Source organism: Palaemon carinicauda, chromosome 7 (assembly GCF_036898095.1).
Source record: "Palaemon carinicauda isolate YSFRI2023 chromosome 7, ASM3689809v2, whole genome shotgun sequence".
Lineage (NCBI taxonomy): Eukaryota > Metazoa > Arthropoda > Malacostraca > Decapoda > Palaemonidae > Palaemon > Palaemon carinicauda.
Window position 1 is genome coordinate 144044373 of NC_090731.1, and position 64697 is coordinate 144109069.

At 44.6% G+C, this 64697-nt stretch overlaps 1 long non-coding RNA gene across 1 annotated transcript; it reads left to right on the forward strand.

Moving 5' to 3' along the window:
- The first annotated feature begins 1571 nt into the window (after positions 1–1571).
- Positions 1572–28430, forward strand: LOC137643673 (uncharacterized). The gene is made up of 3 exons (XR_011045036.1): positions 1572–1707; positions 12122–12278; positions 27748–28430. It is a non-coding gene; the product is annotated as an uncharacterized lncRNA (long non-coding RNA).
- The last annotated feature ends 36267 nt before the right edge of the window (positions 28431–64697 follow it).

Here is a 64697-nt window from a genome sequence, read left to right on the forward strand (position 1 = left end):
CTTTCCTTACTTAATTAAAGGCTATCCTGGTCTTATCACACAGGGAAACCCTACACACTACAGGACATACAAGCTCTACTTGTAGCCTATTCATTCGTCAAGTGTTACATAGCATATTTCGCGTTAATTGTCAAATCCACATTATCGAAGCACTAAGAAAACAAAAAAAAAAGTCTTTAGTTTCTTCTTGATAGCCTGAATAAAATTTCAGTCTTTCAGAGAGTGGGGCTTGTTATATAGTCTTAGGGCTACATATATGAAAGTCTTTCACGTAACTTGAACAAGCTTTAACTAATGCAAAGTAACTTTTAATCGTGGTTTTCTTTGTCTTAATCCGCCATTGTCTGTCTTATCATAATTCTTTTTGTTTTGCACTATTCCGATGAGATTTCCTGTTTAAACCAACTCTAAAAGACACTTTATCACTTTGTCCCTCAAATATTTTCAGCCATTTTTTCTTAGTATTCTCAAGTCCTGCAAAACAAACCTATACAAACTGTAAGGGGTGAGCTACCGGCATCTTTACACCATGTAAGCTTCTGTATATTTGCACCAGCCAAAAAAAGTATAAGGGTGAGCAAATGCAATCTGCTTGCTCTCTCTTTATTTCTAAATAAACAGTTATATATGCACACACACACACACACACACACACACACACACACACACACACACATATATATATATATATATATATATATATATATATATATATATATATATATATATATATATTTCTTAGGAATATGTAACTCTCTCTCTCTCTCTCTCTCTCTCTCTCTCTCTCTCTCTCTCTCTCTCTCTCTCTCTCTCTCTCTCTTACCAAGTGATGTAGATTAACAAGTTTCAGAGGATTAAACAGGCTGTTGAGGGTTGAACGGTGGTAGGTTACTAAGCAAGGTGAGAAGTTTTAGTGTTTGACCTTTTCTGTTTTGTGTGGGAAATTGAAACTAAAAAAAAAATAAAAATGTATTATAGGCTGACATTATAAATCATCATAATATCTACCCATAGGTAGGTTGGAGATTATTATTCTAATTGATCTTAAATTGCATCTTTAACCATTATTATTATTATTATTATTATTATTATTATTATTATTATTATTATTATTATTATTATTATTATTAGAAAAGTTAATTTTGTTTAGGATAAATATATTTACGTTATTCTTGTTACATTATTATTCTCAAAATATTTATACTTATATAATTTTGAAATCAAGATTTATTTTCCTCATGTCAAATAAGAGAGATACAAATAATCATACACTTTACAGCAGCAAAGCTTTAAAGAATAAGTACGGAACAGCTGGCAGCTGTCATCATTCTTCCTTCACTCACTTTCCCGAATCCCTGGTTATGCTCAGTGTTGCCAGATATGGGAATTTATAACTAGATTTGGGGATTTTGGGAGTCTGATGGGGATATTCTGTAAAAATTTTTATGAAGAAGTAACAAAGATGAGTAAACCTTTATATTGTTGTAATTAGTTTACTTGCACTTAAGTGAGTAATTTCTCTATTAGTAAAGCCTACGTGGTCATAAGAAAGTATATTTGTGGAAATGGGAATATTTGGGTGGTTTTAGAGATTTTTTTTCACGATTTTGGGGGATTTTTAACCTAGCCAATCTGGCAACACCGCGCACCGCTTGACAGCTCTCCTCGTCCTCTAATAACAATGGCGTTCTTCTTGTAGTATTGCCGGTAAATTTTTAATTAATTATAAATATAAGTGTTTTAATTAAAAAAAGATAAGCTTAGACATGTAATGATTAGTGCAGTAGTTCAGATTTGTATATAAATGTGTAATGTTTTGGTTGCAATGTGCCTTAAGATATTGGAAGGCAGTAACCTAGCTCAAAAAATGGAGGCTAGTTTCTTTTATCGTAGTTCTGATATAATTTTACGGATAGTATTTTCGTGTCAAGGTTTGCAAACTTTGGGTGTGTAAGGGTTACTGCTAGCAGTAACAAAGCTGTGCATTTTTAATTACACTACAATAAAACCGCATTGCCTAGCAGCTAGGCTATTTTATTCGGTAAACATATGATACTTTAATTTCTAGCCAAATACATGAACCATATATTTTTCCTACTCGTTACCTTGTGTTTTATACATTTCGGATCATTATTATTGTGGCAAACCACCTGTTCATGATTTTTTGGACCCCTTTATATAAAGACAATTATGGAGTTTCCCAATGGGAAAGCTGGTTTTTTGTTTTGGGAATTGGGAGTCTTTATAGTTGATTGGGACGGACCGAGTGTAAAATTTCAAAATTTATGACTGAACCAGCCAAATTTGTAAAGGGAATCAAACAAAAGAGTACCACCTAACCTAAGGTTCCCCACTTGATCTAACCTAGGAGTCATATCCTTACCTACCAGGGATGAGGCACAGTCACCCTTGTGACCCACCTTAGACTGCCGTATCCTTAGCATTCCCTAAGACAAAGTCCCAACCTGGGGTGTATGTATGATAGCGGCCACCTGTATGTATGATTACGGCTAACTTAGAATACGGCAGTGTAAGGGGGGTCGCAGGGGGAAGGCGTTAGCCCCCCTGTTGGGTAAGTAGGTAAGGACACGGCTTGTAGGTTAGGTTAGGGGGGAAAGCTTATGTTATTTGATGTCCATTTTTAATCCACACGGGAGGAACTGGCCTCTGATATTGAAAGGCTCCCTTAACCTTATGTTTACTTTTAACTGGCTTCGCTCTTGTCAAGAAAATACTAAATCATAATATTTTGTAAATCCTAAAGTTAGTTTCATAATGTATTTCAGACCAAGATGGGGAACATTTACCCTATAATGAAAATTAATTTGATGAGTAATAAGGAAGTTTATGCCTGTCCCGTCAAACTATATTCACCCCGGGAATTGTCATTAAAGAGTGATTTGCAGCAATAATAATGGTCAGAAATGCAAAATAAGCTCAAAATTACCAGTTTGTAAAAATATATGGTTCATGTAAGTGGCCAAAAACAGGCCAAAGCATGATTATTTATCACTTTGGAGATTTGTAAAAGGGTACTGAACCTAACCTATAGTAGTTCCCTGGTCACAACCCTTAGCCGGGGTGAAACTCACCTGAACCCCCCTTTCCAGTCACAAAACTTCGGAGGTCACAACTGCAAGCTCAACCCCCTTCCCAGGGCACAAACTAAAAGTAAATCATAATTAAATCCTTACATTATGATAAAGTAAATCGCAAATAAATCCTTACATTATGGAAAAGTAAATCACAAATAATTCCTTACCTTATGATTGACAAGATGGACAAAAAAAAAAATTTTTGTCTCGGCAATCTTTACAGAAGCTTTGCAGTAAAAATATGCTTGGTCTTCCCAAAAACTTAAGTCAGAATCAGACCTTTGAGGCATTACTTCACGGTTATTTTTTAATTTCACACGAGTAACAATAGCTTTACACTGAACTGAGAGCATTTCCATCATAATCAATAGCCGACAAATGAAATTACACTATATTTCGAAATGGATTGGTGTACTTCCCTTAAGTTCCCTTTTGGAGATGTCTTTATGTGATGGTGGTTAAGTTGAAACTGAAGGGGAGGTGGAAAAAAATGGCTGTTGTGGAACAATATCGGGTAACTTATGAAGAAGTACTTGTAAGCTGTTAATTGGTTTAAAAAACCACCTGACAAATACTTCATTGTAGATGTACAGAAAGCTCCCCAAACCATGGGAAAAAACGCATGTGCAGTAAGTCCCCTTTAGTCTCTCGGATGTAAACAGTGCATGCAGAGAGAAAAACATACTTCACATTTAAATAGACCGATACGTAAGTTATTATGCCCCAGCCCCTGTTAAACATATAGAGAAAAATACCAAACTAGCCAGCACTCTTCCATTTCTTATAGCAAATTCCAGTTTCGCTAGTAGTTAAAATATCATATATTTACCATATTTGTAGTAACGTACACAGTGCACTTTTAATTATTTAATCCAGGCTACTGTTATTTAAGGCAGATTATCAGTTATAACTTGGCTGTAGTATGACAAACCCTGGCCCAGCATTGCTTAGTTGCTACTAATAATATTAGAGGGGCTTTTCAAACCTCTTGCCCTAATCGGTTTCTGCATTCACTTTTTATTGTAAACATTATTCTTAGTTTTCTAACCAAATACATGCATAAATTTTTCCTATTTATCATATGTTTTATCCATTACTGGAGCCTTTCTAGTTGGTTGGGACAGACCGTATGCAAAATTTCAAGTTATGACTAAATAAACCACATTTAGAAATTAAAAAATACACAAGTACACTTAACCTAAAGTTCCCCACCTAACCTAAGAACTGCAGTTTTATCTACCAGGGTGTTATGTCCCCCCTAAAATGGTAAAATTATATATACGGACCAGGAAAAAATTTAAGGAAAAAAAAGGGGGGTTTTCCCTGTACAGCAGTAAATAATGTGTTGTTCCGTAACCGAAATACAAACCACGCTATTTACAAAGGGTTACCTTTTAGCGCAGCTGAAATGGCGAGCCATTAGAATTTAACGAGGGTGTATTACCCCCGCGCTAGTTAGCGGGGGGGTAGGGGAGTGGTAGCTAGCTACCCCTCCTCCCCCTCACACACAGGTGAATGCTCACTTTCACTTTTGGCTCGGACTGTGACAGACGTCTCTGTCTTGGTCCTCTCTTGGCAGCCATTGTTTGTTTTGTCTTTACTTAATCGCTTACTTTTCATTTACTCAATATATATGTAAACATGTTTTCATGTTTGTATATATATTTGAGTATAGAAATAAGTAAGTTTCCTTTTCAGATTTGTGTGTGTAGTGTATGATATCTACGTGGAGTCCTCGGCAGTTAGGCCACAACGGCGTAATTTTATGGGTGGCGATCGAGTTTGACTTATGTCTTTCTCTCTCTCTCTCTTGAGGTCGTTCACCCTTTTTACTACGTGTTACTACGCCCTTGTAGCTTCCTTTCCGTGTGGGGGGGTTGCTACGCCGTACGTTTGTCTCAATTAGTTATGAATCTAATTGTAGTTGTTTTTTGTTTTTCAGCTTGTAGAACGATTCCTTTCGGGGTTTTCGTTCTTTCTTTAGTGTTCATTCATTTTTAAATTACATAATTACATAGTTACATAATTATAATTTTTATAATTCTGTTTTGGTTACAGCTCTCCTTCCGTGAGTGTAAGTGGTTGTGAGGGCACGTGCCTGTTGTGTAATTCTTGTTTCCTTTCCCTCGGGATTCCTCTTCGGAGCCTTCCCGGGGGAATGAATGTGTACTAATATTATTTGTTTTATTTTTTTACAGTTACCGATCTAGTTCGTTTCTGTAATATGGCAATGGTGTGAGCTGTCTGGTTGAGTCCTGGGGATTCGGCTGTTGCTGCTTCCCCCCTTGTATTTTCGTCAGGGGCGTGTCTCCATCTATTGGAAGTACTCCCGTGAGGACGGACAGCTCTCCAGTTCATTTTAGAACTCTCAGGAGGCTTGCCTCCTTGGGCGGGTAACTTTCCTTCCGAGGGAAGTTTTTCCTGTCCAGGTTTGAGTTTTTACCCTTTTGGGGGGTTCTTCTCTTGCCTTTTTTTCGTGCGACTATGCTCTTGGTGCTGAGCGGTCGCACCTGCAGTTTCGCTCAAGGGGCTGGCAACTGCAGGAGCTCCTCTTCGGAGGATTGCTCCTTTTAGGTCACTGGCTGACCAGTCTCTTCTACGAAGTGTTTCTCTTTTGTTCGCGAGAGAGTACACTCATAGAGACTCCTCTTCGGAGGTTTCTTCTGTTGCTGTTGGCCTCCCTCGCCATAAGGCTCACCGTTCTCCTCGTCGTTAGGGCCTCTCATCTCCCTATAAGGGTGCTTGAGGCGCCTTTTTGGATCTCCGTTTGCAGCCTACAACTCCTTTTTCTCGATCTTCCGCCTTGGTGCAGATGGACAGCAGTCTGATCTCGTCTTCCGACGGGCAACGGTCTTCCCGACGGACAGCGGTCTTCCGACGGACATCAGTCTCCCGGCGGACAACGATCCCTTCGGGGCAAAGGGTTGCCCCCACGGGGGTTCTTCCCTTGCGTGTCAGGGTTTCCCTGCGCGCCCTTCTGCTGTGTTCTCTCCTGCTCCTGCGCAGTGTTAGCGCACAGGCGCTCTTCTGCTCACCAGCGCTCTCCTGTTCGTCAGCGCTCTCATGATGATCATCCCTGCTGTTCCTGTTGGTTCCTGTTACGTGCCCTGTGCGCCCACGTTCGCCCTCGCGATCTAGAACTTCGGTTCAGGTCGGGGTCAAGGACTCTTCTTCTACGCGCAGGCTTCCTCGCGTAGCCTTCTGCTCGTCAGCGATCATCAGCTCGCCAGCGATCATCAGCTCGCCAGCGATCACCTGTCTCTCGGCAATCTCCGGATCGCCCGCGTGTGTTACAGCCGGCACGCCAACGTTCTCCAACACTTCTGAAGGAACATGGTTCGCCAGCTACTAGCTCACCTGCGCATGCTGATCGCTATCGCGCGGCCCTCAACTGCGGATGCTGATCGCCATCGCGCGACCCTCAACTGCGGATGCTGATCGCCATCGCGCGACCCTCAACTGCGGATGTTGATCGCCATCGCGCGACCCTCAACTGCGGATGCTGATCGCCATCGCGCGACCCTCAACTGCGGATGCTGATCGCCATCGCGCGACCCTTAACTTCGGATGCTGATCGCCATCGCGCGACCCTCAACTTCGGATGCTGATCGCCATCGCGCGACCCTCAACTGCGGATGCTGATCGCCATCGCACGACCCTCAACTGCGGATGCTGATCGCCATCGCGTGACCCTCAACTGCGGATGCTGATCGCCATCGCGCGACCGCACACCTGCGCATGCTGATCACCATCGCGCGACCCTCAACTGCGGATGCTGATCACCATCGCGCGACCCTCAACTGCGGATGCTGTTCGCCATCGCGCGATCGCCCAGCTGCAGATGCTGCTCGCCATCGCGCGACAGCCCACCTGCAGATGCTGCTCGCCATCGCGCGACCCTGGCATGCTGATCGCCATCGCGCGACCCTGGCATGCTGATCGCCATCGCGCGACCCTGGCATGCTGATCGCCATCGCGCGACCCTGGCATGCTGATCGCCATCGCGCGACCCTGGCATGCTGATCGCCATCGCGCGACCCTGGCATGCTGATCGCCATCGCGCGACCCTGGCATGCTGATCGCCATCGCGCGACCCTGGCATGCTGATCGCCATCGCGCGACCCTGGCATGCTGATCGCCATCGCGCGACCCTGGCATGCTGATCACCATCGCGCGACCCTGCGCATACTGATCACCATCGCGCGACCCGGTGCATGCTGATCACCATCGCGCGATCGCCCTCCTGCACATGCTGCTCGCGATCGCTCACCTTCGCATACTGCTCGCCAACGCACGATCGCTCACCTGCGCATGCTGCTCGACCATCGCGTCGGCATAACACAACGCGCCATCGCCAACCTGCGCGTTAGCGCTCACCAGCTCACCACCGATCGCTTGTTGATCCATATCGCCAGCGGTCTTCCTCGCCCACGCGGCAGCGCGTTTCCTCGCCATCGCGCTAACGCTTGCGTTCGCCGCCTCGGACTCGCTCTCATCCACCTGCCCACCCTCACAACCGCTCGCCCGCGCGACCGTTCGCCTGCGCGCCCCCACGCCCACGTGCCTGCACGTCTACGCTCATGCGCGTCCGCGCCCATGCTCTCCAATGTTCGCCCACGCGCGAACCAGCGGTTTTTCCATCGCGCGGACGGATGGTGTTTCTTCGCACAAACGTCGGCTTATGTCTTGCAGGATCCATTGCTCGTCTATGGGTTATCGCTCCCCCTTCCTACCACGCTTGCCCTCCTTCTGCGCTCCTTCGCTCACCTTCGTTTGCGTTACCGCGCATGGGCGCTTCCACGTTCGCCCACGCGAAAATCTTTGAATTACCGTCGCGCGAGCTCCAGGGCGATTGCGACCACGATTCCCAATGGGGTTTTTGCAGCATGGCCGGCCTGGCGAATTCTTCTGGAGCGTATTTCCAGAACACGGCCTCACCCCGTAAACGCAGAGCATGGCACTTGCAAGAATAGGAGAAACTTTAGGGAGATCTGAGCAACACTCCTCTTTCCTGAACCTGGGTTAGCCCTTCCCCGTCATTCCCTGGAAGGATTTTTGGCGGGGGGGCTTTCCGTTCGAGATTTCTCCATCGGACAAGGGGTGACTGCTTACCCCTTCCTCTGGGAGCTTACCAGGTTCTTTCCCTCCTCGGTTACGGCCCGAGGTTTGGTTCAAGGAAACTACAGGAAGATCATGGGTACTTTCCTCCTCTCGGGCTCAGGCACCTTGGCCTTTCGTCGTTAAGTATCTAACTTGCGGACAAGCTCGATGTTGTACCATCTGGACGCGCTGACTGAGGGCTTCCTTCGAGTGTCTCATATGTGAAGGTCGACGACCTCAGACACCCTTCCATCCTTAAGAAGAGTTTGTTTGTGCCCAAGGACAGAGACTTAGACAGCTGCTGTGCGGAGGAAATCGACTTCCGGTTTCACTCCTCCAAGGCGCTTTCTTCCAGACTCTGCAGGGCTCCAGCGCCCTTTTCTTTCAACCACGTCGGCCTAAGTTATCGGCTACGACAACTGGGACAAGATGTCCAATTGCAGTTTCCTCCTGTCAGGAACAGATGGCACGGGAGACTCCCCCGGGGGGGCATAGTCCTAAAAGGAGTCCACGAACTCTAGGATTGCAGGTTTTTCGCTGGGAGGATGCTTAAGGTTACTCATCCGAATGACAGCTTCCCGATGCCCATTCCCGCACAATCTCTGTGATCAGCCAAGGATATCGCGCCTGCCGTCTCTGTCAGCGAATTCAGTGTCTCTGAACCTCTATGCCATAGCGTCAGCAGAGTTGCCCGGTTGGGCAGAATGATCCATACCTTAGGCGAAGGTCTTCCTTAGGATCATCGACGGCTTCACCCCCGGCCCCCTCAGTCGATCCTTTCTTGTAAGGAAGGATCTGAGAGGGGATGTCCGTAGTCGACCTCTCAGCCCTGATCAAGTTTGTCGAACAAACTTCGGCCAGCGTAGACCAGCAGAATCGATCAGACTGGTAACGAGGCGACAGGACTCCTTAAACCCTGGATCGGAAGGACGGGTACTTTCAGTTTCCATTCCATCCATCTTCCAGGGTGCTCGTCGAATTCAGCCTAGACTGCAAGTATTCCTGCTTATGATGCAGTGTGGCTATTCCGCCGTGGCATAGCAGGTTTGTTTCCCCAGAGAGCTCTCCCTGCCTTCCTCTTGGCCGCTCAGGTGCAGGCTTCCGCCTCCTCTGCTGTTTGGAGGGCTGGTCAACTCCGGTAGGCTCGGGTTCGACCTTCTTCAGCGCCGGGACAAGCTTCCGGATGCTTACCATGAGTGTGGGCTCATGGTATTTTGCTTGGAGCCTTCTCTTCCTCTGCCTCAACATCTGGAGTATCTGGCCATGATATTGAGTCAACGGCCTTAGCACGTTGGAAACCCCGCTTCTCGTCCGTCCAGCGAGGTTAAGCAACGTCGGTACTTGGATGGGTGACCACCTGGGGACGCCAGATTCTGTTACCACATCCTCCGAGCCTTCCTTTCGGTTGACTGTGGCAAGACTGAGGAGAGTCGCAGTACCTGTTCTCAGTCAAGCAGAGCTTTCAGCCCTACCTTGGAACGTTTCCTAGTTCTCCTTTCCTCATTGACCCGTCTATAGTCCGAACGGTCGCCTCAGGATAAGTTCCATGTGGGGCGATCCAAGTTCCGGTGGCTTCAGGCAATGTTTAACCGGACTTCCTGGCCCCTATGGGACCAGCGGAACTATTAGACCTGCAATGGGTGTTGTCCTATGGAGCCTCTTGATGGTAGTGGATATTCTCGTCCTTTCCCCACATTCTTGATGCGGTTCTCGGACTCGTCAAAGGAAAGGGGGGGGGGGGGCATGTTCCGGTCCAGGCCTATGGTCAAGACCTGAAGGATACCTCTCCATCATTCAGGCAGGCTTAGGGGCCTTAGTCTGGCCCCTCTACAGATCCTACAGCTCCTGCCGAGTCGCCCCGTGCGCGTCGACTTCATGATTCTGGCGTATTCTAACCAGCAGGGGACGCATTTACACACCTTCACATCTTGCAGTAGAGATACCGGGATGATTGAGATTCTCTCAATACCACCATCGGCTCTCTCATTCCAGGCAGGGGAATGTTCTCTCAGACTATCCGAGCAGAGCCTCGTAGAGAGAGTGTACCTGGGGGTCTTTGACCTTGGGTAACCAGCATGTACTGGTCTGGGGGACCTGATTGCGACAGCTTGGAACCTCAAGCTTCCGCTATTCTTCCCCCCAGTCTCGGACCCCGAGACTCTGGCAAGATGCATTCCGGTGATGGTGGGACAACTTCGACGCCTGCGTCTTCCCTCCTTTTTGTCTGTGGACAATGGGTCTCAACAAGACCAGGTTGTCTGTCAACCTTTCAATGGGAGAGCTCCACTGGGACTATGCGCAGAACGGTTTCTGGACCCTCTGCTTCCCCTGACGGAACTCCCGGGAGAGCTTCTCCCACGGCGCAGACTACTCAAGCAACCACACTGCGACATCTCTCCCGAACCGGAGCGTCGCTTCGGCTTCATGCCTGGAGACACTACGCCTCCTCCTCAAGAAGAGACAACCCGCTACAGTCGCGGTACGGAGGTCGCGTCATCTGCGATAGTCATCCACAGGGGTCTCCCAGGCAAAGTGAAGAGTCTAAGGTGGTTGGTGCCGTGGGAGATATACCTCTTCCCTTGAGGCCTCTTCTCCAGCAATAACGGTCTTATTGCCTTTCGGCGGGAGGAAACTCCTTTCCGCTCTCGGCAATGAAGCCTGTCGCTCAGCCTTTCCCTGACCTTCAGGCTTAAAGGAATAACTTTTTCCTGCCCGCTGGATCTATCCTCGCTCATGCGAAGCTACGATCATCCCTGCCCTAGTCGGAGGAAGACCTCCAACTTGGAGCATGGCTCGGACTTTTAGTCCTTTAAGAGATCTTCTCAAGACCCTTTACGACAGGCCTCGGATTGTATTCCGCCTTGGGTCTCCTGCTCACTCTGGCCACGGCCAGTGTGTAAGCAATCTTCTTGGTATCTTACGACTCCCCCCTTTCTAAGGAAGAGGGGAAGGCAACATTCAGGCTCGCTCCTGAGTTGTTGGCTATACTCAGAATCTGGGGGTCCCGGCCCTTCGGTCAGATTCATTCAAGATTTCGAGTCTCCATTCTGTATCTGATGTCCCAAGACCTTCTCTTTCTTGCCAGTAAAGGAATACACCCTCGATAAATTCTAATGGCTCGCCATTTCAGCTGCGCTAAAAGGTAACCCTTTGTAAATAGCTAAGGTTTGTATGGTTAGGAAAAATACAAATTATCTTCGAATTTGTCATCTTTCACTGAATTTGACCTTTATTTCAACAGCAAACAACAAACCGAACAACCCATTAGACCCCTTACCTTTCCCATGGCCACAAGTGGGAACTTGGGGAACCACAGGAACACCCGTGTTTTTTCCCTAATGAAATAAAAGTAAAATTCATTGAATACACTATCAGCTACAGAAAAATTGAAAGTATTATGGGATTCACTTCACTTGTGGTTCATTAATGGGGTATGTTTCTTATATATATATATATATATATATATATATATATATATATATATATATATATATATATATATATATATATATATATATATATATATATATATATATATATATATATATATATATATATATATATATATATATATATATATATATATATATATGTATATGTATATGTATATGTATATGTATATGTATATGTATATGTATATGTATATGTATATGTATATGTATATGTATATGTATATGTATATGTATATATATATATATATATATATATATATATATATATATATATATATATATATATATATATATATATATATATATATATATATATATATATATATATATATATATATATATATATATATATATATATATATATATATATATATATATATATATTTACATACATATATATGTATATAGCCTATGTAGATATAGGTATATAATATATATTGTAAGATGTTTAGGATTTTTTTCTTTTACCCATAGATAAGTGGCCAGTTACAAGAGAAAAATGTGAAGCTTCGAAAGGAGCTAAGTTTGCTTGAGACCACATGTGCCTAAGGTAAAAGAGACCTGGTAGCATTTGAGAGATTATCAGATTTCATATCTGAACAGAAATTGAGCTTCAATTCCAGCGATAAAGGTAATTTTCCAATTGAGCGTTTTCATTCAAAATGTTCTTCAAAGGTAGTTAATTATCCTTTTTATATTTGTATAGTCATAAAGAAATTGCTTTGGCTGTCCTCTCAGATAAGCTGTTGTTTGTTGCAAGCAGTACTGTATATCTTTGATATACCGTAATTGGCATTAGTAGTAATTTGCCTTCTTACATGATTTTATGGAAATAAATTTACCAAGTACTGAAAGCCCTTCTAATTGGGGTTTGTTCCTATGCAAATGTAAACTATCATCCTTTGTTAGAAGTGTGATTTCAGTGAAGCTGGAAATTGCTGGTGGTGGTTGTTGTTGGGTGAAGGGTAGGCCCCACCCAACTGACAGGTTACTGAGTACTCACTTTTATTTCACTTGCAGTGTAGTACAGACATACATCTCTACTGACCAGTAATCTGGTTCTTTTAATCCTTTTCTTTTAGATTAGATAAATGTACTGGCAGATTGTTGTGTTTGATGGATATTAATGAGGCGCTCTTAATCTTTTTTCATTTTTGAGATTGAATAATTGTCAAAGATCGAATAAATGTGCCGAAAGATAGTCATGTACGAGGGATATCAAAGGAAAACTAGGATATGCAGTTGTTCCAGATGAACTAGATTTGTGATAGATTTCTGGGCAAACCTACTGTAAATTGGTATTCAATAGACATTGGTAGTGCTTAGTCATAAGAAGGAATTTTTGCTGCTGTGTGTTAATGGGAGGGACGTTGCCCTCCTCCTTCCCTGCAGTGTCTTCCCACCCCTGGAGAGGTGCTAAGGTCATATCACCTGGTAGTGCTGTCTCTGAAAAGTGCCTTGTGGTCTTTTCTTCTTTTATATTGTTATCATTGGCTTGCATGACTCCATAGAAAGTGAACTTCAAGTTCCTCCTCCTCCTCTGCTTCAGATTCTTCACACTGCAGCAAGTAAAAGACTTCATTAAAGAAGTCCTGGAAAACCAATCGATAGGAGTAGCGTATTCGTTATCCTGATCAATCTCTTCCTGGTTGTGCATTGGATCGATGGGTCAGTACCAAGAACAAAACTATCCCGAGGAGGTGTCTTGGTATGTGGTGTAGGTACTCAGATGAAGGGTGCTGCTCTTGTTCCCCTTCTTCTTGGATGACTGACTGACTGATCTCTCTCTCTCTCTCTCTCTCTCTCTCTCTCTCTCTCTCTCTCTCTCTCTCTCTCTCTCTCTCTCTCTCTCTCTCTCTCTCTCTCTCTCTCTCTCACAGCAGCCATTGCGTGGCCCTCCTTGGTCCTAGCTTGGGTGGTGAGGGCCTTGGGTGCTGATCATATGTCTCTAGTGCATTGTCTTGCTTGATAGGGCATTGTCCTGCTTGTTAGAGCAGTGGCACTGTCCCTTGCCTCTGCCATTCATGAGTGGCCTTTAGGCTTTTAAACAATGCTCTGCCCTTTTACAGTTAACCTGGCCAGTCTAGGAAAGGAGTTGGATGAAGAAGAAAAAAATTGGATGCTAACATTTGCATTCCCCTCCCACAGTTGCATTGAATGGTGGGATGAGTGTGAAGCTTTGCAGCAACGCGAAGCAAAGAATTGTGTTGTAGAAGTCTTCCATGACGAATATTATTATTATCATTACTTGCTAAGCTACAACCTAGTTGGGAAAGCCGGATGCTATAATCGTAGTGGCCTCAACAGGGAAAATAGCCCACTGAGGAAAGGAAACAAAAGAAAAAATATTTTAAGAACAGTAACAACATTAAAATAAATATTTCCTTTATAAACTATAAAAACTTTAACAAAACAAGAGAAAGAGAAATCAGATAGTGTGCCCGAGTGTACCTTCAAGCAAGAGAACTCTAACCCAAGACAGTGGAAGACTATGGTACAGAGGCTATGACACTACCCATGACTAGAGAACAATGGTTTGATTTTTGAGTGTCCTTCTCCTAGAAGAGCTGCTTACCATACCTAGTCTCTTCTACCCTTACTAAGAAGAAAGTAGCCACTGAATAATTACAGTGCAGTAGTTAACCCCTTGGGTGAAGAAGAATTATTTGGTAATTTCAGTGTTGTCAGGTGTATGAGGACAGAGGAGAATCTGTAAAGAATAGGCCAAACTATTCAGTGTATGTGTAGGCAAAGGGAAAGTGAACCGTAACCAGAGAGAAGGATCCAATGTAGTATTGTCTGGCCAGTCAAAGGACTCCACAACTCTCTAGCGGTAGTATCTCAATGGGTGGCTGGTACCCTGGCCAACCTACTACTTACTACCGCCTACCTTTTAATCAACTCTCATCGTCTCATCATTCGCACACGACGTTCAAGACCTACCATTCAAACTCTCTGGAAAACTCTTCTCTTGCGGCAGAAGTGAAAGCAACAGAAGAAGACTGTACTCAAAGTCATCCAAGATCGTCTCTGGGATCTGTACCAACCGTGTGTCCCACGATCGTACATAGTAACGACATTTCATTTTGTGTATATATTATGCTTGTATCTTCGCTCTCCCCTCGCACTGATAAGAACCTGAAATAACATGTCTGTTTTTCTCACCGTTAACTGTTAACCGGTGCGGTGTCGGTTGAACATGAAATTGCCTGTTAGGTCTTTTGTGCCCTTTTTGCCTGGAGTTTATGTATATAAAAACATTGGTGACCCCGGAGTGACCCACCAATGTGACGGGCCGAGAGAAGGTTGTGACTCAAAAGGCAGGATGAAAGCAACTGAGTAACTTTATTACAGAACATCCATTTTTATGTACATAACCTCCAGGCAAAAAGGGGACAAAAGACATAACAGCAATTTCATGTTCAACCGACACCGCACCGGTTAACAGTTAACGGTGAGAAAAACAGACATGTTATTTCAGGTTCTTATCAGTGCGAGGGGAGAGCGAAGATACAAGCATAATATATACACAAAATGAAATGTCGTTACTATGTACGATCGTGTGACACACGGTTGGTACAGTTCCTAGAGTTGAAGGTTAAAGGTGTGTGGTTCCAGTTCCAGTTTCCTCAGAATAGATACTCACCAGAACGTCAGCCGGGCAAGCCCAACCCCTCGCTGTGGTGCCCTACCACAGCAGTCGTCTCACCAGTAGATGGGCTTAAACTCACGGTCCCGGGCAGGGATCGATCTCCTGCCATGAGAATGCTGGCAAACACATTACCTTTGTATTAGCCAAGAGGCTAGTATAGTTGACTCCTCCTGATAGAGAAGTCAACGTGGGGTGGCTGGAGATCACTCTTCAATCTTTCCATTAAACAAATTTGTCCTTCAGATACCATTCAACAAGCAGCGCAAAGTCTGTCCTAAGGCAGAAGACTTAATTGTTCTTGTGGACATGAAGGATATTTTCCTTCGGATAACAGTCCTTCTGTCCTACAGAAAGTATCTCCGCATTGTCATCTGGAAAGTAGTGCACCAGTTGAAAGTCGTGTGTTTTACACTGGTCTCTGAATGGGCACACTCAAATAGAATTCATCTGCTTGGGTATCTTGATAATTGGCTGGTTCTGTCCTTAGGAGACAGTTACTTCAGGATCAAGATGGAATTATTTCCCTTTGCCATAATCCCAATCACACACCCAAGCAGAGGATGGAGTATCTGGGAATACTGATAGGGAGCAGCGAGTGACTTCCCATCGGGCTATCGTAGCAGCTTACTATGAAAGCTGCGCAGCCATTTCTGCAATAACAATAACTTCCGGTTTGACAGTGGCAATGTCCTTTCAGACTTGTTTCATCAATGGAGAAGCTTTTTCTTCACTGACATCCCCACCAGCAATCACTCCAGTTGTGTTTGGAGAGTTTCTAATCAGGGGAACTCCTCTCCTCCATAATGGTGCTGTTCTTAGATGTATCCAAGATGGGATAGAGCTCATGCTTGAGGAACTCTTCAATTTCATGGCTGTGGCACATAAAAGAAGCACACCTGCATATCAACCTGCTGGAAATGCAAGCAGCATTGCAAGCTTTCCAACAGAGGTTGATAGTGCTCTGGCTAGCATTGATGAGCGACAATACAGCTCTTTGTGGTGCAAGTCAACAAATAAGGGGGCACTCTTTCACAAACTCTTTAAAAGGTAGCAAAGCAGGTGCACACTTTGACAGTTGACAACCATATAGAGCTGTTAGGATATTCATTCCAAACGAGGAATGTTCGAGCAGATGCACTCAGTTATCAGAGATAGTTTAGGGTCAGAAGTGATTCCTACATCCATAAATGGCAGTACAGTTGATTATTAATTCCTGGAAATATGGGAAGTAGGAAACTTATGCTATTTAATAGGTAGATTTATTTATTATATTGGAGTTCTTGATTGGTTTGAGGAAGTGAAAGGAAGAGATTAGAAATGTATTTTATAAAGAGGAAAGGTGTTCAGGGAACCGAACTTTAAATCTTCAGGAACTTTAAAAAAGTGCAATATAGAGGGCAGTGCGCAGAATATGTAAGGGAACTGACATACTGTTGATGTGTTCATGGTGTAGTTATATGAGGTGGTTGAATATGTAAGTTTTTTGAAGTAGGGTTTCACTCTTGATAGAATCTGATTGATGAAAACTCTGATGGACACAACCCCTCACAGTTGACAGTATTACAAAGTATCAATGTCACGCAACTATGTAAGGAACAGTAGTGATATCGGTAAGTTGTTACAGTATATAAAGCCACCAGGAGTTTTTTCACACCCTAAAGTTGGTGGGTTGATTATTTTTGTCAATTGCCTAGTATGATGAGATAAATAAAATTTTTAAATATTAAACTTAGCCGGTGAATATATAAATAGCTTACGTCTCCGACGGTCGACAGATTCCAAAAACTCGCGAGCGATCGCCATGAAGGTTGTCGGGTGTGCCCACCAGCGCCGACTATCGGCCAGATACCGCATATACTTCTCAACCAAACCAGTTCTTCTCTGTCGGTGGTCCAGACAACATTGGTTCCGCTCGCGCTTGACCTCAAGTTTCTACCGATTGGTGAAGTACTTGGTTTTGGTTTTATTGCTTTCGCTGTGTTGGTTTTCTTCGATAAAACTCTTGAAACCCTTTTTTGATTATTGTTGATGAACTTGGCTTTCCTTTGGATTTTCTTTGGATTTTCATAATGGCTGACCCTTCTCCTGTCTATCGTAAATGTGCGAAAGACTGTAATAAACGTCTTCCGAAAGCTTCCCTCGATCCTCATACTGTTTGTGCTAATTGCCGTGGTAAATCTTGTCAATTAGGGGATCGATGTGAGGAATGTGTTGTTTTATCGGAATTCGAGTGGTTGGAGTATGAGAAATATACTCGGAAACTCGAAAGAGATAGGGTGAGAAGAAGCTCTTCTAGATTTATAGATTTTTCCTCTTCCCATGCCCCTGAACCTAATCCTTCTCCTGTAGTGGTAGTTTCAGAACCCCCTATTGGCACTCATGAACCTTCTATGCGTGAAATGTTATTGGCTATTCAAGCGTTGGGTGAGAAGGTCGAAACCTTGGCATCGGACAGGAACCAGCTTATGTCCGACGTTAAACTTTTAAAGGGTCAAAGTGGTAAAGTGGAAAGTGCTGCAAATGTGTTTAGTGTTGTGACGGAGGGTTCGTCTGTTCGTGCTTGTCACTTGCCTAGTCCGAGACCTCTTTCAAGCTCCCCTGCACCAGGGAGAAGGAATGTCGTAGGACTTAAGGGAGTGAGAGGTGTAAACCAACGTACAGACGTTCCCTCAAAGGTATCAGACGTTACTCTTCAAGCACGTCCTTACCATAAGACGGGAGAAACTAAGTTCTCCTTGTCTTCCGATGATTCGTCTCGTAAGAAGCCTTGGCGTAAGGTTTCAAGACCTTTGAAACGCAAGTCAGTCCCTTCAAGACAGGTCCAGCGTCCTGGCTGTAGTCATTGGGACAGCTCTGACCGTATTCAGTCATTGGATGGCTGTTCTCCTGTTAAGCGTAAACGTGACGCTGAGTCCGAGGGTCTCGTTCGGTGCGATGACTTGCATGCACAGACGTTGCCGCCGTCACGGCCCGTTTCGACTCCCGTTGACCCTAAGTGGAGTGTCTTACAAGACATGCAGTTGAAACTTTCATCCTTAATGGAAGTTTATGATCATGACCAGGTTCGTAAAGATCCTTTGCTTGCGGTTCGTCAGTCCAGCAAGCGTGACACAGGTCTTCAACCGCCTAAGCGAGATTTGTCTCGTCATTTTGACGTTAGCGCTAATGTTAGCGGTGCTGTAAAACGTGACTCTGATCGTGTTCCTCGTCAGTCACGTCACTTACGTGACGTTGAACTTCAATTTCCGCAGTCACAGCATGACGTTCAGCAGCAGTCACCGCAGTCCCGACGTGACGTTCATTGGCCGACTCTGTTGTCCCGACGTGACGTCGAACGTCAGTCGCCACGGTCTGGTGTTGTTTTTCAACCTCAAGACCTGCAGTCTGTGCAGTCCCAACGTGACGTCGGACGTCAGTCGTCTCAGTCTGTTGTTGTTTTTCAGCCTCAAGACTCAGTCTTTGCAGTCTCGACGTGACGTCGTTACCTCTGCTTTTGCTGCGGCTCCTTTGCATATTGATGTAGCCTGTCAATCGTTGCCGCCTCGGCATGCTTTGTTTTCTCCGTGTCGCAAGACTTTGCCTTTGTCGGATGATGTTCCTTCGGATGAGTTAGTTGTTGATCCCCTTCCTGCTGATGTTCCTTTGGGGATCCTTTCGGATGGAGAGGAGCCTAGGGTTGCCCAGCAATCCCTTGACTTTAAAAAGATAATGCTTATCTTTAAGGATCTGTTTCCCGATCATTTTGTTACTGCTGCTCCACGTTCACCTCCGTCTGAATTCACGTTAGGCATGACTTCTTCGACTCCGTCGTTTACGAAGTTAGTGCTCTCTCGCTCTTCTAAGAGAGCCTTGCGTTTGTTGGGAGACTGGTTAATGACCAGGAGGAGTTTAGGGAAGTCCTCTTTTGCCTTTCCCCCTTTCAAATTGGCTTCTCGTGCGAGTGTCTGGTATGACACGGGAGAAGTTCTCGGCTTGGGGTGCCTGCCTCTGCCCAGGGAGACTTCTCAAGCCTTTTAGACTCTCCTCGTCGTCTGGCCATGAGACGCTCGAAGGTTTGCTGGTCCTCTACAGATCTGGATCATCTCCTTAAAGGAATTTTCCGTTCCTTCGAGGTTTTCAATTTTTTGGATTGGTCCCTGGGAGCCTTGAGTAGGAAGGTCTCTTCAGCGGACAGTGATGTCTCTATTCAGATAATGTCTTGCATGGACAAGGCAATAAGGGATGGCTCTAATGAACTGGCTGCTACGTTCACAGCAGGGGTTCTTAAGAAGAGAGAGAGACTGTGTTCTTTTCTTTCTACAGGGGTCACTCCTTGTCAGAAGTCCGAACTTCTTTTTGCTCCCTTATCTTCTACTTTGTTCCCTCAACAGCTTATTAGAGATATCGCGGCGTCTCTTGTTCAGGAGGACACACATGATTTAATGGCCACGTCTGCTTGTAAGGTTTTACCTTCGTCTTCTCATGTCAGCAGACCTGTTTGACACGCCAGCGGCGAGGTTTATCCCGCCTTTTCGTGGCAGAGCCCCCAGTAGGGGAGGCTCTTGTGCCGATAGCAAGCGAGGCAAGAAGAGAGGATCTAGATCCTCATGTGGCAGAGTCTGACTGCCCACGTCCTCAGACAGCAGTAGGTGCCAGATTGACAAACTTCTGGCAGGCCTGGGAGAAGAGGGGTGCAGACCGGGAGTCTGTTTTGTTGCTGAAGGAGGGTTACAAAATATCTTTTGTACGAAGACCTCCTCTTGTGAAAGTTCCGATAGACCTCTCTCCCAGGTATCGAGAGGAGACAAAGAGACAGGCGTTACATCTTCAGGTGTCTCTGTTGTTAGAAAAGGGGGCGGTGGTGAAAGTCTCGGACCTTCAATCCCCAGGTTTTTACAACCGTCTCTTCCTGGTTCTGAAGAACACAGGAGGTTGGAGGCCAGTGCTGGATGTAAGTGCTCTCAACGTGTTTGTTGTAAAAACAAAATTCACGATGGAGACCACCAAATCCGTTTTGGCAGCAGTCAGAGAGGGCGACTGGATGGTCTCTCTCGACCTGCAGGATGCGTACTTCCACATTCCGATACATCCAAATTCTCAACATTATCTGAGGTTTGTGTACAGGAAGGTGGTGTATCAATTCCGAGCACTGTGCTTCGGCCTCAGCCCTGCTCCTCTTGTTTTTACGAGGCTCATGCGGAATGTAGCGAAGTTCCTACATTTATCGGGGATCAGAGCCTCCCTGTATTTGGACGACTGGTTACTCAGAGCGTCGTCCCGTCATCGCTGTCTGCAGGACCTACAGTGGACTTTGGATCTTGCAAAAGAGTTAGGTCTCTTGGTGAACATGGAGAAGTCGCAACTGACTTCATCCCAGACCATTCTCTATTTGGGGATGGAGATACAGAGTCGAGTTTTTCGGGCTTTTCCGTCTGCCAACAGGATCGAGCAGGCTTTGCTCAAAGTCCGTCTCGTGCAAGAGAAAAACAGTTGCTCTGTGAGAGATTGGATGAGCCTCCTGGGGACTCTTTCGTCGCTGGAGCAGTTTATCTCTCTAGGGAGACTCAACCTGCGCCCTCTCCAGTTCCACCTAGACATCCATTGGAACAAGGAGAAGGGTTTAGAGACGGTCTCGATTCCAATCTCCGATCCAGTCAAGACTTGTCTAGCTTGGTGGGACAGCAACATAAGACTTCGGGAAGGTCTGTCTCTGGCAGTCAAGAACCCAAACCATGTGTTGTTTTCAGACACATCGGATTTGGGTTGGGGGGCGACTCTGGACAATCTGGAATGTTCGGGTCTTTGGTCCGCAGACCAGAGGAGTCTTCACATAAACTGCAAAGAGCTTTTAGCAGTCCATCTAGCGTTAAGGAGTTTCGAGAGCCTGGTTCGAAACAAGGTGGTGGAGGTGAATGCAGACAATACCACGGCCTTGGCTTACATATCGAAGCAAGGAGGCACTCACTCCCACTCTCTTTTCGTCATCGCAAGGGACCTTCTCATTTGGTCAAAAGATCGAAACATCTCTCTTTTGACGAGATTCGTCCAAGGGGAGTTGAATGTCTTAGCGGACTGTCTCAGTCGAAGAGGACAGGTGATTCCTACGGAGTGGACGCTCCACAAGGATGTGTGCGAGAGACTTTGGATGACTTGGGGTCAACCCACCATCGATCTCTTTGCGACCTCTTTGACAAAAAGGCTCCCGACATATTGCTCTCCGGTCCCAGATCCAGAGGCTGCCCACATAGACGCTTTTCTTCTGGACTGGTCTCACCTGGACGTTTATGCCTTCCCACCTTTCAAGATCCTGAACAATTAGCTTCAGAAGTTCGCCTCTCACGAAGGGACCAGGTTGACGTCGGTTGCTCCCCTCTGGCCCGCGAGAGTGGTTCACAGAGGTACTTCTATGGCTAGTAGACATTCCAAGAAGTCTGCCGTTGCGGATGGATCTCTTGCGGCAGCCTCACGTAAAGAGATTTCATCCAAGCCTCCCCGCGCTTCGTCTAACTGCCTTCAGACTATCGAAAGACTCTCTAGAGCTCGAGGGTTTTCGAAGGAGGCAGCTAGAGCGATCGCGAGGGCTAGAAGATCCTCTACCATCAGGATCTATCAGTCTAAATGGGAGGTATTTAGAGACTGGTGCAAGTCCTCCTCTATTTCCTCTTCCAGTGCCTCTGTAGCGCAGATTGCAGATTTTCTGCTTTATCTGAGAAACGGTCGCTCCCTCTCTGCATCTACCATTAAAGGCTACAGAAGCATGTTAGCTTCTGTTTTCAGGCATAGGGATTTGGATCTTTCTAATAACAAAGATCTTCAAGACCTGCTTAAGTCTTTCGAGACTTCCAAGGAGCGTCATATTTCGACTCCTGCTTGGAACTTGGACGTGGTCCTACAGTTCCTTAAGTCAGACAGGTTTGAACCGTTAAATTCAGCCTCCCTGAAGGATCTTACCCTCAAGACACTTTTCTTGGTGAGAAACATGCTTTTAGCAAGAATATCGGCTTCTCCGCTATTAAAGCAGTATGTTCTCTTCAACTTGGTTTTTTGGCCAAGAATGAACTTCCGTCTCGTCCTTGGCCTAAATCATTTGAAATCCCCAGTCTTTCTGAGATTGTGGGGAATGAAGTTGAAAGAGTGCTGTGCCCCGTTAGAGCTCTTAAATTTTATTCATCCAGAACTAAACCGCTGCGAGGTTGTTCAGAGGCTTTATGGTGCTCCGTTAAAAAGCCCTCTTTGCCCATGTCGAAGAATGCGTTGTCTTATTTTATTAGACTTTTGATTAGAGAGGCACACTCTCATTTAAGTGAGAAGGATCATAATTTACTTAAAGTCAAGGCTCATGAAGTTAGAGCGATAGCAACTTCGGTAGCGTTTAATCAAAATAGATCCCTTAAAAGTATTATGGACGCGACCTTTTGGAGAAGCAAGTCGGTGTTCGCTTCATATTACTTGAAAGATGTCCAGACTCTTTATGAGGACTGCTACACGTTGGGACCATTCGTAGCAGCGAGTGCAATAGTGGGTGAAGGTTCTACCACTATATTCCCTTAATCCCAATATCCTTTTAATCTACTCTTGAAATTTTTAATCTTGTTTTGGGTTGTACGGGAGACTAAGAAGTCTTTCGCAATCTTTTGATTTGGCGGGTGGTCAAAATATTGTTTCTTGAGAGTGCCCAGATTAAGGGTATTGATGAGGTCCTGTTGTGGGGGTGTTCACCCTGGTTATAGCAGCTCCTGGGAAGTCTTTCAGCATCTTAAGAGGATCTCTGGGCTTCGTGAGGATAGCGGACTAATGAGGCAGAGTAATCATCAGAGTCAGCTTCCTTATCAGGTACCTATACTTAAGTTTGTTTTTTTGAATATTTGTCAAAAACTCTTGAGCATATACGCCTTTATTGTTTTAATACTGGTCTCTACCCACCACCATGGGTGTGAATCGGCTATTTATATATTCACCGGCTAAGTTTAATATTTAAAAATGAAATTTTCAATTTAAAATAAATTTTTGAATATACTTACCCGGTGAATATATACAGTATAATTAAAGGCCCTCCCTTCCTCCCCGATAGAGACCCTACGGACTGAGAAGAACTGGTTTGGTTGAGAAGTATATGCGGTATCTGGCCGATAGTCGGCGGCGCTGGTGGGCACACCCGACAACCTTCATGGCGATCGCTCGCGAGTTTTTGGAATCTGTCGACCGTCGGAGACGTAAGCTATTTATATACTCACCGGGTAAGTATATTCAAAAATTTATTTTAAATTGAAAATATAATTTTTCACAATTCCATTAGATGGGGATATGATTGTTGTTGGAGAAAATAAAAGTTGATTTTTCCATTGGATTTAAAACAGACTTTGATCCTTTTATTTGGAGTTTCTTGTTAGGAATTGCATTGATTTTTGCTTTTCTACTCAATTTATGGGAATTCCCTTTCGCTGACTTGAGTTTTGTTCAATCTGACTTGTCAGTCTGTTGTTAATATCTCATGCTATGTAATATCGTATGCTTATTAAGTATGACTGCCCTTCAGGATGACCCAAATGGTGGAATAGGGTCTCCAAGCTGTCTCTTATCAATTCTTCTTGTCTTCCCTCTCCCCTTCCTCCTCCTCTTCTCCAAGGCAGAATTTCAATGTTCAAACTGTGTTATTAATGTTGCAGCTCTTACAGTGAGGATCTGTAATCAATATTGCTTGCTTTAACAAAAGCTTCAGAGGCCATGTGGAAGGTGCCATTTATTTCTAAAATGGTTGAAATCAGTCAGTTGGTTAGGCCAGATTTTACCTCGGAATAAAAAAAATATCTGCCCAGGCATCTTTTATTTCGAATAATATTCTTTTTTGCTTAAGGGGACCGTGCGCTATGGTGTTTTGATATACCAACTTTCAGAAATCGAAAATTGTTTTATTGCTTCTATGTATGCAGAAACATATTGTACATGCTCTCCAGAAGTTTCAGCCAATTATTTCTCACAAATAATGAAGATATGGCAGTCTTTAAATGATGACATCATCCTTACTGCGTTGTCTGCATGACTGAGTTTGACAGAATCATCTTTGTGTGTTGATTTTTGCATATATTTAGCGATTTTTTCACTTATGTTTCGAAATCTTGTACGTCTGGCAGAAATGGAAGGCATTGGTAGAGGGTAGGTGAACGAAAACTACGAGCTACGAGAACAGCATCCAGATTTTCCAAGAACTTATAGAAGTTATAATGCACGTGTTTGTTTACTTGCTGTTCATGTGTACGTTGTGTTTTCAAAATGTCCTCGGGAACTTTATAGCAAGGCCAGTGTTACCCTAGGTCATAGAAAGAACAAAAAGTAAGCAGAGAGCAAGAAAAAAGAACCAAGATGAGAGGAAAACATGAATCAGAGTACAAAGCTGAAACATGCTAACTAAAACTCTGGCAACAATGAGAGGCCGCTGGCAACTCATGACACCCTTACGCCAAGTGTAATAGTAAACTTAGGGTTTAAATACCTCGTTTAGGGTGCGTTTATGTAGGAATAAACAATAAAAGTATAAAGGAAGGTTATCATAATAATGTTATCTTGATTTCTGTAAGAAAAGAAGCAAAAATTTGTTGCAAATCTTTGGGAGCTCATAACTCAAAAACATACTTATTCACACTTAGGTGCATTTTTCTCACATATTTATTATTTGATTTTAGAGAAAGATATCATTGAAAAGAGGAATAAAAATCCCACATTGTGTACCTGAATTTTGATTTTCCTTTTTTTTTCATGAATATTTTACGTCTAGATGAAGAAAATTAAGAAAATTAATTAAGAAAGTTAAGTAAAAAACCTGTCTCAAAGAATTATTCAATTTATAAAGAAGTTTTGATTGTATGATTCTCAAACCAATTGGTGTCATATTAGTGGAGAAAAATGTACCTAATTTTTTCTTTTTTTTTTTAATTATGGTTTTTGCTAATATAGCAATAAGTTTTTGATCAAATGACTTAGAAATTTTCATATGATGAAGGTATCATATGTTTAAAATATATACTGTGTAGAAATTGTGGATTTTGAATAATTAGAAAAAAAAAATTCAAGGCATGGCGGACAGTCCCCTTAACCCTTCATCTTGTATACCACTATCTCTATGATAGTAATTCTAGCAGAATCTTTGGAATTACTATTTTCTATAAATAGAGCAGTGACTATTAAGCGAATGAGTAATGATACAACATTTGTGTATCTCGGGTAATGTATGATTTTGAGAATATTTTCCACCTGGGACTGTTGCTTCTTCTTTAATCGTATATACATGTTGATCCGTATTAGTCCAAAGAATACTCAATTTATGATTTATCATATTCACGAATATCTTGTTTGCTTTGCCATCCATATTTTCACTGAAGATTAGCTAATACTGTAGCGCAATTATGATTAAGATAGACTATTGATGATTAGGGGAATCACAGGAAAAGTAAGATTGTGTTTTCAATATCTGCATCAACAGACTTTGATGTAAGGAAGTGGAGGGAATCTACTCGTTCCTAGTAGGCCAAGATCAATAAGACCCAGTTTCTAAAGACACTTTGAATTCTGCATTTGTGGGTAAATGAGTTTATTTTGCAAACCAAAGTTTTGTTTATACCAAGGTTATTTCTTATGAATGACTGTACTGGTTGCAGACTCGGAAGAGAAGCTTGGCTGTTTAGTGATAGAATTTGGAAGGGTATATGAGAGAAGGAAGTTGAGAGTTAATGTGGGTAAGAGTAAGGTTATGAGATGTACGAGAAGGGAAGGTGGTGCGAGGTTGAATGTCGTGTTGACTTGAGAGTTACTTGAAGTAGATCATTTTAAGTACTTGGGGTCTGTTGTTGTAGCAAGTGGTGGAGTGGAAGCAGATGTACGTGAGAGTGTGAATGAAGGTTGCAAAGTGTTTTGGGTCAGTGAAGGGAGTGGTAAAGAATAGAGGGTTAGGCATAAATGTAAAGAGAGATCTGTATGAGAAAGTAATTGTACCAACTGTTATGTATGGATCTGAATTGTGGGAATGAAAGTGACGGAGAAACAGAAATTGAATGTGTTTGAGATGAAGTGTCTAAGGAGTATGGCTGGTGTATCTCGATTAGATAGGGTTAGGAACGAAGTAGTGAGGGTAATAACGGGTGTAAGAAATGATGTAGCAGCTAAAATGGATATGAATGTGTTGAGGTAGTTTGGCCATGTTGAGAGAATGGAAAATGGCTGTCTGCTAAAGAAGGTGATGAATGCAAGAGTTGATGGGAGAGGTACAAGAGGAAGCCAAGGTTTGGGTGGATGGATGGATCGAGAAAGCTCTGATTGATAGGAGGATAGATGTGAGAGAGGCAAGAGAGAGTGCTAGAAATAGGAATTGAAGGAAGGCGAGCGATTATGACGCAGTTCCGGTAGGCTCTGCTGCTTCTTCTGGTCGCCTTGGATGACCGCAGAGGTAGCAGCAGTAGGGGATTCAGCGTTATGAAGCTGCTTCTGTGGTGGATAACGCGGGAGGGTGGGCTCTGGCATCCTAGCAGTACCAGCCGAACTCGGTTGAATCCCTCGTCAGGCTGTGAGGAGCCTAGAGAAGGAAGGGCCCCTTTTATTTTATATGTTTGATGTCAGCTACCCCCCCAAAATTGAGGGAAGTGCCTTGGTATCGATAGATTACTCATGAGGTAATGGTTTTGTCTTCATCAGTGAAATTTCAGTGGAAGGTATTGAATCTGTACGATTTTGTTGGATGTTTTTTATGACAATCTACTAAATTTCCTTATGGAACATGTTATTCATCAATTCCTACTGGCATTCTCTATAGTCACTATATAATGGCTGCAGACTTTTACCCGGCTTTTTTTTCCCAAAGAGCATAGTGATTAGCATAAACTGTGCAACACAAGATTTATTGATTATTCCAAACTAACAAGGACAACGATTTAACTTCGTAAATGAATCTGAATAATGGCATACATAGGTCATGTGTTGTATTGTGAGACAGGCTAATGATGAATTCTGTGTTTATGAAATATGAAAGTAATTTATAAGTTTCGCAAATATAGACTCTGGTGTGTTTAAATTAATTCAGGATAAAATTATCGATTTGCACCCAGAGATTGATGGTTGTTACTAGATTGAATATTACAATACTGTATATATGTAGGATAAATCTTCATCAAGCCATTAGTACTTGTTCTCCATGTAAGATAACATTAATTGGTTTGTGTGAAATTTGAATATTATTTAATTGTATTGTCATTGGAATTTTCAAGTTTTTCTTCTCATCAGAAATTTTTATCATCATTAATGCTTTTTTCATTTAAAACAAAAACTCAGTAATTGTTTTATAGAGATCTGTGTTCAGGAATTAAATTGAAGGAATGACTTATTTGAGAATTAAATTTGGACATTTTTTATTTCCAACCTAAACAAAGATGATCTTTAAGAAATGGAAACCCTTAACTAAACTTTCTCTCTTTCTCTATTCCAGTACTGTATGTCATTACACATCCGACATTTTCTGAAGACACATAAAGATAAATATCTTCCCAAGGGAACAACGAGTCATCGTTAGAACCAAGGCTTCTTCACTGCTGCAAATACATCGTGTTCAGCATTGAGAATTCCTTTTATAGTTCAGACTTAGCTGATTATACTGTAAATGTTCTGGTTTGAAATTAAACCTTAAAAAATTGCTTTAGATACTACAGATGAAGAGGCTTCATGGTACATCATTCTCAGATTTGGAAACTGTTGTGTAATTTATTATACTACCATATTTATAGTTTTTTTTAATGTCTTGTAACAAAATGTCTGAATTTGTGTATGGAGGGAAGTAATTGGCTATTCCCTATTTTATAGTTTAACTTTTGCAGAGGCTTTGGATCTTGCAATGATCCTCATAAAATTTCCAGTGACAGAAATCCCTAGGTTCAGGTCTTAAAGTTGACTTGAGTGCTTATTTTAACCTTGTCAATTATGGAGTTCTTATATTCACACATGGGCACATTAGATTTTGTGATCCATTTATTATCATGAAATTAAAAAGTAATAGATTACAAAGAGTATTTGGGAAGGGTACCACAATTATTATAGCAATGTAGTTAGGTGTTCCGCAGACGAGTTCTTGGGCCATTATTTTTTTATATTATACAGGTATTGCATATTTATTTTTTCAATATTAATCTTACCCGATAATCATGTAGCTGTCAACTCCGTTGCCCGACAGAATTCTACGGAAGGGATACGCCAGCGATCGCTATACAAGAGGGGGGTGTACTCACAAGCGCCACCTGTGGCCAGGTACTGCAGTACTTCTTGTTGACACCACCTCAATTTTTCCTCTGTCGTGCCTCCGGCTAGACCTACATGGATACGCTGTTGATTCTGGAGTTTTTTGCTCACGATTTGGTGATGTATTTGCTCTAGAGTTTAGCTTTCGCTATTCAGGAAGTTTTATCATTAGCTTAGCTAGCTTTTGGAATTAATTTGATTAATTATGGTGACGAAGAGAGTATGAACTCTCTTTCACTTTTAAATGGCCGACCCTTCCCTTAGACGGAAGTGTTGGTGTCTAAGAGAGTATAGACTCTCTTTCTTAATTTTGCTTAACAAAAGTTATAGATTTATTTTATATCTCTCCGCCTTTTATAGGCCTCTTCGATTAACTTCCTTTTATTATAAACTTATTAAAATTAATTTTTATATTTGTTTATATTCGACCTTTCCTAATAGTAGGCGGTCTTTTCTTGGTACTGAAGTTAATTAACATTGAGCCCGTCATTTCGGTTTTACCTGTTAACATATTATGCTATTTTAATGTTTTTGAAAGAATTTCTTTGATAGTCTCGTACTGTTTTCAAAGTTGAACTAACGTTTTGTTTTGTCTCTGCAGTTGTTGACGTTCAGAACGTTCAACTTGCGCTCTATCGTTACGATAGAGAGAGAATTTTCACGGTGTCACGTTGCAGTAAGAGTAAACCGTTTCTAGCGTTTTGTTCATTCTTTCTTAGCTTAATGGTTTTAATTCTAATAAAGGAACTTTTTATTTGGGAAATCTTTCAGTTTTTTTCCTTTAACAAATAATATGTTTTAACGATATATATGATTGGGCTCTTCTCTCAGGTTCTAAGTCAAGAGAGAGAGAGAGAGAGAGATAGAGACGGAGGGAGAGAGAGGAGGATAAACGTTTCGTTCAAGCGAGTAACGTTGTTATCGTTTTTGCTCTTCTCCCTAGTCTCTTTAGGGGAAGAAGGTAAACGTTTCTAGAGTTTTATTCTTGTTCTCAAGCTTTATGCGGTGAGAGATTTTAAACGTAGTTTATTTGATCTAGTGTTTAGTCTCTTTCCAGCCACTGAATTATTTATCTTTCATTAGATTTTTCTGTTACATTGTAATTCTGTTTTCGCAATTACTAACTTTTAAGGAAGGATAGAATTGCGTGTTTCAGGTACAAACCACTTAAAGTTTCGAGTTCAGTGAAATAAGTGCAAACAGAAAATCAAAAGTGATAAGTGAGAAGCGCAAAGTGTTACAGTGTTGCGTTCGAGGGTTCGTCTGTTCGTGCCAGTTGTTCGCCTAGTCTGGGACCTCTTACAAGCTCCCAAGCCCAGGGGAGAAGTAATGTCGAAGGACTTATGGGTTCAGCAGGCCTTGATCGACGAACAGACGTTTTCCCTCCGTGGTTTCGGGTGTATCTACACACGTTGCCGACGTGATCACCCCACCCACACAAAGACGAGAGAGCCCTTTTATTCCTCGTCTGCGGAAGAGGTTTCTCGCAGAAACCATGGACCAAATCTTGCAGCTTTTAAGTGCAAGTCGGTCCCTTCCGCACAAGTCCAACTCCTAGGTGTAGCCATTAGCCCTGGGTCAGTTCGGACTTGCTGCAGTACGACAACTGCACACCTCCCAGAGAGGCAAGGTGGTATCGCAACAGGCAGTAGCTCCGTCTGTTGCCGCACCAGCTGTTTTAGACCCTCAGTCTCAACGGACAGTAGCTCCGTTTGTTGTTGTCTTTCTTAAACTCTAGTGGTCTATACTGCAGACAATGCAGTCTCAGCTTGCGGTGTTGATGCAGGAGTTTCAGGCAGAGAAGGTTAATACACCTCCTCCTGCGAACGCTCCTCCCCCTCTGCGCAGTACAATCTGCCAGACGTATGAGGTTGAGGTTCCTCTAGCTACCTCCATGCGTGAGCTGCCGCGTTGGGAGTTGCCAGATACCAGCGCTGTGCAGCAACCTCCACTTTCCTTGAGGCTGGAGCCTCTTACCACGCAGCAACCTCCTCAACAATGGGGGCAGGAGCCTTATGCCTTACAACCTCCTCTTCCCTTGAGACAAGAGTTTCTTGCAGTAAGACCATCCTCGAGGCAGCAACCTCTTGAGGTACGACAACCTCTACCATCCTTGAGGCAACCACCTCAGCTCTCGCAGCTGCAACCTCAACTCTCGAGGCAAGCACCTCAAGAACCTCAACTCGTGAGACAGGAGCCGCGTTCTGCGCAGCCGCCACCTCAACTCTCGCAGCTCACACCTCAAGAACCTCAACTCGTGAGTCAAGAGCCTCTCTCTGCGCAGCCACCTCAACCCTTGAGGCAAGCGCAACTCTTGAGGCAGGAACCTCATGCTATGAGTCAGCCACCTCAACGCATGCATCTGCCACTTTCTCCTCAGCTTGAGCCGCTTCCCATTCAACTTTGAAATAACAAATGACAATAACAACACCTCATTACTTTCATAACTTGCATTTGTAAAACATATACATGTATGCCTACACAAACATTATGATAATGGAGGTTATTCGTATTACTTAAAAAAAAAAAAAAAAAAAAAAAAAAAAAATATATATGTATTCCTTGCAATATATTTTTAACAAAATCGCAAAAATATGGCAAAAATATCTTCAAAACAAAAATGAATCATGAGTTATGAATGTAATGTAAATATTATGTTGATATTAAAACCCCATGCAAGCATGCATGAAGTAATGCAGTGTTGCCAACAGGGCGAGTTTCCCTTTCCTGAGGTGAAGTAGATTATAGTACGTATATTTAGTGCAGCTTAATTCTACGATTATCATGCCGGCTATCAAATTCATCAACAAAACAGTCTAAATCAATTCCCTCGGCACGTGCACTTTCAATGGACAGTAATGCGATATTACTCAATCTAGCACTGGTCATGGAATTTCTGAGAAATGTTACACGCCATGCAACATGCTCTGCTTACCTTACAGCATGCTCTACATACAGCATGCTCTGCATACAGCATGCTCTGCATACAGCATGCTCTGCATACCTTACCGCATGCTTCTCAGTCACACATCTTTGGTTGTTGCCAACTCACTAGACTGTCAAGCAGTTTCATAACGTTGCCTTCTAGTCTGCTGCTTTTGCACCAGTGAAACCCTCACTGAGAGAACTTAGCTTTTCTCGGATATGGTCCCTGTAGATGAGAAAGTGCTTTTCTCCCTCCTTCTGATATTCCCTTGAGGACTCTGTCATTTGGAGAGGAGCCTTTAGCTGCGTAGCCTCCTATGGACTTTTATTTAAGCATAACATGCTTCCAGGGAAGGTAATGGTTCCACTTCAGTCGCTAACCCCGTCTGTTACCACACCTGCTCCCATAGACCTTGAGCTGTGTTGCAAGACATGCAGTCCAAGCTTAGTCCTTGTTAGAGGATTTTTTGTTTACGGAGTCAGTGTGTCACTGGGAAGACGTTCAACAACCAGCAGAAGTGACTTGTTGTGACGCAGTGCGGCAACCTCAGCAACCCGATAAGGAGTTGTCTGTACGACCCAGACAGTCTAGACAGCTTCGGGTTGTCACTGTACTTCCTCGCTTCCCCATGGTTGACAGTTCACAGACTGTGCAGCAGTACCATGATCTTGTGTCTGGCTCCGTCAGACGACTGGCTTTTAAGAGCTCCCACAAGTCGTCGCTGTCTGGAGATTCTCAGATGGACTATGGATCTGACCAAGGAACTGGGCCTCCTGGTCAATTTTGAGGAGTCCCAGCTCGTCCCATCCCAGACCATTGTCTACCTGGGTATGGATCTTCAGAGTCGAGCTTGTCGGGCTTTTCCGTCGGCCCCAAGGATCTTCCAAGCCCTAGAATGCATCCAGAGCATGCTGAGAAAGAACCGATGCTCAGTCAGGTAGTGGATGAGTCTAACAGGGACACTTTCATCGCTGGCCCTGTTCATCGTGTTAGGGAGACTCCACATCCGCCCCCTTCAGTATCATCTAGCTGCTCACTGGATAAAGGACATGACGCTAGAGACGGTCTCAGTTCCTGTTTCCGAAGAGAGGAGGTCTTCTCTCGCGTGGTGTAAGAACAGCTTTCTTCTCAAGGAAGTCTACCTTTGGCTGTTCAGAAACCCGACCGCCGTCTCCTCTCGGACGCATCAGACACGGGCTGGGGTGCGACTTTGGACGGACAGGAATGCTCGGGAACATGGAATCAGGAGCAAAGGACACTTCACATCAATTGCAAGGAGTTGTTGGAGGTTCTTCTGGCCTTGATAAACTTCAAGTCCCTCCAGCTTAACAAGGTGGTGGAGGTGGACTCTGACAACACCACAGCCCTGGCTTACATCTCCAAGCAGGGAGGGACTCTTTCGTGGAAGTTGTTCTAGATCGCAAGGGATCTCCTCATCTGGTCAAAAGATCGAAAGCTCACTCTGGTAACGAGGTTCATTCAGGGCGGTTTGAATGTCATGGCAGATCGCCTCAGCCGGAAGGGTCAGGTCATCCCCACAGAGTGGACCCTTCACAAGAATGTTTGCAGCAGACTTTGGGCCCTGTGGGGTCAGCCAACCATAGATCTGTTCGCTACCTCGATAACCTAGAGACTCCTGTTGTATTGTTCTCCGATTCCAGACCCAGCAGCAGTTCACGTGGATGCTTTTCTGCTGGATTGGTCCCATCTCGACCTGTATGCATTCCCGCCGTTCAAGATTGTCAACAGGGTACTTCAGAAGTTCTCCTCTCGCAAAGGGACACGGCTGACGTTGGTTGGCTCCGCTCTGGCCCGCGAGAGAATGGTTCATAGAGGTACTGCAATGGCTGGTCGACATTCCCAGGACTCTTCCTCTAGGAGTGAACCTTCTACGTCAACCTCACGTAAAGAAGGTACACCCAAACCTCCACGCTCTTCGTCTGACTGCCTTCAGACTTTCGAAAGACTCTCAAGAGCTAGGGGCTTTTCGAAGGAGGCAGCCAGAGCGATTGCCAGAGCAAGGAGAACATCCACTCTCAGAGTCTATCAGTCTCAAGGGGAAGTCTTCCGAAGCTGGTACAAGACCAATGCAGTTTCCTCAACCAGTACCACTGTAACCCAGATTGCTGACTTCCTGTTACATCTAAGGAAAGTAAGATCCCTTTCAGCTCCTACGATCAAGGGTTACAGAAGTATGTTGGCAGCGGTTTTCCGCCACAGAGGCTTGGATCTTTCCACCAACAAAGATCTACAGGACCTCCCTAGGTCTTTTGAGACCTCAAAGGAACGTCGGTTGTCCACTCCAGGCTGGAATCTAGACGTGGTCCTAAGGTTCCTTATGTCATCAAGATTTGAACCTCTCCAATCAGCCTCTTTTTAGGACCTCACATTAAAAACCCTTTTCCTCGTGTGCTTGACAACAGCTAAAAGAGTAAGTGAGATCCACGCCTTCAGCAGGATCATAGTTTTCACATCTGAAACGGCTACATGTTCCTTGCAGCTCGGTTTTTGCTAAACGAGCTTCCTTCACGTCCTTGGCCTAAGTCATTCGAGATCCCAAGCCTGTCCAACTTGGTGGGGAATGAACTGGAGAGAGTACTTTGCCCAGTTAGAGCTCTTAGGTACTATCTAAAAAGGTCTTAACCTTTACGAGGACAATCAGAAGCCTTATGGTGTGCTATCAAGAAGCCTTCTTTTCCAAGGTCTAAGAACTCAGTTTCTTACTATTCAGGCTTCTGATTAGGGAAGCACATTCTCATCTGAAGGAAGAAGACCTTGCTTTGCTGAAGGTAAGGACACATGAAGTGAGAGCTGTGGCTACTTCAGTGGCCTTCAAACAGAACCGTTCTCTGCAGAGTGTTATGGATGCAACCTATTGGAGAAGCAAGTCAGTGTTCGCATCATTCTATCTCAAAGATGTCCAGTCTCTTTACGAGTACTGCTACACCCTGGGACCATTCGTAGCAACGAATGCAGTAGTAGGCGGGGGCTCAGCCACTACATTCCCATAATCCCATAACCTTTTAACCTTTCTCTTGAATACTTTTTATGGGTTGTACGATCGGCTAAGAAGCCTTCCACATCCTTGTTGATTTGGCGGGTGGTCAATTCTTTCTTGAGAAGCGCCGAGGTTAAAGGTTGTGATGAGGTCCTTTAGTATGGGTTGCAGCCCTTGATACTTCAGCACCTTAGAGTTGTTCAGCCTCCTAAGAGGAACGCTGCGCTCAGTAAGGAAGACGAACTTATTTAAGGCAGAGTAATGGCTCAAGTCGACTTCCTTACCAGGTACTTATAATTTCATTGTTATTTTGAATAACTGATAATATGAAATACGGGATACTTAGCTTCTTGATATACATGTACACTGGTTTTCACCCACCTCCCTGGGTGTGAATCAGCTACATGATTATCGGGTAAGATTAATATTGAAAAATGTTATTTTCATTAGTAAAATAAATTTTTGAATATACTTACCCGATAATCATGATTTAATTGACCCACCCTTCCTCCCCATAGAACCAGTGGACCGAGGAAAAATTGAGGTGGTGTCAACAAGAAGTACTGCAGTACCTGGCCACAGGTGGCGCTTGTGAGTACACCCCCCTCTTGTATAGCGATCGCTGGCGTATCCCTTCCGTAGAATTCTGTCGGGCAACGGAGTTGACAGCTACATGATTATCGGGTAAGTATATTCAAAAATTTATTTTACTAATGAAAATAACATATTTCCATGAATCTTGCCTTTGAAAAGTAACACTATTTCAGGCAATTCAGAAGCACTAAATTTAGGGCCTCAGAATAAGAACAGATATAATGAAATTCTCTTCACTAGCTGTCATGTATCCCATTCTTAGTGACTGCTATACCGTACTGCCACCTACCTGCCTTGTCAAGATCTAATAGTAGGAGACAATGAATGTATTTTGTTCACATTCCTCTTTATTTCTTGTTTTGATTTTCAATTATTTTTCAGAATTTAAGAGCAATTGAGAATGATTAACGGCTTCTATTACTGTGTGTTTACGTTTCTACCTTACATGGTTGGCTGTTTACAGAAATATTGTATGCCGATGAGCAGTGTTTTTTTTTTTCAGACATTTTCAGCCATTACTTGATATGCTTTCTATGCTGAGACACCAGATATTATTTTTTGCCCTTAGCTGCCATTATCGAGTAATTATTGATGATGATAATTAAATTATCTTAAATCCTTTGGCTAGGCCAACATAAAATGATGCAAGCACTGGAAGAGTCGTTTGGATATGACCACTGATCCTGATCCCACTATTTTGATGATGTCAGTCCATGAGTGTTGTTGTTGAAGTCTCACCCAAGAGAGGTTTTGATGACGGTATCCTATAATGTAATTTGGATATCTCATTTAATATATTAGACAATCATTTCGGTTAAATGGGTTCAGTTTTATTTTGATTTATTTAATATCGTCATTTTCTGCTAAAGTTGCTGATATAAGTACAGTACTAGCCTAACTTATATCGAGCCATAAGGACTAGATTTTCTTTTATACAGCTGCTGATATTGAAGCAAGTAAGAGCTTTCTTTCATTTGCTTTTCAATGCATCATTATAAAGATATAAAGTTATTTAGATACTGTAATATCCATTTCTCATCCATATTTTCTCCCTTTGTGTCAACAAAAACTTTGGTCTCGGGTTAGTAAAGTCCAAGCACAGTGAGTTTTGATTTTCCCATTTTATGTCAAATCAGGTAAGACAGACAAAAGCAAATTGTATGTTCTCACCGACAGGTTATATGACTGCCAATAAGAAGGGCTTTTAGTGAGGGAAGTGGTATTTTCACCCGTATCCTTTGCTTCCATATCCAAGACAAGTATCATGATTAGATCAGACTTGAAAACAATTTTTGTAAGTTCTTGATGGAGGTGGTCAAAATATTTCATATATTGGAAGGCCATTTGTAATTGTTTTCTTGCTATACTACCATCTCCTCTTATAAAGTTATTTAATGGATTACTAGCTGCTGAGAACTTTTAGTATGTCCAATTTTCTTCCATTTTTGTGTCTTTTTACTGAAGGGAAGAAAAGTAGATGACTCACGTCTGCCCAGACCTTCAACCGTTGATTACAAATGAGTCTGTCTTTTTGGTATCCTTTAGGTAAGGGTAAAAGCACCCAAAGCTAGTTTCTCATATGATGGATTACCATCATTTTCTGTTGTTAAAATTCTTAAAGGAGTTGAAAAGATCCAGTTGCTCCTTGTATAGAAATGGTTACTCAAGAACTGATTAAAGATTTGGATGAAGGTCAAGAAGAATTTCATATTTAGTGATTCCAAGTCAGGTACATAGGCTGATAGAGGTTTAAATGATGCTCATGAGTGGTAGAGTTAAGTGTCAGGGCAATGTCCTAGAGACAGCCTACATGTACATATGAACAATGCCCAAGCTCCCTCTCCACCAAAGCTAGGATCAGGGAGTAACAGGCAATGACTGTCGATGACTTTGTTGTAGACCTATAGGGACCCCCAAATATCCCATCCAAAGGGCAGTGAGATAAACGGATTTTGAGCGAAGCGAAAAATCTATTTTTGGGTGAGATAGCCATGGCGTCCTGATGGAAGGTTCCTTTTTGGTAGCTTCCTTGGGTAAATAACTACTAAGATATTCCCAGAGAATTTAACCACAGGTTATCACCGAATTCTAACTTCTGGAGCGAGTATCCTAAAGGTTTCCCTTTAAGACATCGTATATCAACAGGGGACGCATGTATTAACGCGCCACATAGCTATCTACACCCCGAACAGAGTTAATGCTTCGGTGTGTAAGGGCTGAGAATAGCTGGGAGCCGTTCCATAGCTAATCTCATTCGTGGCTACTTCTGGTACTCGAGACGTAAACAAACGGGCGCCATTGCTTAAATGACGTCACGTCCGTCTTCATCCTGAAGCCAGTTGCTTGCCGATCACCATGATACAGCAGAGCAGGGTGGGACCTAAAAACTGGACGAAGTAGCAGGGAGGGTCCATCAGGACGCCATGGCTATCTCACCCAAAAATAGATTTTTCGCTTCGCTCAAAATCCGTTTTTTGGGCTCAAGCCATGGCGTCCTGATGGAAGAATACCAGAGAATCAATGTATCGTGGTAGATTTTCACCTATTAGTAAGTGCCAAGGCATTGACAAAATGGCATAGTAATCTTGGTAAAAGAACCGTAGGGAAGAATCATCCTGCCCCCCTTGGCAGTGAAGTTCCCACGGGCCATGCCGACGTCAAGTGGTATTGAAGGGCTATTCACCCTGATAGAAGAACTTGAAGAACTTGGAGATGAAGCTGAATGTTTGGCATTCGTATAGGAACATTCTGAAAAGTAGACCAGTGGTGGTTGGGCACTGTGTGCTGAGAAGGGTGATTCATCTCCAGGGTATGAAGAGTAAGTATTTGTATTGGAACATTACATAATCAGAGTGAATATAAATTAAGAGTTAGTATCTTAATTTCTCCATAACCATAAGGAAAAAGGGGATAATAAAACTATGACAGGCATGTATTTCATAGTAAGTAGGAGCTGATTGAGATGCACAGGTAATAAAATAGAAATTTTATTTCACAAATGCAGAAATTAAATGAATTGCAGCAATAAGTAAAGTTCATTTACAGTAATTATAATGTACATAGTAATAAAGACTTGCTCTTGAATCTGAAAAGGAATTTCAAGTTTATTAGTAGGCACTCGTTCTCGAGGAACGTAAGTCTTTGATTAAAAACACATCATGCTCAGGGCATGCGGCACTTGTGTGACAACTATGACATTTCACCTGGGATAAGAACAGTTATAAAAGCACTAAGTGTTTTCGACATCACTATGTATCGCTCGAGGGTCAACATAGGCACCCGAAGAGTTAGAGTCCCAAGTAACTCACTGTTCTATGCAGAGTTAGGTGCAGGTTTCATAACACTACCTGCGGCTACCACAAAATGTTTGACTTCGTGCTCTTGTTTCGCATAATGTTTAAAGAAAACGCGCGAGGACTTCCAGCCTGTGAAGTTTTTAAGGCTTTCAAAGTCCATACTCTGAAAGAAATTCAGAGATGATGCAACTTTCCTAGGATCATGACCGGCGGGTGTACTGTCAGGATCCGCTCTGCGAATGAAGTAGGTGATTTTCGCTCTTAATTGTTTCAGTGACAGGTCGCTGCCCGATGTTTCTCCTTTGAAGAGTTGGCCTCCACCAAAGTTCGAAGTTCTGCGAAGATAGACCTTGAGGCTCTCTACTGGGCATAAAGAGACATCTTCCTTCAGGGGGCATATTCTCCAGGGGCCCCATCTTTTGGTGGGTAATTCATTTTTGGCGAGAAACGTCGGATCAGGGGAGAGGGTAACGTCTCCTGTATCGGTAAACTGGATGTGCCCTTCCTCTCTTGATAATGCCACTATTTCGCTGACTCGGGCTCCCGAAGCAAGAGCAAAGAGAAATATAACTTTCTGAGTCAGATCCTTGAGAGGGCATGAATCATTATCCAAGTTGGAGGCGAAATGGAGCACCTTGTCTAATGACCAGGAGATCGGTTTCGGTGGGGGTGCTGGACGTAGGCGAGCACATGCTTTCGGTAGTTTATTGAAGATGTCGCTGGACAGATCAATTTGGAAGGCATACAGAATTGGTCTGGTCAAGGCCGATTTGCAGGTTGAAATCGTATTGGCTGCTAATCCCTGTCCATGAAGGTGAATAAAGAAGGACATGCAGAAATCAATTGTGATTTCCTTAGGATTTTTTGTCTTGACGAAGGAGACCCATTTCCTCCAGGATGATTCGTATTGCCGTCTTGTGGATTCGGTCTTGTATTTGTCTAGGAAGTCCAGACTTTTCTTCGAGATCCCAAACCTCTTCTTTGCGGCTAGGGAGAGAAAATCATGAGATGAAGGTCCTTGATTTTCGATGATGAAGCGAAGACAGTCGACTTCTGTACTTGTTGGGAGAGAACTGGGCCCGGGAGAGGGATCAGCTTGGGCTGCAGCTCCAGGACCAGGGGGTACCAGTTGCTCCGGGGCCACTTGGGAGCCACTAGGGCCGCTGTCCCTTTGAAGGTTCTCAGTTTGGAGAGGACTTTCAGCAGAAGGTTGGTGGGAGGGAACAGGTAGATCTTGGACCATTTGTTCCAGTCCAGTGACATGGCATCCACTGCTTCTGCCTTGGGGTCCTCGTACGGGGCCACATACCGAGGAAGTTGATAGTTGTCGCTCGTTGCGAAGAGATCTATCTGAAGTTCTGGGACTTGGTGAGAGATGAAGGAGAATGATCTTGCGTCTAGAGACCATTCCGACTCTATCGGGTTTGTTCGAGATAGAGCATCCGCTGTCACGTTGCGGAATCCTTGTAGGTGAACTGCAGACAGGTGCCACTTCTTCTTCTTTGCCAGACGGAAGATTGGGAGAAGCACCTGATTTATCTGGGGCGATCTTGAGCCTTGGCGATTGAGACAACGAACTACCACCGAGTTGTCTAGGGTTAGACGAATGTGGATCGAGGGAGGCGGGGATAATTTCTTCAGAGTTAGAAGGACCGCCATGGCCTCCAAGATGTTTATGTGGAACGTCTTGAACAGGGGAGACCAGGTGCCTTGAGCCTGTTTTTGGTGGGAGTGACCTCCCCAACCCTCCAGCGAAGCATCCGTGTGGATGTTGAGTGATGGAGGAGGGTGTTGAAGAGGAATGGACCTTTTCAGGGCCTTTGCTTCCGACCACGGCTTGAGGAGAAGTCGAAGTCTGTTTGGGAGCCGTCTCTTGAGGTCTCTTCGAGCGATGGATGCAGAACGTCTCCAGACTCCCGCGGCATCCTTTAGCTGTGCACGAAGCACTGGGTTTGTTACTGAGGCGAACTGTAGAGAGCCTAGAACTCGTTCCTGCTGGCGTCTTGAAATTCGTTTGGATTTCAGTAGTCGCTTGACAGACCCTGCTATTTCCATCCTTTTCTTCTGGGGGATGGAAAGGCGGTGTGACTGAAGGTTCCATTGGATTCCTAACCACTGGAACTTCTGAGCTGGAGAGAGGCGAGATTTCTTCTCGTTGATCTTGAATCCCAGGTGTTCTAGGTACTGGGTGACTTTGTTGCAAGATTTTACACAATCTTCGGGCGATGGAGCCCAGACTAGCCAGTCGTCGAGGTAGGCCATCACCTGGACGTTTCGGAGGCGGAGCTGTTGTACTATGGCGTCCGCCAGCTTTGTGAAGATCCGAGGGGCCACATTGAGGCCGAAGGGCATGGCCCGGAAGGCGTAGCTTTTCCTTTGGAGTCGAAATCCTAGGTAGGAGGAAGCGTGATGGTTCATTGGAACGTGCCAGTAGGCATCCGCCAGGTCTATGGAGACCGTGTAGGAACCTCGAGGCAGAAGGGTCCTTATTTGTTGAAGAGTCAGCATCTTGAACTTGTCGTTCGCTATGAACTTGTTGAGGGGGGATAAGTCCAGAATGACTCTGAGTTTGTCGGAGTCTTTCTTGGGGACACAAAACAGTCTTCCTTGGAACCTGGTGGACTTTACCTTCCTTATCACCTTCTTGTTCAAGAGATCTAGGACATATTCTTCCAGAAGGGGGGTTGATTGTTGGAAGAACTGCTGGAATGTTGGGGGTGGTTGAGTCCAACTCCAGCCTAGACCCTTCTTGACGATGCTGTGTGCCCAGGGATCGAAGGTCCAACGATCCTGGAATTGGCGGAGTCTTCCTCCCACCGGAAGCACTTCATTGCTTCTGGTGTCCCGAGGGCTTGCTGCCTCGGCCGCTAGCTCCCTTTCCTCCTCTGCCTCTGAAGGGACGGCGAGACGCGTCTCTGCTTGCACCTCTGTTTGAGCCTCTACCTTTGGGACGAAAGGTAGTCGTCTGTTGCTCGAAAGCAGGGGTGAAGACCGGTGACTGTGACAACACCGGTTGGGTGACCAATTGAAAGGTCTGTTGTGGCTGAGCTGCCACTTGGGAGGTAGCGGGTCCCGGAAACTGACGTCTTGGTTGACGTTGCTGGGGTTTCTGTTTTGAGGATTTCCTCTTAGGTTGAGGTCCGTCGTCCTGAGAGGGTTTCCTCTTCCTTGACATGCCCCACTTGTGGAGAAGGTTCCTATTCTCCGTGGCGGCTTTGTCGGTGATTTCCTTCACAAGGTCAGAAGGAAAGAGGTGTTTGCCCCAGATGTTGGAGGAAATCAGCCTCCGGGTTTCGTGTTTCACAGTGGCACCTGCGAACACGAATTCACGACAGGCTCTCCGAGCCTTCATGAAGTGGTACAAGTCCTTCATCAGGGTTGCCATGTGGGATTTGGCAAGTACCATGTAGTGGTCTGGTACTCTGGTGTCACAGGCCATAATTTCAAGTTGGACTTGGTGGGACATGGATGCTGCGAGCCTCTCCTTCGTATCTTGTTCCCGACGAAGGAGGTGATCGTTGAGCTTCGGGAGGTCTTCGTTAAACTGACGTCCGGCGACGTCAGGATCTAACTTTCCCACGACGAACGTATGCTGGATGTCCTTCCAGTGTCGAGCGTCAGGGGGAGTAACTATGGAGAAGGGTCTGCACTCCTCCAGTGCAGGGCAGGCTTTCCCCTCTTCCACAGCTTTAAGGCACGCAGCGAAGGCCTTTTCCAAGAATGGAAGTACCGCATTTTCAGGTGCGACATAAGTAGGGTGCTTCTTGCTCAGGGCCGGAAGCTTAGAGCAGGTAAAACCCCTACTCTTGAACGTGTTGGCTAGCATAGCCTAGGCCTTCGCGAGATCGAACACTATCTCTTCCTTCGGTTCGGTCTCTTCTTTAGAGGCAGGTTCAGAGCGAAGTCGGACGTAACAGTCCGGGTAGGCCTCGAAGTTTGGGAAGAACTCCACGTCTTCCAAAGGGACCGTGCCGATCTTGTCGCTGACGAAGATCCTGCCGGTCGCGATAACCATATGCTCAGCATACCTCCATGGGTTGGCATGTGAGCAAGCGGGGAGATCCTTAACCGAAATCCTCTTCGGTTCTCTGGATCCCATCATGGACCTGATGAACTCCTGATTCTCCTTTAACCTGTCGTCCATGACGGCTCTAATCAACCGGATCATTTCTTGAGTGGATGAAGAGGGATCCGGGGTCGTGGAGGTAGACGGGATAGACACTTCCGTCGGTGTAGGAGTAGGGGCGGAGATGGAAGGAGGAGCGACCTCTTGCTCCGACTCGGCGTATTCCACCTGGTCTTCGTCATCTTCAGCTCCTTGAGCCATAAGGGTCTTCTCCGTGTCTTCCGAGACATCCGACATATGTTCGTCATCTTCGGAATCCAGGCGGCACTCATGCAAGGACTGGGCCATGACAACATCAGGTTCCACTGTAATTTGGACAGTGGGAATCAAATCCTTGGGTACCACTGAATCAGGGGAGCCTTAGGGAACAGGAGTGACCTCATTTCTTCAGTGGCCAGGTACGGTCCGGTGGCATTCTTCTGGAAGCCACGCACCCACTTGCGTAGCTTCTCCCGAGAAGTGTCCCTGACCTCCGCTGAGGGAGGGTTATGGAAGGCATCAACTAGGTGAGCCTGGCAGACCGTACAATTCAGTGGGTCCCAGAATTTCAGATCCCCTTTCTTGTTAGCACAAGGGGCGTGAGTCCTGCAAGCCGTATGCCCGTAGAAGTGCGGGCGTTTCACAGCGCAGAAGTCGAAGTCACACTTCACCTGCTCCTCCTGTGGAAGAAAGAGAAAATGAGTATGGGGGGAGTCATAAGAGTGGTTCTTAAGCTAAGTTAAGATTAATCATTAATTTTAACTTAATGAAGGGTGTGATGCATAGAGATTGAAGTAGTAAAGAAAACATACTCCATGCATCCCGCCCGGCTGGCTACCGCAAGCTTTATCCTTGGATAATCCGAGATGGCCGAAGGCACAGGATAGTATTCCCTAAAATTCCACAGGGCAATGGAATTCCATGGAAAAAACCAAGGATAAGTTTGGGACCGAGATCACTCAGTCCCAAATTAGGGAGCTAACAGGTCCCTTAGGGTAACTGCTTCCGACAACCAGCCGCGCTAAGATGCACCCAGCATGCTGGAATTTTGAAGAATGCAAAGAGACAGCATGATTACTAATAGAACAGTACCAAGGCACTGATCTTAAGAGTGTAAACAGGCCATCTGTTTGCAGTGTAGGGCTATCAGTATTCATATGATAGCTAGTAGAAGGGGGTGCAAGTAGTCTTGACGCCTCCGGGGGGTTCCGGCAGACCTCCGGCACGCTGGAGGCCGCTCCAGCAGAGTTTCTGGCATTAAAACAGACAATATGTAAGTCAAGAGTAATACCAGGGTGGCGGCCGCCGGCACAACGGCGGCATGCCGGCAGAGGAGCGGCGGTTCCGGCAGTCGGAGGATGCCGGATTGGTGACTGGGACAAGGATGGTTATAGCTGAACCAGGTTGCCGGCAGTGGATGCCGGCACTCCGGTGGCCGACCGGCAGGCGGACGGCGAAGCTAGGAGGAAGGAGGAGAGCCATCGGCGGGAGCCGGCGGCGGTCGACAGTCCCCCGGCACGCGGGGGGCTGGCGGCATGAGGGTAGGGGAGAGTCACCAAGGTAGGAGGCGGGTATCGCCGACAGTGGAGGCGGCAAGGGACCGGCACCCGGATAGTGAGAGAGACAGGGGGAGGGATGTAAGAAGTCCAGTCATGGACTCCCAGACATCCCCCCCTGAGAGGGTGTACCCATGATAGAGGCAGGCTCTATCACCCAGGAGCAGGGGTCTCATAGGACCGGGAGCTAGGGTAGCCCAAGGGAGGGCTAGGGGACACACAAAGAGGGGGGAGACCTCCACATGCAGAACACATCCAGTGGCTAACCCCATAGGACACTATGAAGGGTATATGTACCAGAGCGGACTGCACATGGAAGCTCAGGGTAGCCCTATCACTCCACCCTAAGGAGGAGTTGTAGGACAGGGGACAGATGGGTATAGACTAACCTAAGTGTAGGCTAGGCTATACAAGAGATAGGTGGGGAGGGGAGAAGAGAAGAGTCTTCCAAGGAAGGGGTTCTGTACCAGAGCGGCCACTAGGGAAAGGGAGGACACTCCCTAACCTAAGATAAGGCAGCCAAGCTGAAACGGTGCATGGGTACAGTTTCAGCAGGGGACAGAGTAACCTTCCAAAACCTAACCTAGAGCAGGGCTAAGAGCCCTGAACTAGGAAAGATAGAAGACATATCGCTATCGCAGGACAGTCATAGACTATTCCTAGCCATAGAGGAAGTGCTAGCCTTTCCTCACTCTCGGACGCAACCCTAAGGGGGGTTCATTCCCTTAGGGAGGACTGAGAGGCGATAAATACTCCATTAGACACTTGATCCCTCTACTTAGAAAGGGAATCAAGGCTAAACAGAGGGAATGCCAAGGCAGGGGATGAAGGAAGCATATAGGGGTCCTACAAGTAGGTTAGGTTAGGAAGGGACACTAACTAACCTATCCCCTATATGGTCCCTGAAGGCGAAAAAACACTTGCATCACGGTCGAAAGTATTGTAAAATAATGCCACTATCTTCATAACTTAGTCTAGGATCACTAAAAAATCATGCATGAACACTTATATATAGGCGCTCTGGCCTGGGGGCTATAGAAGCCGACTGGTATGAGGTCAATCGATGACCGATAAAAAGCGTCGAAACACGATATAAAAGTTCCTAGCTGTGAAGACTAAATAAACTAATGTAATCGATTAGTAAATAAGGCCGGAAGCGTTGTTGTGGCTAACTAAATAAGGCATGCATAACAACAACGACGCCATAAAATGGCGGGTCCGGTAGAGGCACAGCTCTGCCACAAAACAGCAATTATCTCGGAAAGTAATATTTACTTTACGGTCAGAGCTTAACTAAACAATACTGGAACCTTGTACTCAACTTTCCAGAAGAAGGCGAGGCTGAAGGTAGCGACATAACGTAGATGCAAAGCGATAAGTAAAGCACAGGGAAAATCCGTCTAAGTAGGGCGAGCTACTGAACAAAGGATGAAGACGGACGTGACGTCATTTAAGCAATGGCGCCCGTTTGTTTACGTCTCGAGTACCAGAAGTAGCCACGAATGAGATTAGCTATGGAACGGCTCCCAGCTATTCTCAGCCCTTACACACCGAAGCATTAACTCTGTTCGGGGTGTAGATAGCTATGTGGCGCGTTAATACATGCGTCCCCTGTTGATATACGATGTCTTAAAGGGAAACCTTTAGGATACTCGCTCCAGAAGTTAGAATTCTGTGATAACCTGTGGTTAAATTCTCTGGGAATATCTTAGTAGTTATTTACCCAAGGAAGCTACCAAAAAGGAACCTTCCATCAGGACGCCATGGCTTGAGCCCAAAAAAGACACTATTAGAAAGTATCGGGGTTGAGTGGGGCTTCAATTCCCAACTCGAGCTCTCGACTAACAGATTGTGGGATGGACGTTTCTAGTAGGATACTTACTGCGTGTCCTCTGAGATTAAACCTGTTATTTTTCCACTTTTTATTCCCATTGTTTATGCATGCTGTTGCTTTGCTCCACCAGATGTAGGCTATCACCACAAATTTTGCTCTTGCTATCAAATATCTTGATTGACAATAGTTACAATGTTACAATTTTCATATGAATAACTACTTATTGTTTAATACACACCTACTTTTTGAAAACTTTCTTAATTGAGAACCCCCAGAGTGTTTTGTTCTATTTCTGGCTAAAAAGATGACAATTTGCAATTATTATGTAATAGATTGGGTTAAGTCATGGGAAAGCAATTGAAAATCAGTTTTTCTCAATTGGCTTATTGCTTAAAAATGATAATGAAATAAGAAACTTGCTAAGGAGTTATCTTACCATTTTATCCTGGTGAAGTTGACTAGGAATTATTTTATGACTTCTTAGAGTTATAAAGGTATATCTGATATGATTAAGCCTACAGTACCAAATTGATTTGGGGATATCTTTTTTTTTCTAATACTATAGACAGATGTCTAAAAGTGCACTGTTCCACTTATTAAGGTGCTTATAGTTCATGCTCATTCCAATAAGTCTAGATTCCAATATAAGTCAATTTTTTTATCTACTGTACATTGAAAGTCAGAGGAGATGTCCGACTTGCTACTTCATTCTAAATTTGTGCAAAAGGAAATTTTTACCAGCAGCACAATGGAGTACTGTACTACTGTTTGCTCATTTTGGAAAAGTTTAGTTTGGTCTTACATGTTTCAGTTAAATTTAGTAAGTTAAGTACAAGTATGCAGTAAATTTGTTTTATATGATTTGGAGATTGGTGGTTAATCGAATGGACGACTCGAGTTATAAGTGAATCTTATGTAACTAACCTATCATCTGAGTATTTTGTAACACATATAGTGATGATATTGATAATTCTAAGATATAGACAAAAATCGGTTATTTCTTTACCTTCGAAAAGCAATTGTTTACTAAACTTTTCCCCGCTTTAAGTACTGTGATACATTAGGTTAGATGTCGTCACTTCTAATCTGAATCCATTTGATAAGTGCTCAATGTCCAGCATTTTTTGGTCTGGACATGGTAGGTGGATGGCAGTGTATTGGTCCCTAGGAGGGTGTTTGATGGCAGTTGTGAGATAATATTTTTTAGATTTTTACCTTCATTTTGAGGTGGTGTAGTTGGTGCTTCTGAATTAATGACGTTATACTTTTCAAAGGTATGAATGGAAATAACAGCTTTTAATATAAGAGTCAGGGTTGATGGTTTGACCTTGAAAATAGGCAATGTTGCTTATTCTATCTATCTATCATGGCACTTCCCCCAATTTTGGGAGATAGCCGACATAAAAAAGGAAACAAAAGGCGATTGTTTTTCCTCATAGTTTTTTTTTTTTTTTTTTTTTCCTGATGAGGGACTCAGCCAATTTGGTTTAGCACTGCTAGGGTGCCACAGCCTACCCTCCCCTGTTTCCACTATAAATGAAGCTTCATAGGCTGACTACCTTACTGCCGATACCTCGGCAGCCACCAAGGTGACCCGAGGTAGCAGCAGAGCCTATCAGAACTGTGTAACAATCACTTGCCATTCATTCCTATATCTAACACACTTTTGCCTCTCACATGTATCCTCCTGTCACCTAGGGCTTTCTTCACTCCATCCTTCCATCCAAACCTAGGCTTTCCTCTTGCACTTCTCCCATCAATTCTTGCGTTCATCCCTGTCTTTAGCAGACGACCATTTTCATTCTCTTTACATGGCCAAACTACCTTAATACATTCGTATCCACTGTTGCTGCTAATTCATTTCTCACACCTGTTCTCACTGTTATTACTTCGTTCCTAACCCTATCCAGCCAGCCATGCTCCTCAGACACTTCATCTCGAACACATTCAATTTCTGTTTCTGTCACTTTCATTCCCCACAACTCCGATTCATATATCACAGTTGGTACAATCACTTTTCTTTTACAGAACTCTTTACATTCATCCCTAACCCTCTATTCTTTATCACTCCCTTCACTGCTCTCAACAATTTTCAATATTAATCTTACCCGATGATCATGTAGCTGTCAACTCTGTTGCCCGACAGAAATCTACGGTCGGGATACGCCAGCGATCGCTATACAGGTGGGGGTGTACACAACAGCGCCATCTGTGAGCAGGTACTCAAGTACTTCTTGTCAACAAGAACTCAATTTTTCCTCTGTCGTGCCTCCGGCTAGACCTACTTGGATACGCTGTTGATTCTGGAGTTATTGTTCACGATTTGGTGATGTATTTGCTCTAGAGTTTAGCCTTCGCTATTCAGGAAGCTTTATCTTTAGCTTAGCAAGCTTTTGGAATTAATTTGAATTAATTATGGTGACGAAGAGAGTATGGACTCTCTTTCACTTTTAAATGGCCGACCCTTCCCTTAGACGGAAGTGTTGGTGTCGAAGAGAGTATAGACTCTCTTTCACTTTTTATTTTATATCTCTCCGCCATTTATAGGCCTCTTCGATTAACTTTCCTTAAAAAAAAAAAAAAAATATGCGACCTTTCCTAATAGTAGGCGGTCCTTACTTGGAACCGAAGTTAATTAACATTGAGCTCGTCATATCGTTTTTCCTGTTAAGAATTTATGCTATTTTAATTTTATGTTTTTGAAAGAATTTCTTTGATAAGTCTCGTACTGTTTTCAAAGTTGAACTAACGTTTTGTTTAGTCTCCGCAGTTGTTGACGTTCAGAACGTTCAACTTGCGCTCTATCGTTACGATAGAGAGAGAGTATTCACGGTTTCACGTTGCAGTAAGAGTAAACCGATTCTAGCGTTTCGTTCATTCTTTCTTAGCTTAAATGGTTTTAATTCTAATAAAGGAACTTTTTATTTGGGAAACCTTTCAGTTTTTTTCCTTTAACAAATAATATGTTTTAACGATATATATAATTGGGCTCATCTCTCAGGTTCTAAGTCAAGAGAGAGAGAGAGAGAGATAGAGACGGAGGGAGAGAGAGGAGGATAAACGTTTCGTTCAAGCGGGTAACGTTGTTCTCGTTTTTTTTTTTTTTTTTTTTTTGCTCTTCTCCCTAGTCGATAGAGGGGAAGAAGGTAAAACGTTTCTAGAGTTTTATTCTTGTTCCCAGGCTTTATGCGGTGAGAGATTTTAAACGTAGTTTATTTGATCTAGTGTTTAGTCTCTTTTCCAGCCACTGAATTCTTTATCTTTCATTAGGTTTTTCTGTTACATTGTAATACTGTTTTCGCAATTACTACCTTTTAATGAAGGATAGGATTGCGTGTTTCAGGTACAACCACTTAAAGTTTCGAGTTCAGTGAAATAAGTGCAAACAGAAAATCAAAAGTGATAAAGTGATATGCGCAAAGTGTTACAGTGTTGCATTCGAGGGTTCGTCTGTTCGTGCCAGTCGTTCACCTAGTCCGATACCTCTTACAAGCTCCCAAGCCCAGGGGAGAAGTAATGTCGAAGGACTTATGGGTTCCTCAGGCCTTGATCGACGAACAGACGTTTCCCTCTGTGGTTTCGGGTGTATCTACACACGTTGCCGACGTGATCACCCCACCCACACAAAGACGAGAGAGCCCATTTATTCCTCGTCTGCGGAAGAGGTTTCTCGCAGAAACCATGGACCAAATCTTGAAGCTTTTAAGTGCAAGTCGGTCCCTTCCGCGCAAGTCCAACGGCCTAGGTGTAGCCACTGGGTCAGTTCGGACTCGCTGCAGTACGACAACTGCACACCTCCTAGAGAGGCTAGGTGGTACCGCAACAGGCAGTAACTCCGTCTGTTGCCGCACCAGCTGTTTTAGACCCTCAGTCACAACGGACAGTAGCTCCGTTTGTTGTTGTCTTTCATAGACCCTAGTGGTCCATGCTGCAGACTATACAGTCTCAGCTTGCTCCTTCATGCAGGAGTATCATGCTGGAAGGTTGACAATGCAGCCTGTTTACCTACAACCCGCCGAGGTTGTGCGCTCAGCAGATACTGCGGCTGCCTGCTCCCACACCACACCTGTGAGAGCTCCTCCACCGATGCGCAGTCCTCACTGCCAGACGCATGTTCTTGCTGCACCATCTGCTAACATGCGTGAGCTGCCGCATCAGGAGTTGCCGGGTTCCAGCACTATGCGGCATTCTCCTCAGCCCATGCAGCATGCTCTGCAGACCTTACAGCATGCTCCGCATACCATGCAGCATGAGCCGCATACCATGCAGCATGAGCCGCATACCATGCAGCATGAGCCGCATGCCTTACCTCATGCTCTGCATACCATACCGCATGCTCTGCATACCTTACAGCATGCTCTGCATACCTTACAGCATGCTCTGCATACCATACCGCATGCTCCTCAACCCACCGCAGCCCCTCCCACGCACCAGCACTCTGCTTTTGTTGTTGCCAGCTCCCACACTCCGACTGCGGAGAAGGTTGACGATGCACCCGTGGGCCTACACCTCCCACGGTTGTGCGCCCGGCATGGCTTCATGCTCTCACACTCTTGTTGTGAGAGCTCCTCCACCCATGCACAGTCAACCCTGCCAGATGTATGATGACTCCCACACACAGAGCACTCCGTTGCCGTGCGGGAGCTACCACAAGCTGCCGTGTTTTGACACGGTGTGTCAGCCTCCGCAACACACTGTGGTTACCGCCACTCGCCAGCAGCAAACTAGTCAGGCAGGAGTTGAGGCTTCCCCACACATCTTTGGTTGTTGCCAACTCACAAACTGTCATGCAGTTACATGACGTTGCCTTCTGGTCTGCTACTTATACACCAGTGCTGTATGTCCTCACGCTCCTGTTGTGGTTGACAGTTCAGTTTTTGACAGTTCACAGACTGTCAAGCAGTTTCATAACGTTGCCTTCTGGTCTGCTGCTTTTGCACCAGTGAAACCCTCACTGAGAGAACTTAGCTTTTCTCGGATATGGTTCCTGTAGATGAGAAAGTGCTGTTCTCCCTCCTTCTGATATTCCCTTGAGGACTCTGTCATTTGGAGAGGAGCCTTAAGCTGCTTAGCCTCCTATGGACTTTTATTTAAGCATAACATGCTTCCAGGGAGGGTAAATGGTTCCGCTTCAGTCGCTAACCTCGTCTGTTGCCACACCTGCTCCCATAGACCTTGAGCTTTGTTACAAGACATGCAGTCCAAGCTTAGTCCTTGATAGAGAATTTTTTTTTTACGGAGTCAGTGTGTCACTGGGAAGACGTTCAACAACCAGCAGAGGTGACTTGTTGTGACGCAGTGCGGCAACCTCAGCAACCCGATAAGGAGTTGTCTGTACTACCCAGACAGTCTTGACAGTTTCGGGTTGTCGCTGTACTTCCTCGCTTCCCCATGGTTGACAGTTCACAGACTGTGCAGCAGTACCATGATCTTGTGTCCGGCTCCGTCAGACGACTGGCTTTTAAGAGCTCCCACAAGTCGTCGCTGTCTGGAGAATCTCAGATGGACTATGGATCTGACCAAGGAACTGGGCCTCCTGGTCAATTTAGAGAAGTCCCAGCTCGTCCCATCCCAGACCATTGTCTACCTGGGTATGGAGATTCAGAGTCGAGTTTTTCGGGCTTTTCCGTCGGCCCCAAGGATCAACCAAGCCCTAGAATGCATCCAGAGCATGCTGAGAAGGAACCGATGCTCAGTCAGGCAGCGGATGAGTCTAACAGGGACACTTTCATCGCTGGCCCTGTTCATCGAGTTAGGGAGACTCCACCTCCGCCCCCTTCAGTATCATCTAGCTGCTCACTGGATAAAGGACATGACGCTAGAGACGGTCTCAGTTCCTGTTTCCGAAGAGATGAGGTCTACTCTAACGTGGTGGAAGAACAGCTTTCTTCTCAAGGAAGGTCTACCTTTGGCTGTTCAGAACCCCGACCGCCGTCTCTTCTCGGACGCATCAGACACGGGCTGGGGTGCGACATTGGACGGACAGGAATGCTCGGGAACATGGAATCAGGAGCAAAGGACACTTCACATCAATTGCAAGGAGTTGTTGGCGGTTCATCTGGCCTTGATAAACTTCAAGTCCCTCCAGCTAAACAAGGTGGTGGAGGTGGACTCCGACAACACCACAGCCTTGGCTTACATCTCCAAGCAGGGAGGGACTCATTCGAGGAAGTTGTTCTAGATCGCAAGGGACCTCCTCATCTGGTCAAAAGATCGAAAGCTCACGCTGGTAACGAGGTTCATTCAGGGCGATATGAATGTCATGGCAGATCGCCTCAGCCGGAAGGGTCAGGTCATCCCCACAGAGTGGACCCTTCACAAGAATGTTTGCAGCAGACTTTGGGCCCTGTGGGGTCAGCCAACCATAGATCTGTTCGCTACCTCGATGACCTAGAGGCTCCCGTTGTATTGTTCTCCGATTCCAGACCCAGCAGCAGTTCACGTGGATGCTTTTCTGCTGGATTGGTCCCATCTCGACCTGTATGCATTCCCGCCGTTCAAGATTGTCAACAGGGTACTTCAGAAGTTCTCCTCTCACAAAGGGACACGGCTGACGTTGGTTGCTCCCCTCTGGCCCGCGAGAGAATGGTTCACAGAGGTACTGCAATGGCTGGTCGACATTCCCAGGACTCTTCCTCTAAGAGTGGACCTTCTACGTCAACCTCACGTAAAGAAGGTACACCCAAACCTCCACGCTCTTCGTCTGACTGCCTTCAGTCTATCGAAAGACTCTCAAGAGCTAGAGGCTTTTCGAAGGAGGCAGCCAGAGCGATTGCCAGAGCAAGGAGGACATCCACTCTCAGAGTCTATCAGTCTAAATGGGAAGTCTTCCGAAGCTGGTGCTAGGCCAATGCAGTTTCCTCAACCAGTACCACTGTAACCCAGATTGCTGACTTCCTGTTACATCTAAGGAACGTAAGATCCCTTTCAGCTCCTACGATCAAGGGTTACAGAAGTATGTTGGCAGCGGTTTTCCGCCACAGAGGCTTGGATCTTTCCACCAACAAAGATCTACAGGACCTCCTTAGGTCTTTTGAGACCTCAAAGGAACGTCGGTTGTCCACTCCAGGCTGGAATCTAGACGTGGTCCTAAGGTTCCTTATGTCATCAAGATTTGAACCTCTCCAATCAGCCTCTTTTAAGGACCTCACATTAAAAACTCTTTTCCTCGTGTGCTTGGCAACAGCTAAAAGAGTAAGTGAGATCCACGCCTTCAGCAGGAACATAGTTTTCACATCTGAAACGGCTACATGTTCCTTGCAGCTCGGTTTTTTGCTAAAAACGAGCTTCCTTCACGTCCTTGGCCTAAGTCGTTCGAGATCCCAAGCCTGTCCAACTTGGTGGGGAACGAACTGGAGAGAGTACTTTGCCCAGTTAGAGCTCTTAGGTACTATCTAAAAAGGTCAAAACCTTTACGAGGACAATCAGAAGCCTTATGGTGTGCTATCAAGAAGCCTTCTCTTCCAATGTCTAAGAACTCAGTTTCTTACTACATCAGGCTTCTGATTAGGGAAGCACATTCTCATCTGAAGGAAGAAGACCTTGCTTTGCTGAAGGTAAGGACACATGAAGTGAGAGCTGTGGCTACTTCAGTGGCCTTCAAACAGAACCGTTCTCTGCAGAGGGTTATGGATGCAACCTATTGGAGAAGCAAGTCAGTGTTCGCATCATTCTATCTCAAAGATGTCCAGTCTCTTTACGAGAACTGCTACACCCTGGGACCATTCGTAGCAGCGAGTGCAGTAGTAGGTGAGGGCTCAGCCACTACATTCCCATAATCCCATAACCTTTTTAACCTTTCTCTTGAATACTTTTTATGGGTTGTACGGTCGGCTAAGAAGCCTTCCGCATCCTTGTTGATTTGGCGGGTGGTCAATTCTTTCTTGAGAAGCGCCGAGGTTAGAGGTTGTGATGAGGTCCTTTAGTATGGGTGTCAGCCCTTTATACTTCAGCACCTAAGAGTCGTTCAGCATCCTAAGAGGACCGCTACGCTCAGTAAGGAAGACGTACTTAATAAAGGCAGAGTAATGGTTCAAGTCGTCTTCCTTACCAGGTACTTATTTATTTTATGTTATTTTTGAATAACTAATAAAATGAAATACGGGATACTTAGCTTCTTTGTTAACATGTATGCTGGTCTCCACCCACCACCCTGGGTGTGAATCAGCTACATGATCATCGGGTAAGATTAATATTGAAAAATGTTATTTTCATTAGTAAAATAAATTTTTGAATATACTTACCCGATGATCATGAATTTAAGGACCCGCCCTTCCTCCCCATAGAGAACCAGTGGACCGAGGAGAAAATTGAGTTCTTGTTGACAAGAAGTACTTGAGTACCTGCTCACAGATGGCGCTGTTGTGTACACCCCCACCTGTATAGCGATCGCTGGCGTATCCCGACCGTAGATTTCTGTCGGGCAACAGAGTTGACAGCTACATGATCATCGGGTAAGTATATTCAAAAATTTATTTTACTAATGAAAATAACATTTTTCATCCTTCATTCACTCTCTGACATACATCTGGTTCCACTATACCATTTACAGCAACAACAGAACCCAAGTACATAACAGATCTACTTCCTCAAGTAACTCTTCATTCAACATGACATTCAATCTAGTACCACCCTCCCTTCTTGTGAATCTCATAACCTTATTCTTACCCACATTAACTTAACTTCCTTCTCTCACACACCCTTCCAAACTCTGTCACCAATCCACTCGGTTTCTCCTAAGAATCTACAACCACTCATGGTCACTCTCATCAGTTTCAATCCTCGACTAAGCACTCCAGCACTCCTCTCTCCTACAGCTCCATCAACAAACAAATTGAACAACCATGGCAACATCACACATCCCTTTCTTAGCCCCACTTTCACTGTAAACCACTCTCTTAATGCCTGTGTATAAACTCTTCTTTGCTTGCAACAACCTTCCACCAATTCCATGTAACGTCATATTCCACATCGCTTCCTATTAACTCTTATTATGAGCTTTCTCCAGATCCATGAAGGCAACATTTACCTCCTTACATTTTGCTAAATATTTCTCGCATATCTGGCTAACTAAAAATCTGATCCATACATCCCCTACCTCTTCTAAAGCCACCCAGTACTAATAAGATTTCATCTTTTGTTTTACCCTTAATCCTATTGATTAACACTACCATACACTTTTCCAACCACACACTACAAATTAATACTCCTAGAACTACAACACTCACACACATTTCCTTTACCTTTGTATAGCAGAATAATACATGCACACACCCAATCCACTGGCACCATTGACAACATAAAACATATGTTAAATAGCCTCACCAATCATTCCAGCATAGTTACAACTCCTTCCTTTAACATTTCGGCCATCACACTATCCATACCATGTGCTTTTACTGCTCCTGTATCATTTAGTACTCTTCCCTTCCTCTCTTGTAATCTCTCTCTCATTCTCATCTCCCGTCACTGGTACCTCAACACCTGCAACAACAATTATATTTGTCACATTATGCTCAACAGTCTGCAATCATTCAAAATATTCAATGCACCTTTTCCTTCCTTGCCTCATAACCTTTAAACAACCTTCCATTTTCATCTTTCACTGTCTCTTCATCTTCATACAAACACCCAATCTCTGACCCACCGCAAGTCAGCTGCCCTTTTGCATTTTACTTCCACATTTTTCTCTCTCTCAGAAGTCATTTTGCTCTTCACTTTTCTCACAACCTGGCCCTTACCACTAACAAAAGCCCAACATTCCCTACCCAACCTAATGTTATTTAGATTATGCTATTAGTTTTGCATGGATTCCATCTCCTGTGGTTGCTAAATCTCATAACAAAATTTAGTAAAGTTAGTGTGGGGCACAAATTATTGATGAAGCTGTTAAACCCTGATAAAAATCAAAGTGTGATTGTTAGTAGGTCTGTCATTACAAAAATTCAAATAAATATTCAAGAAATTTAAAGTTATATCGGTAATTCTTGATTACTAATTTAATTTGTAGATACATATCCAGTTAGTATCTATTACAATGTTTAAATTATGTAATTCTGCCATGTTTTGAATACTGTTTTGTTTGGTCTAAAACAGCTGAATTTAATCTAAAATAGTTGGATAGAATTTTAGGATGATTGAAATCCATATGCAGGATCTTAAATGTATGGCACTGACGTTTGGTTATCTCATTGTTAATGGTGTAAGATTATTTTTACATTAACCATTTCAGACTCTACCGTCTGCCATGTTGTGATACATATAAACACACTTATGCTAGGGTAAATGTCACAGTGTTTTAGAAATTTTATTCCTGCTGCATCCTGATTGTGGAATTGACCTTGCCAGGTGATTAATTTTAGTGAAAATGTTATCTGTTGTGCGCGTTGAGTTTTGTTTCATAAATTATGTATATATTATGCTTTATTCATCTTAATGTTATGTACTTATTTCAGTTTTACAGTTCATAATTCAGTAGCAATAGTAATTTAAAATTAATAGCTGAAAATTAATTTACTTAATTTTTTTTTTTGTATTGTGTGATGTAAAAAATCAAAGTAATGGTTTTGGTTCTTCTGTTTACTGTTTAATATTTCTATAGGATAAATTGATTTTTATGCAACCTTTGAAAATAATTCAATATTTACTCAGATAATTAGTCCCTTGTTTTCTATTGTAAAAAAAGCCCTCAACCCGAAACTGGACTCTTAATTCTAGGTCTAGTTGTGATCATGATAGTTTTAACATCTTCACTCAATTGTAGTAATGTGTTCTTTTCTATAATGTCATAATGAATTGGTAATTCCCAACCCTTTCTTGGTATGTGACTTGGAAGTGAATCAAATGTCCTTAATAGAAATGCCTGCTTCTAAGACCTGCCTGTCTAATACAATACAATTATCAATTCTTTTATCCTCCCTTTTTTAGTTATTTAAGATCTCTTGTACCATATAGATTTTATAACTCTAAAGTTCTTCTAGTGACATTGTCTCTTACATTACATACACAGGAGAGATTTCAACTTCACAACAACCACATTACCACCTACCTTCTACGTTTACTTCCTTTACAATCATCATTTGTCACTTTCCTTCCTGCCCTTCTTCTTTTACTTCCTTTCCAATCACCTTTAGTTTTTATTTTGATTTCTATACTGCATATTTCTCCATTTGTAGTTGTTGGCTGAAGTTATCATTCTTTGTCTTGTGCTCCAGATGCCCTATCCTTTTACTTGTACTGTACATTACTATTTTCAATATTAAACTTACCCGATAATCATGTAGCTGTCAACTCCGTTGCCCGACAGAATTCTATGGAGGGATACGCCAGCTATCACAATACTAGAAGGGGGTGTACTTACCAGCGCCACCTGTGGCCAGGTACTCAAGTACTTCTTGTTGACACCTCCTCAATTATTCCTCTGTCGTGCTTCCGGCAAGACGTTCTGGGATACGCTTATGATCTTCGAGTTTGTTCACGACTAATTGGTGAAGTATTCTCTCAGATTTCGATCTTTTGCTTGATTTTGGAAACCCCTTTGGCTAACTCTTTGGATTCAAGATGTCTGACATTTCGCAAGCCCCCTCCCATAGACGATGTAGGTCTTGCAATAGGCGTATTCCGAAGGCCTCGGTAGATCCTCACACCGCTTGTTCTGACTGTAGGGACAGGCCCTGTCAGTTAGAAAATCGATGTGAGGAATGCGCCGGACTTTCGGAACTGGAATTTGTCCGTCTTTTAAAATATTCATCTAAGTTAGAGAGAGGTAGAGTTAGGAGGAGTTCTTCTCACTCTTCAATGTTTTCCTCACCTCATGATCCCCTACCTTTTCCTACCCCTGTAGTGGCTACCCCCGAACCTACTGTTTGCCCTCCGCCTGATATGTCTGTTGTTTTGCGTGCTATTCAGGCCTTAGGCGATAAAGTAGAGTCAGTGGTAAGTGACCATAAGTCTCTGATGGCCGAAGTTAAGGAACTTAAGGTCAAGAGTGCAGTGGGTGGAGTTAGTGCCAGTGCTGTGACGAGTGCTAGTGTCAGTGCAGTGCCAAGTGCTAGTGTCAGTGCCAGTGTGGTGCGTGAGGATTCTTCTGTGCGAGCCAGTCGTCCTCCCAGTCCGGGACCTCTTGCAAGCTCCCATGCCCAGGGGAGAAGCAATGTCGAAGGGCATAAGGGTTCGGCAGGCCTTGTTAGGCGCACAGAAGTTTCCTCGGTGGTTGCGGGCGTGTCTTCCAAAGACCGTCACTCCCACCCGCAGACGATTGAGCCCGTCTTTTTCTCGTCCGCTGATCATCTGTCAGGGAAGAAACGTTGGTCTCAGGTCTCGAGACCGCTTAAACGCAGAGTCCAGTCCGCGAGTGCTCAGCCAGGTTGCAGTCATTGGCTCAGCTCTGACTCGCCGCAGTCATCTGTCGACTGCACTCCGCCCAAGAGGAGTAAGGTTCTGCCACAACAGAGCTCGGCTGTCGACCCTAAGTGGACTCTACTACAGTCCATGCAAGCACAGCTTTCGGACTTGATGCGTGAGTGTCGGGCTGAGAGTGTTGCTCCTCCGCCTCCGCCTACACTCCCTCCGCCTGCGCTCGCTCCGCCTGCGCTCGCTCCGCCTGCGCTTGCTCCGCCTGATCGCAGTTCCACCTGCCAGGCGTACGATGTTGAGCCACGGTCTGAGTTTGCTGTTCCCACTGGTGTTCAGCCTCCGCCTTCTTTAAGGCAACCTTTGCTATGGGATCAGGAGGATTATACCTCTCTTCCTCCGCCTCCCTTTGCTGCTCCACCAGTGGTGCAACTCTTGGCTGAGGTACAACAACCTCTCCCGTCCATGAGTCAGTTTCCTCAGCTCTCGCTGCAGCGAGCTCAACCATCCACAAGGCAAGCTCCACTACACCTTGGCCTTGCGCCTCAGGAGCCTCAGCTTGCGAGACATTTACCTTGTTCTGCGCAGCCTCAACCTCATCACGCTCCGCTCTCACCACAGGAACAGGAACTTGCTACTCCGCTTCCACCAACCGCTCAGCAAGCGCAATCCTTGGGTTCAACCGCTCATGCTAGGAGTCAGCCTCCTCCACCCATGCGCCTTCCTTCTGCTTCGTCTGCTATTCAGCCTTTGCAGTCTGAGCCTCAGGTTCTCCCTCAACAGTTACTTGTAGAGGAAACCACTACTATTGTTCCTACTCGTTCTGACTCTGCTGTTCAGCATTCTTGTCCGATACCTTCGCTTCACTCTGGTGATGAGGCGTCTGATGATGAGGAGGCACACCTGGATCCCTCATCAGACGTGGATGAATCCAAGCTTTCTCCACAGTCTATTGATTTTCGTAAGGTCTTGGCTCTACTTAGGGAGGTTTACCCAGACCACTTTGTCTCTGCTATTCCCCGCTCTCCGCCATCTGAGTTTTCGCTGGGCGTACAACAAGCTAAGTCCACCTATACTAAGCTAGTCCTAGCTAGGTCCTCTAAGAGGGCATTAAGGATCTTAGGGGAGTGGCTGCAGTCTAAGCAACACCTTGGCAAGACTTCTTTCATGTTCCCTCCAACGAAGCTCACTTCGAAAGCGAGCGTTTGGTATGCCACAGGAGAAGCACCAGGCTTGGGAGTACCTGCCTCTGCCCAGGCTGACTTCTCAAGTCTGGTAGACTCGCCTCGGAGGACTGCAATGAGGCGCTCTAAGGTTTGTTGGACCTTCTCAGACCTGGATCACTTGCTGAAAGGAATGTTTAGAGCATTTGAAATGTTCAACTTTCTAGACTGGTGCCTGGGGGCCCTCAGCAAGAAGACCTCTCCTGCGGACAAAGATTCTGCCATGCTATTAATGTCCTGCATGGATAAGGCCATTAGGGATGGATCGGTGAGCTTGCGTCGATGTTTGTATCAGGGGTTTTGAAGAAAAGGGAACAACTGTGTACCTTCCTTTCCGCCAGCATTACACCTTGCCAACGGTCACAACTCCTTTTTGCTCCGCTCTCGAAGTTCCTCTTCCCCGAAGAGCTGGTTAAGGACTTGTCTGCTGCCCTGATACAAAAGGATACACACGATCTTGTAGCCTCATCGGCTCGTAAGTCTAAGGTTGCTACCTCAGTCCCCAAGACTTATCGCTCCCCAGTGGCTGATACCCCTGCTACGAGGTTCATACCGCCCTTTCGTGGTAGAGCCCCCAGCCGAGGAAGCTCCCGTCCAGACTCTCACAGGAGCAAGTCTAGGAAAGGATCCAGGACATCTAAAGGAAAAAACTGACTCTCCGCATCTCCAGACAGCAGTAGGAGCCAGACTCAAGATCTTCTGGCGAGCCTGGGAGAAGAGAGGTGCAGACGCCCAGTCTGTCAGTTGGCTGAGGAACGGTTACAGGATTCCATTCTGCCTCAAACCACCTCTGACCACATCGCCCATCAACCTCTCCCCCAACTACAAAGAAGAGGACAAGAGGCTAGCATTGCACCAGGAGGTGTCGCTTCTTGTGCAGAAGAAGGCAGTGGTTATAGTCCGGGACCATCAATCCCCGGGCTTCTACAACCGTCTCTTTCTTGTGGCCAAGAAGACAGGAGGTTGGAGACCGGTGCTGGACGTCAGCGCTCTCAACGAGTATGTCACCAAGCAGACGTTCACGATGGAGACGACGAAGTCGGTCTTAGCAGCGGTCAGACAGGAGGACTGGATGGTCTCGTTGGACTTGAAAGATGCATACTTTCACGTTCCTATTCATCCAGACTCCCAACCTTTCCTGAGATTCGTTTTTGGAAAGGTTGTCTACCAATTCCAAGCCCTGTGTTTTGGCCTAAGCACAGCTCCTATGGTCTTTACTCATCTGATGAGGAATATAGCAAAATTCCTACACTTGTCGAACATCAGAGCCTCCCTCTACTTAGACGACTGGCTGTTGAGAGCCTCCACGAGTCGTCGTTGTCTGGAGAATCTCAATTGGACTTTAGACTTAATCAGAGACCTAGGTCTATTAGTCAACATAGAGAAGTCTCAACTCATTCCCTCCCAATCCATTGTGTACCTGGGAATGGAGATTCGGAGTCAGGATTTTCGGGCTTTTCCATCGGCCCCCAGGATAAGCCAGGCCCAAGAGTGCATCATGAGCATGCTGAAGAGGAGCAGTTGCTCAGTGAGACAGTGGATGAGTCTCACAGGGACCCTCTCATCACTGGCCCTGTTTGTCGAGCTAGGGAGACTCCACCTCCGCCCTCTTCAATTCCATCTTGCAGCTCATTGGGACAAGGGTTCGACTCTCGAAGCAGTCTCTATCCCTATCAACCAAGAGATGAAGACCACTCTCCTGTGGTGGAAGCACAACCTCCTTCTCAGGGAGGGTCTATCGTTGGCCATTCAGACCCCCAATCTTCATCTCTTCTCAGATGCATCGGACTCGGGCTGGGGTGCAACCTTGGACGGACGGGAATGCTCGGGAACGTGGAACGAGGAACAAGGATTACTCCACATCAACTGCAAGGAGCTGCTAGCAGTTCATCTAGCCCTGTTGAACTTCAAGTCCCTCCTGCTAGGCAAAGTGGTGGAGGTGAACTCAGACAATACCACAGCCTTGGCTTACATCTCCAAGCAAGGAGGGACCCATTCGAGGAGCCTATACGAGATCGCAAGGGACCTCCTCATTTGGTCAAGAGGTCTAAACCTCACTCTGGTCACGAGGTTCATTCAGGGCGATATGAACGTCTCAGCAGATCGCCTAAGCAGAAGGAATCAGGTCATTCCCACGGAATGGACCCTCCACAAGAGTGTGTGCAACAGACTTTGGACCTTGTGGGGTCATCCTACCATAGATCTGTTTGCCACCTCCATAACCAAGAGACTTCCGCTGTACTGTTCCCCTGTTCCAGACCCTGCAGCAGTTCATGTGGATGCTTTTCTACTGAACTGGTCCCATCTCGACCTGTACGCATTCCCACCGTTCAAGATAATAAACAAAGTTCTGCAGAAATTCGTCTCGCACGAAGGGACACGGCTGACGCTGGTTGCTCCCCTTTGGCCTGCAAGAGAATGGTTCACAGAGGTACTTCAATGGCTAGTCGACTTCCCCAGGACTCTACCTCTAAGAGTGGACCTTCTACGTCAACCTCACGTAGACAGGTTGCACCCAAACCTCCACGCTCTTCGGCTGACTGCCTTCAGACTGTCGAAAGATTCGCTAGAGCTAGAGGCTTTTCGAAGGAGGCAGCCAGTGCGATTGCCAGAGCAAGAAGGGTTTCCACTCGTAGAGTCTACCAGTCTAAGTGGGAGGTCTTCCGCAGCTGGTGTAGAGCCAATTCAATATCCTCTACCAATACCTCTGTGACCCAAATAGCTGACTTCCTTCTACATCTTAGGAATGAGAGATCCCTTTCAGCACCTACGATTAAAGGATATAGGAGTATGTTGGCTTCAGTTCTCCGCCACAGAGGTTTGGACCTGTCTTCCAACAAGGACCTTCAAGACATTCTTAAGTCTTTTGAGACGTCTAAAGAACGTCGTCTTTCCACTCCAGGCTGGAATCTAGACGTAGTCTTAAGGTTCCTTATGTCATCTAGGTTCGAACCTCTCCAGTCAGCTTCCTTCAAGGACCTTACCCTCAAGACTCTTTTTCTCGTCTGCCTTGCAACAGCTAAGAGAGTCAGTGAGGTTCATGCCTTCAGCAAGAACATTGGTTTCACAACCGAATCTGCAACATGTTCTTTTCAGCTTGGATTCCTAGCAAAGAACGAGCTTCCTTCACGTCCTTGGCCTAGATCGTTTGAAATACCTAGCCTCTCCAACATGGTAGGTAACGAACTAGAGAGAGTTCTTTGCCCTGTCAGAGCTCTCAAATATTATCTTAAGAGGTCTAAACCTATTCGAGGACAGTCAGAAGCTTTATGGTGTGCCATCAAGAAACCTTCGAGGCCCATGTCCAAGAATGGGCTTTCGTATTATATAAGGCTTCTGATCAGAGAAGCACATTCTCACTTAAAGGAGGAAGACCTTGCATTGCTGAAGGTAAGGACCCACGAAGTAAGAGCCGTAGCTACTTCGATGGCCTTTAATAAAAACCGTTCTCTGCAGAGCATAATGGATGCAATCTATTGGAGGAGCAAGTCAGTGTTTGCATCATTTTATCTGAAAGATGTCCAGTCTCTTTACGAGAACTGCTACACCCTGGGACCATTCGTAGCAGCGAGTGCAGTAGTAGGTGAGGGCTCAGCCACTACATTCCCTTAATCCCATAACCTTTTTTAACCTTTCTCTTGAATGCTTTTATTGTTGTTTTTATGGTTGTTACGGTAGGCTAAGAAGCCTTCCGCATCCTTTTGATTTGGCGGGTGGTCTATTCATTCTTGAGAAGCGCCTGGGTTAAAGGTTTGGTAGAGGTCCTTTAGTAGGGGTTGCAACCCCGTGTACTTTGGCACCTTTGGGTTGATTCAGCCTCCAAGAGGAACGCTGCGCTCAGTAAGGAAGACGAACTTTAAAAAAGAGGCAGAGTAACGGTTCTATTCGACTTCCTTACCAGGTACTTATTATTTCATTGTTATTTGAGATAACTGTTATATGAAATATGGGATACTTAGCTATCCTTTAATCTTGTACACTGGTTTTCACCCACCTCCCTGGGTGTGAATCAGCTACATGATTATCGGGTAAGTTTAATATTGAAAAATGTTATTTTTATTAGTAAAATAAATTTTTGAATATACTTACCCGATAATCATGATTTAATCGACCCTCCCTTCCTCCCCAGAGAGAACCAGTGGACCGAGGAATAATTGAGGAGGTGTCAACAAGAAGTACTTGAGTACCTGGCCACAGGTGGCGCTGGTAAGTACACCCCCTTCTAGTATTGTGATAGCTGGCGTATCCCTCCATAGAATTCTGTCGGGCAACGGAGTTGACAGCTACATGATTATCGGGTAAGTATATTCAAAAATTTATTTTACTAATAAAAATAACATGTTTTAGGGATATTTGTTCCTAAGACCATTCCATATCTAGTAATTGTCATTCGTGTGTGTCTTACGGTCGACCTCAAAACCAGTTTGAAAGTAGTTGATGTTTTAGGATCAAATTTGTGATTTGTTGGAAACTTTATTCCTGTGTCTTTTTAAAGAAATTTACCCTGATCCTTGGGCTTGAGTTTTACATAAGGGCATCTTTGCTAGTGCCATCCCTCCCTGATTTTCATCAGGTGATGTATACCCTGCGATGATGCAAGGCATTCTGTTTGTGTAGACTTGAGTATGATATACTTTTTGAGGATAGGGATGAATTAGCCTCTTCCTTACAAGAGTGAGGCCTTAAGATATGGATGCACATACTGTACAATCACTCTGTAGCTGCCTTTCTATTGGTTCATGTTTCATGTTCAATGTTGTAGTGTATTGTCAGTTCACCTTGTGCACTGTTGGTTTTGCTTAGGGTCTTTGCTGCATCCCTTCAACCCACACTTTGTAGTCTTCTTGTTTACCCCTGTTCTTGTTTCCTTCTTTCTTGTTGACCAGTTCTTTTGAACAAATTCCACAAATCCACCATCCATTTTAAAAGCTTCTGAGACTGTGTGAATAAATGCTAATTATGGATGGTGGGTTTGCATAAAACATTTTCTCTATTCCTAAAGATTGAATTTCTTTGCAAGTATAGAAAACTACAATGCAGTAGTTTCTCTTTCATCAGGGTAAGTTCTGCTCATCCTTGCGTTGTTCTTAGTTAAAAGGGGTGTGAGTAACCAGCACAATGAATCAAATTTGTCTAGCAGAGTTGCTGGCACATTTACATGCATCTGCATTTGCAACCTTAAACCATGACTTCTAGTTTGAGTTTGCTTAAGCATTTCACTGTCGAGTGTCTGGGTAGTGTGCTTGTTAAAGCTCAACTTCGTG